General features: G+C 38.4%; 4 protein-coding genes, 1 non-coding gene and 1 pseudogene across 8 annotated transcripts; 4 read left to right on the top strand and 2 right to left on the bottom strand.

The window, feature by feature from the left end:
• Positions 1 to 20,867: 20,867 nt before the first annotated feature.
• On the top strand, positions 20,868 to 23,380 carry LOC141620586 (uncharacterized; annotated as a pseudogene).
• Positions 23,381 to 29,350: 5,970 nt separating this feature from the next.
• On the top strand, positions 29,351 to 30,722 carry LOC141617682 (NADH-ubiquinone oxidoreductase 20.9 kDa subunit-like). Its single transcript, XM_074434849.1, has 2 exons — positions 29,351 to 29,653; positions 30,288 to 30,722. The coding sequence occupies exons 1-2, from the start codon at positions 29,500 to 29,502 to the stop codon at positions 30,446 to 30,448; spliced, it is 315 nt and encodes a 104-aa protein (XP_074290950.1). The 5' UTR covers positions 29,351 to 29,499; the 3' UTR covers positions 30,449 to 30,722.
• Positions 30,723 to 32,784: 2,062 nt separating this feature from the next.
• On the top strand, positions 32,785 to 33,195 carry LOC141620584 (scarecrow-like transcription factor PAT1). Its single transcript, XM_074437418.1, has one exon. It carries the CDS (start codon positions 32,785 to 32,787, stop codon positions 33,193 to 33,195), a length of 411 nt encoding a protein of 136 aa, XP_074293519.1.
• A 17,328-nt stretch (positions 33,196 to 50,523) lies between these two features.
• On the bottom strand, positions 50,524 to 52,378 carry LOC141621974 (uncharacterized). Its single transcript, XM_074438070.1, has 2 exons — positions 52,101 to 52,378; positions 50,524 to 51,957 (listed from the first exon to the last, which is right to left on the bottom strand). Exons 1-2 carry the CDS (start codon positions 52,258 to 52,260, stop codon positions 51,353 to 51,355), a joined length of 765 nt encoding a protein of 254 aa, XP_074294171.1. The 5' UTR covers positions 52,261 to 52,378; the 3' UTR covers positions 50,524 to 51,352.
• A 737-nt stretch (positions 52,379 to 53,115) lies between these two features.
• Positions 53,116 to 53,188, bottom strand: TRNAR-CCG (transfer RNA arginine (anticodon CCG)). The gene has a single exon. It is a non-coding gene; the product is annotated as a tRNA-Arg (tRNA).
• A 2,868-nt stretch (positions 53,189 to 56,056) lies between these two features.
• LOC141617680 (uncharacterized) lies at positions 56,057 to 60,145 on the top strand. Of its 4 annotated transcripts, XR_012531178.1 has the most exons (6): positions 56,090 to 56,241; positions 56,354 to 56,432; positions 56,686 to 56,940; positions 57,468 to 58,659; positions 59,496 to 59,663; positions 59,747 to 60,145. XR_012531178.1 is itself a non-coding variant. In XM_074434847.1 (5 exons), the coding sequence occupies exons 3-5, from the start codon at positions 56,719 to 56,721 to the stop codon at positions 59,507 to 59,509; spliced, it is 1,428 nt and encodes a 475-aa protein (XP_074290948.1). In that variant the 5' UTR covers positions 56,068 to 56,241; positions 56,354 to 56,432; positions 56,686 to 56,718; the 3' UTR covers positions 59,510 to 60,145. The 4 variants fall into 4 exon arrangements, 2 of the variants coding, with proteins under 2 accessions (XP_074290949.1, XP_074290948.1); XM_074434847.1 differs by having other exon boundaries at positions 56,068 to 56,241; positions 59,496 to 60,145; XR_012531179.1 differs by lacking the exon at positions 56,354 to 56,432 and having other exon boundaries at positions 56,111 to 56,241; positions 59,747 to 60,140.
• Positions 60,146 to 72,089: the final 11,944 nt, after the last annotated feature.

Genomic DNA, 72,089 nt, shown 5'->3' with positions numbered 1-72,089 from the left:
CTCAGAGGAACATTTGGTTCTTGAATTCTTCTGTTAGTGCTCTATGGGTGTCGGATTCTTATCTGCGATGGAGGAAAGCTACTACTCCGGAGGAGCGCAAGAGATTAAGGAAGCGCGAGCCCGTTGACTACAAGGTTCGCGAGGTGGAGAAGGAGAAGGAGAAGCATCTGACTGAGGGAGAGGAAGAAGCCGGATTTCGAGTTGTTCATCCTTCGAAGAAACCGAAGACTTCTCCTGCCGTCGAGATGGTGGTTGACAAGAATAGCAAAGCAAGACCACGAGAGAGACCGTTGGTGATTAGGTCGGAAGTGGCGCAAGAGCGTCCGGCTCGAGGTCAGGACAAGAAATTTGACAAAAATGACAAAGGCAAGGGGAAAATGGAAGAGTAGCCTAAGTCTTTATTATTATTTATTATTATTATTTATTGTAAGAAATTGGGGTTTTTAGAATCCTAGCCTATTTATTATGTAACGTACTATTATTATTAAAGAAATGAAATAAAAAGGTTGAGTGGTTATGAAACCGTTATGATTTTCTATGATTATTCTTGTCGAATTTCAAATACAATTGCAAATGTCCTTCTATTTACATTTAAGACAATTCGATGGGTTGTATCCCGTGAGGGATTGCCTACGTATTCATTTAGAAAATGAAATCAAACCCTTGCGCGTAGTTCGAGTAAATGTAAAAGAATAATTGTTCTAAGCAAGAGCTTGTAATGAACTTAGAAAATAAGCATGAGCTTTACTTACTCCTAAAATGCAATTTAGTTTATTTGATGATGTGAGAATGATAAATTATCAAAATGTAAGAGCAAGATGACATTAGCTTAGTCCAGCTTGGCCAGGGGCCGTTTATTTCGTGCCATAGGAGCGACACGTGGGGTTACGCGAGGCGCGTTTTTTGCTCCTATTCTAGGCATAGTATTGTTTCAGTTGGTCAAGGTTTTTTGGGTTGGCAAATTCGTTCCCATCTAGGTCTTGATTCTAACCGCACCCCCTGAAAGTATGGGCTTGACTAGGAATGGCCCGGACCAATTGGGTTTGAATTTTCCTCGTGGATCGACAGGTAAAAGAGCCCTAATTGATTTGAGGACCAAATCTCCTTCTTTGATGTTCCTTGGCCTAACCCTTTTGTTGAAGGCTCGTTTGATACGTGCTTGGTACGTTTGCACATTGTGTAATGCATGTAACCTTCGTTCATCCAGGAGGATGAGTTCTTCATATCTATCCCTTTTCCACTCGGCTTCTGGGATTTGACTTTCGAGTAAAATACGCAAGGATGGTACTTCTAGCTCGAGTGGTTGTACAGCCTCCATGCCGTAGGTCAAATAGAAAGGGGTGGCCCCAGTGGGCGTCCTAACAGATGTACGGTATCCCCATAAAGCAAAGGGTATCTTGCTCGGCCAATGTCTATAGTTGTCAATCATTTTCTTGAGAATCGTGACAACGTTCTTGTTTGCTGCCTCTACCGCGCCATTGGTTTGTGGTCTATATGGCGAGGAGTGGTGATGCTTAATTTTGTACTTGGCTAGCAATTATTCAGTCTCAGCTTGGAAATGTGATCCATTGTTACTGATGATCTCATGTGGGCAACCATATCGACAGATAATGTTATTTTGTATAAACTTTGCCACGTTCTTGGCTGTAAGACTGGTGTAGGAAGCCGCTTCTACCCACTTGGTGAAATAATCGATTGCTACTAGGATTAAACAGTGACCTCCTGTTCCGGCTGGAGTGATCTTACCGATGATGTCAATTCCCCAAGCAGAAAATGGCCAGGGAGATGTCATGGTGTAAAGCAATGAAGAAGGGACATGTTGTACATTCCCGAAGATCTGGCAATTATGGCAATGTCTTACATATTTGATGCAATCAGATTCCATCGTGGTCCAATAATACCCTAAACGTGTGATTTTCTTTGCCATCATGGGTCCACTCATGTGAGGGCCACATTCTCCATCATGGACTTCTTCCATCACTTTCCGTGCCTGTGAATGATCAAGACAGCATAGGATTACACCAAGAGGTGTTCTTTTGTATAGTTCTCCTTGCATGAGAACGTATTGGGAAGCTAGCAAGCGGATAGCGCGTTGTCCCCTTTTGTCCATTTCTGGTGGGTAGGTGACATTGAGCTTGAAGTTTAGGATCGCTTGGAACCAAGGTTCCTCCGCAATTTCCTCTTCATCGGTGATTTGGTGCACATAGGCTGTCTCTGATCGTCGTTCGATGCATAAAGGCATTTCTACCATGCTATCCGCCATATTAATCAAAGATGCAAGTTTTGCAAGAACATCTGCAAATTGATTCTCTTCTCGAGGTAGATGTAGGTAGGTTACTTGATCGAAGAATTGGGCAACTTGGTCTATTCTGGCTTGGTAAGGTGTTAAGCTTTCGCTTCGGATTTTCCAAGATCCCGTAATTTGATTGATGATCAAAGATGAATCCCCATGTACTCGAATATTATTGATGCCTAGACTTACTGCCGCTTGCAATACGATGAGACAGGCTTCGTATTCTGCAGCGTTATTTGTCACCTCGAAGTCGAGTTTGACAGAGATTGGTGTATGCTCGCCTTTAGGAGAAATGAGCAACACTCCTATTCCAAATCCTCTTAAATTTGATGCCCCGTCAAAATAGAGGTCCCAGGAGTCTACATCCGTTTGGAGTATATCCTCATCCGGAAACGACCAGGTGTCTATCGTTTGTGTATCATTGATGGGATTTTCTGCGAAGAATTCGGCAATGGCGCGCCCCTTTATAACTTTCAAAGGTACATACTTGAGATCGAACTCTGAGAGCATCAAAGTCCATCTTGCTAAACGTCCATTGAGAACGGGTTTCTCGAAGAGGTATTTGACAGGATCTATTTTGGAGTATATTTTGACAGAGTAGCTAAGCATGTAATGGCGTAGCTTCTTCGTTGCCCACACAAGAGCAAAGCATGTCTTCTCGAGTGGTGTGTATTTGCACTCGTACTCCAAGAACTTCTTACTAAGGTAGTAGATGGCTCTTTCTTCTTTTCCTATAGTTTGAGCTAGCATGGCGCCCATGGCCATTTCAGTTACCGTGAGATATAAACCAAGAGGTTGATCTCGTTGAGGGGGCATGAGCACTGGTGGTTTGGCTAGTATTTCCTTGATTCGTTCGAAAGCCTTCTGACAGTCATCATCCCACATGGTGTGATCTGTTTTCTTTAACTTCTTCAAGATAGGCTCGCAGATCATGGTGAGTTTCGATATGAATCGACTTATGTATTGTACCTTGCCTAGGAACCCTCTAACTTCTTTCTCCGTTTGAGGTTGCGGCATTTCGATTAGAGCTTTGATCTTAGAAGGGTCTATTTCTATACCTCGTTGGTAACGATGTATCCCAGGAGTTTGACAGATGTCACTCCGAATGCGCATTTTTGAGGATTGAGCCTCATGTTGTACTTCCGTAGCCTTGAGAAGAATTTGCGAAGGTTCGCAATGTGTCCCTCTCTTTCCTTGGACTTGACAATCATGTCATCTACGTATACCTCAACTTCTTTATGCATCATGTCATGTAGGAGCGTAGTTGCGGTGCGTTGGTATGTAGCTCCGGCGTTGATTAACCCAAATGGCATAACTTCGGTAGCAATTGGTTCCCCATTGAGTGACAAAGGCAGTCTTATGCATGTCTTCTAAGGCCATCTTGATCTGGTTATATCCTGCGTATCCATCCATGAAGGATAGTAACGCGTGATCCGTCGTATTATCCACTAATATGTCGATATGTGGTAGAGGAAAGTCATCCTTAGGACTCGCTTTGTTTAAGTCTCTAAAGTCAACACAAACACGGATTCTTTTATCCTTTTTGGGTACGGGTACTATGTTAGCTACCCAGTCTGAGTACTCGGAAACTTTGATGAACCCGGCTTTGAATTGTTTATCGACTTCTTCTTTGATCTTGAGAGCCCATTCTGTCCTCATTCGACGAAGCTTCTGTTTCACAGGTTTGAAACCTGGTTTGATTGGGATTCTATGCTATGCGATGTCCATGTCGATCCCTTGCATATCTTTGTAGGACCAAGCAAAAACGTCTTTGAACTCATGCATAAGGTCTATGAAATTGGCCCTTTCGGTGGGGCTCAAGGTTGTCTCTATCCTAAGTTCTTGGGGTTCTAGTTCAGTTCCTACGTTGATGGGTTCAGTATTTTCTATCACCGGTCCCCCTTCCCCCTCTTGTAGTATTTCTTTGGCTATATAGGGAGGTATTTCGATTGAGTCTGAGTCTGGGTCTGGGTCATTCTCATCATCATCATAAACATAATTGCATTCAAGATAACACGAAGAGTAAGCAGAACCTGATTTATTCATATTAAGATTTGAGAAAAGTTGAAACAAAGAAGCCATATGATCTGTAGTCAGTGGCGGTAAAGGGACAGCGATTGGGACATTTCCCGAACTACTGTTGCTATTTGACACTAGGCTAGGAGAAACGAGGGGAGTGGGAATGACGACAGGAGGAGACCCTCTAGGAACTTCTCTAGACTCCGACTCTGACTTTGACTCGAATTCATCGTTTTCTGGTTCTCCTTTGAACATCTCTCCTTCTCCAGTGGTGAGCTTGAGAGGTCTTCCTTGATTGTTTGTCCACTTGATCAATTTTCTCCATCCTTTCTTCTGATTGGTGTTGGTTTCTGTGATTAACGCGGTAGGGTTGAAGTGATCGTCTTGAAGTATCATGGTAATGATCTCATCCTACGCGGCTCTAACAAATCGATCTTCTCCAAATAGTAGACTCAGGCTTGTTCGTCTAGGCAAAGTGCTTGACGAGTCTTGACGGTAGGAATCGTTTCTGGAGGAATGAAGTAGCAGTCGTGAAAGAACTCGATTCCGGCTAGCTTCCTTTCGAGATAGTGCCAAGGCTCAGGAAATCCGTGAAAGATATCTCGACTTCCTTCCCTAACGAAGTATCCATTTAGGGTATGAAGGTAGGGTCGCATTTGGATTCCCACGTTCTTACGGTTTTGAACTTGAGCGAGCATCTTGAGAACTTCCTCTTTAGTGGGTTTGTATCCTAGTCCAAGGGGTATTCTTTGTGAGTTACCCTCTTTGTAGGGTGCAAAGGTGTTTCTTCGGATAGGATTCAAAGGCATTCCCGGGAAGTATCCCTGGGTTTTGAGTATGTGGTTGACCACTAAGTTAGAGTAGGGATTGAAGTATAAGGGTGCCAACTCACTTTATATGACATTTATGATATGGAAGCCCCCAAGTTCATGTACTGGATCTACAAGGACTTGATTACTTGACTTCTTTTCGATTACTGCCTTGATGGGCGACGAAGTGATCGTCACCACTTTACCATTTAGTGGGATTTTGATTTTCTGGTGGAGTGTGGATGTTACCGCTTTGGAAGCGTGAATCCAGGGTCTTCCCAGAAGTATGTTAAATGATGCCTCAATGTCCACTATTTGGAAGTTGACCTTTCGCTCAATTGGTCTTGTGGCTATGGTTAGGTTAACAAGTCCTACTACCTTTCGCCGTGTACTATCATATGCGCGAACACCTTGGTTGGTAGGGGTCCAATCCGACTCTTTCATGCCCAATTTGTATGCCCTTTTCAGGAGTATGACATTGACTGCGGAGCCATCATCTACCAAAGTCATTGGCACATTCTTCTTTAAGCAAATGACAGTGATGTAAAGAGCCAAGTTATGACTAGCACCAAAGGGTGGCAAATCTTCATCTGAGAAAGTAATAGGATTACTTAGCTTTGGTGATTCTCGGAAGACCAAGTTGACCACGTCGTCGGGTGTGGAGTTATGTGCTACATTTAGTTTGGCCAAGGCTTGTAGTAAAGCTTGGCGATGTGGGAATGAGCTTGCCACTAGTTGCCAGACTGAAAGATCAGCCTTTGTCTTCTGTAGTTGCTTTAGCAAGTGGTCGGTAGAGCCTTCTTCATTATCATTTGGTATGACCACATTGGTTGGACCGTTCGCTATGGGACCATTTTAGGAAGTGTTTTGGTATGGGCGTCCTGAACGAGTAAGGTGGTTTACATCTTGATCTTCACAATTTTGGACTATTTCCTCACTAACTTTGACTAAGTAGTGTTCAGTGAGATACTCGTCTTCATCATCATCGGCCCATATTCCATTGACAGTAGCAAGTTCCCTCATTCTCATGATTTCAGCCTCTAATTGGATAATTTAGTCGATTAGTTCATCAACCATGGCTACTACTTCTTGCATTGTAGTGTTTTGAGAGAAGACTAGTGGTGCACGTTCTTTAGGTGTTGTGTTGGGATCACGTAGGGTTGCCACTGTACTCTCTAGTTCCATGACTTGCCTATCCATACTCTTTGCCCATGCAATGAAATCAATGATGGTTGGAGAAATAGTTGAGTAGTTCCCTTCATTTTCTATTGCATGAATTTCATCTTCGACTGGAGAAATGAGGTGTGAACAATCTACGGTAGATTCTTCACTTGTAATCACTAGAATTCCATAAGGATTCTGAGTGTTGTTAGGCTTACCTCCAGGTGGTATTGGTAGGCGACCGTCTTCAATCATATCTTGAAGTACATTTTTCAGTTTGTAGCATTTTTCTGTATCATGTCCCTTACCCCTATGTTATTCGCAGTACGAATTCTCATCCCAGAACTTGGATTTCTTTTCTGGTTCAGGTGTAGGGCCTATGGGTTGAAGTTTACCCAGCTTCATCAACCTTTTCAGAGCGTTAGAATATGTGTCCCCTAAATTTGTGAATTTCCTTGGAGGTGTACTTTTCTTAGATGGCTCGAGAAGGTTAACTTCATCAGTTTTGCTAGTAGAGCCGTAAGAACGACTTGTTGAGCCTTGATATCCACGACCTATCATTTTGGACAAGAGCCCTTTACGGATGTCATCTTCGATCCTCGTCCCTAGTACGGTTAAATCTTTGAAGGTCTTGATGTTTTGATGCCTCAAATGACTTGTATAGATGGGCTTTAGGTTGTCCACGAACTTCTCCACGAGGGTAGTTTCATCCGGACGTTCAACAAGTTGAGTACTAGTCTTCCTCCACCGACTTAGGAAGTCGGTGAAACCTTCTTTGTCATTTTGGCTAAGAACCTCTAAAGTGCGCATGTTGACTTGGATTTCAGCATTATCCTCATATTGTTTAGCAAACTCAATTGCGGCATAATCCCAAGTAGCGATTTTCTTGTGCTCTAGCGAATAGAACCAATGTTTTGGGATGGTGTCAAGAGATGAAGAAAAGATCCTTAAGAACATCTCAGGTTTAATGCCTTTGATAGACATGTAATCCTTGAAAGCACGGATATGGTTCAAAGGGTTTTCGTGCCCCTTGAATTTAGGGATATCCGTCATGTTGAATTTGGTTGGCAACTTGGAACTCACAGCCTCATATTTACGATTGTTTTCCCTATAAATGTCATCCCCTTTAAGATACATCAATTGCTCCTCCAAGTATTGGAGTCGTTTCTCAGCTGCAGTCATACCTATGGGAGGGTTTTCTCCCCGAAGTTGTTCACAAATTCATCAGACACTTCACTTTCTCGAGGAGGCATCCTCGTTTCCACGGCATATATTCGGCCCTCGATTGTGTCAAGGCGATCATACACTTGGTATTGAGTAACTTGGAGACGAGCTAGCACGGCTAGGATTTGATCATTACCATTCTGGAGTTGGTTGAAGTTTACGTCGCTTGTTTCAGGCATCTTGGAAACTGGGCGACGAATCAAAATACGATCGACCATTCTAGCACACTTACTCGAAAAGAAATGTTTTGACTCGTGAAGTGGGAGTGTGTCACTTGTGTCAAGTGAGTTTTGAGGAAATGACAAAGTTTGAAAAATGTTGGTCCTAGTCAACTTTAGTGTAGTTGTAGGAGTGGACTCGAAGTGAGATTTTGAAATGGGTTTTAAGGCCCGGATTTTGACTCGACAATTGGACAGAGTTTCGACTGGTTTTGCGCTAATATTAGGCCCAAGTTTCGAAATTTTACATTTTAAAAAAGGATTTTGATTTGACAAAAATCGTCATGGTTTGTTTTAGAAATGGTGATCACATATGGTACAAACATTATACAAGCATTATAACGGGATGTTGAGTGCATTTAGAAGGGTTTTGGTTTAAAGGGTGGGTTGTCATACCGAACAATCAAACCCGAAGTCTGTGGAGAGGTTCGTACCAAACAAGAGTAAGGCCGATTCCTAGTCCATTTCCTCAAGTAGTGAAAGTCCTCGATACAAACAAGAGTAAGTACCATGGTATGGTTGACGTCAATCGTTATCCATCCTTAGGCCCAAATAAGAATTAGGACCGTTTAGATGGGACGATTGGTCGAATGGGTTGGGTTGGGCCTAGGAAGGCCGAATAAAACGATCTAGGAAGACCGAGTTATGAAAACTGACAATTGTCTTGTAAAAACTACTCCCTAACCTTGTTCAAGTTTCACCCTATTGGCTACACGTAAGTGTATTATCCCCAGCGGAGTCGCCAAACTGTGGACGCGGGCCCACGGGGGCGCTTGGGAACAAGCGTTTGCATTTGTAGAGTCTCCACTAATTTATTGTGGAAAATTGAAAACCGTTCGAATACCTCGTGTCATGTCAAGACACAAAGTAATGACATGAACACTAAGTACTCGTTACCCTTAGCATTCTATGTCTAGAATGACTCTCGTGGATGCCAATGAACACGGATATTCACAGAGATCTGGAGTAAGGGGTGAGGGTATGTATTAGGAAGCTCTTTTGATCGAACACCTAATCTCGCCCGCCTCGATAGAGGCCTCTACTAATGATTAGGGAAAATCGTCTATACTCGATATGTTGTCGATTATATGCATGCAATGCAACATCCAATAAATTAATCCTAACATGTGAGAATTAATACTAAGTCGGTGAACATGTAATTTAGCATACAATTAGGTCGAAGTAGGAATTTAGGTTAATTGCATGTGAGAGCATACAGGCAATACGATAAAGGAAATACAATGAAAATACAATAAAGAAAATTACAATAATTACATTGGATTAATTGATTTATGTCGAAAATACTTCTAAAACGGATAATTTTAGAAAAGAATAAACAAATAAATTAACGAACTGAAATTAGGGTGATAGTACGAATAATAGTTAATTAATACATAATTAATAAACTAGGTCAAAGCAAAACGGGAGTTCAGGGACAGAAATCAACCAAGAACAGGCGCAACAGAGCTGCGTCCCTTGGAAGAGGCGCAACACTTGCTGCGTCCGTTCCTTGGCTCAGTTCTGGCTGTGAAGCCGGAATTGCAAATCGTTAGTATTCGTTGGTGATTTTAATGATCGATTATGAGTAATTGACTTGGATGAAAGTGGTTAACATATTATTTACATGTGATTAAGGGTCATAAAAACAACAAAACATGGATGAAACCGATTAGAACGAATTATATACAAGATACAAGATTAATTAATTACAAATTAACAAACTAAACAAATTAATTAGACTAAACAGGTTATTAATGACGAATTAATGATGGTGACGATGAATAATAGATGCAACTATGTCAAAGATCAAATTCCAGAGACTCAATATTAATGAATCGAACCTCTAAAACCCGGATTGACTTTAATGATGAAAACCCGCGAATATTGGTTACAAGGGATTTAAGTCGGGATTTAATGATGAATGAATCAACAATGAATTACTTACATGTTAGAATTATCATGTTCAAATTATTAAAGAATCAAAGAACGATTGAAAACAAACGAAAAATAAACGAATTGACAAAAGACGAAGGAAGAAGAAAGGAAGCAGGAACTGCGGCAGCCTCACGAAGAGGCGCAACAGGTACTGCGTCCCTTCGAAGAGGCGCGGCAGTTGCTGCGTCCTTTCTCGACGGTTGTCTTCTGGTAATCCGTGAAAAGAGTTTAAAACATGGTTTTATAAATCGGCTTTAAGAGTATTTTCGACATAAACCTTACATTACGATTACAAAAATAAAGAACAATAATAAAATAAGGATTATACACCCTTAGACTTACATGTTTGACGAAACGAGATGAACTAAGTTAACATTTAGTGATGCTCGACTCGAATGTAGACGAAAGTGCCCTCGTAAGAGGAAAACGAACAAGATTGATTAAAGTTGATTATTGTGGAGTTGGTCAAATTGGTCGGTCATGCAAAACGAGGCTGGTATTCAAAATATTCGAGCTTACGTGGTCGAAAGTTCAAGCACGTAGGCGCCAAAAAGTAAGAACGTGGTCTAGAATGCAAAGGGAGAAGAGAAGGGCGGACACTCGCGTGAGAAATATGTGAGATCGAAGGTCTCTATTTATACTAATCACACGGAGGAAGTAGGGTTTTAGGAGAAACTTTGGAAGTGAATCTCGAAAAGATATGAAAAGATACGAAAAATATGCAAAAGAAGGACTTAGGAAGAGGCGCAGCAGGCACTGCGTCTCTTGGAAGAGACGCAGCACTTGCTGCGTCCTTTCCCAAGTGGTTTCCTCCTGCGGAAGAAAGATTTCCGTGTTTTGATTATGGAATAACGGATTAATCTTATTTTCCTTAATATTTTGTGTGAATATTACGGGAAATTCTTTGCCAAAGATTAAAAGATTGCAAAAATATGGAATAGAAACATCCGGAACATTCCAGAACATCCTGACTCAGTTTTAGAAAATGAAGACGGTTTTTTTTACCCGGACTCCAAATGTACTCTAATTACTGCCAAAACGACCGTATCGGCACGTAGATGACAATTAAGAGGTAGACACAAGTATTTGAGCGATCACTTGATGATAAACTTACGAACTGTCACAAATCGTTCCGCGTACCAAACATGCGGCCCAATCATCACCGAGTGGTTTGCGGGAGGTGCATAAATGAGGTATCTACAACATGGCGGCGGAGAACGAGTGAAACCACTCTTTGTAGCAATTTCAGAGAAAAATTTAGAGAGAGAACCTCTTGGTTGAAATGCACTTACTTTTACCACTGTGACACGTGCATCTTGTTGTTATTTTTGTATCTCTTTTGATCTATATCTTTGTTAAGACCTGAGTTAAAATAATATGTACCTCTAATAACTATTAAATGTACTTCCAGTTTATATTTAATGTACATTCAGTATAAAATCAATGTACATGATGAGTTAATTAAGTGTACTTGATAAAAATTGAACAACATATTTTATGTACTTATGTTAATTATTCTTTGTATATATACTTTATATTTAATGTACTTCCAATATATATCATGTCTCTCCGATGAGTAAGTGAAATAAAGTTAATAAATAATTGTAGTAAATATGATATGTAACTATAATTATTAAAATGTACATTTATTATATATTCCATGTACCTTCTATATTATTAAAATGTACTTGAATAATTATTGAAACATGTCTTGTAACTAATTAAGATATACATGGTATGTAACTTTAATATTTATTATATGTACCTATAATATATATTTAATGTACTTCTTATATAAATAAAATGTACATAATAAAAAATCGATTCATAATTGATAACTAATTAAAATAAACAAGATATGTACCTTTAATAAGTATTATATGGACCTATATTATAAATTTAATGTACCTCTCATATATATAAAATGTAAATGATTTATTCATCCGTGCAAGATAATTAACTAAAATAAATATGTTATGTATCTATAATCGTTAAGAAATGTATCTATTGTAGATATATTTAATGTACCTATGGTAGATATATTTAATGTACCTCCTAAACAAATTAAAGGTACTTGGTGATTTGTTGAAACGTGATTGATAAATAATTCAAATAAACATAAATACTCTGATATGTACCTATAGTTATTATAAGATGTACCTATATCATATGGTCAATGTACGCCCTACATATATATATATATATATATATATATATATATATATATATATATATATATATATCTAAGATGCAAAAAACGAATTAATGACATGTATTTGAATTGTAATTGAAATATACATGACATGTCATACAGAAAAAATATTATGTACCTCCAATGGTAATAAAATGTACCTTTGACATAAATATATTGTACGTATATACATTTTTCGTTAACTTATAATAACTATGTAAATTATAAGTTCAAATAATAATTATCATAAGTATATAAAATATTTTGATCAGTTTTTATCATGTACATTTAACTAACTGAGCATTACATTGATTTTATACTATTAAATGTACTTCTAGCTTATATTAAATATACCTTCAGTATAAAATCAATGTAAATGCTGAGTTAGTTAGGTGTACATGACAAAAATTGAACAACATATTTTATGTACTTGTGGTAATTATTCTTTTTATCTATACTTTATATTTACGTAATTTATTTTCGCAGTCCGATTTTTACTCATTTCAGTACATTTTACCCAATACTTTCCATTTTACTACCCTTCACATAAAAAAACGCCATTAACTCTTCCTCTCTGAACTCCTAATAATTCAACCTTTTTAATTAATCAAACCTTTTTAATAATTAACCTAAATTGATTGTAAAATATGCATTTAGTTTGTTTAACGGAAAATATAAACAAATTAATGTTTTCTTCGTTTATTTTTAAGTGTTATTTTGTTCTATCATGAGTTTGAAGGTTATTAGGTTTTCGTTTGGCGGAGCGGAAGAAGGCTAGCGGTGGCACAGGTGGATGGTCGTCAGGCAACTGATGGGCGACGCCGCTGTGGTCAGGCGAATGTGATGGTTTGTCGGGGCAACTGGTGGGTGGTAGTTTGAATATTAGGGTTTCAATAGAAGGGGTTGTTGGTATGGTTGCGAGGGATGGTGGGGCTGTTTGTGAGAGGAGGGGACTGAGGGAGACACGGTAGTGGATGGGGGTCGTCTGGGCGGCGATAAGAAATAGATGGAGGTGAACGGAGGTGGCCAGACAAGGTAGTTGATGGTGGCTGGAAGAAGAGGGAAGTGGTTGGTGTATACAGTACAACATGATTCAATTTTATTTTTTTACGTAGTACAATAAGTAATTCTTCGAGACGATACGTTATTCAGTGAACGAGCACATCATTTTGAATTAGTATAAATTTTTATAAAAAGATTCACATTGAAAAACATCACTACGGTGGTTATTGAAGGTTGTCAACACGGTTGATGAAATGCTTGGGATGGGAGTGGAAATTTAGAGGTAAAAGAAAGGGGAATGAAAGAGAAAATGAGAGAAAAAAATGAGAAGGGTATAATTTTCAATAGTGTACTGTAATGAGTAAAATGCGTACTGCGAAAATCAGCACCCTATATTTAATGTATCTCCAATATAAATAATGTGTTCCCGATGAGTAAGTGAAATAAAGTTAATAAATAATTGTAGTAAACATGATATGTACCTATAATTATTACAAAATGTACCTTCTTTATTATAGATGTACCTATATCATATGGTCAATGTACACACACACACACACACACACACACACACACACATATGATGAACCTAACGAATTAATGATATGTATTTAATAAATAATTGAAATATACATGACATGTCACATAGAAATATATTATTTACCTCCAATGAAAATAAAATGTACCTTCGGCATAAATATATTGTACGTACATTTTTTATTAAAATAATATGATATATAACAAATGTAAATTTTATAATAATTATGTAAATAATACGTACAAATTATCATAAGTACATAAAATATTTTGTTCAATCTTTATCAAATATATTTAATTAACTAAGCATTACAGTGATTTTATACTGAATGTATATTGTTTATAAGTTAGAAGTATATTTAATAATTATTATAGGTACGTATTGTTTTAATTCAGGTCTTAACATACATACATATATCAAAAGAGATACAAAAATAACAACAAGATGCTTGTGACACAGTGGTAATAGCAAGTGCATCTCAACTAAGAGGTCATGGGTTTAAGCCTTACTAACAACCTTTTTGTGGGTTCAAGCCTCACCTAAATCTTATTATTATTATTATTATTATTATTATTATTATTATTATTATTATTATTATTATTATTATTATTATTATTATTATTATTATTATTATTATTACTACTACTACAGATTTTCTATCCTATGCCCACAAGGCATAGGATAATAGTTATCAAGGCATAGGATAACAACTACTTTTAACTATCTTAAGAATTCGTACCAAAAAAAAAAAAAAAAAAAAAAAAAAAAGAAAAAAACTATCTTAAGAATCTTTTCCTCGTAAAACTAATTATCATTAATTAACCACTTTTTTTTCTCTGTCCTCCCTAATTTCTCTCAACTTCACGTTTTTTTACTGCACTTTCTTCCAATTAACTATTCAAATATCTGTTATTTTTAAGGGGGGGAAGACTGTAATACTACGGTTTTCATAGGCTGGTACTCGACCGAGTATGGCCTACTTGATCGAGTAGAGTGTGTCGTGTAGCTTGTTTGGCTACTGCCCAGGAACACTCGGCCGAGTATACTCTATACTCGACCGAGTATCCGGTCTGTCGAGTGTTTTTCCGCGGCTTGATTTGGAGATGGTTAGAATTATATAATACGCGTAATCAGTTTCTAATTACATTTTTACAAAACCTAAACACTCAACGACGCTCTAATCCTCTCCAAATCTCTCCCTATTGTGTGGATTGTTCGTGAGTCTAGTTCATCTTTCCTTGTGTCGGTAAGCCTCTAATTTCGTAAGTTTCATTAATTTGTCTTTTAGGGTTTTGCCCTAATTTGTGATTTGGGGGAAAGGGATTTTGGCATGTGGTAATTGGAATTATGTGATTATTGTATGTAGGTGACGGTGTCATGAGGAATTGCTATTGATTGCTTATGTGTGCTTGGATTGCAAAAAGGTAGGGTTTCCCTACTCAGTTTCTGTTGATTGAATTAAGATGTGATTGTTTTGTGTTTACTGTATCTGCTGATCATCGGAGTGTTAGTGTTGTGGTGGTGATTGTGATGTTGTGGTGTTATGATGATTGTGGTGGAGTCACTTGCGAGAGTGGCTTCACGCCCTAGTTCACCCTCCGTGGAACCCGTCACGGGAGGGGATGTGCACATTAAGGGACAGAGTTATCGCTCGTTGATGAGCATGACTTAGGTGGGGATTAGCTACGGTCTCCCACTGGCAGCGAGGATTATTACCTGTTGCGATGGGTAATCTAGCAGGGCTACACACTTCGGTGTGTAGTCGGTTACTGTGTGAGATCGGGAGACTGGGGTTGGAGGATGATCAGCTGGTTACTTTGTGCACTTGTCTTATTTTGATTATGCAGAACTGACCCCGTTGTTGTTTCATAAAACCTGCGGTGATCCATTCGGGGATGGTGAGCAGATTGTGACAAGTAATGCAGATGTTTAGCTATGGGACAGTCATGGGGAGTCATCACTCGAGTCTAGCTTCCGCCGTCAAGAGACTTAGTTTGCATTCTTTATAATTATTAGACATTTCACAGTTATACTTTGGTTTGGTCTTGGAAACGTGTAATCGCTAACTCTTTATACTTTAATAAAGGTTGTTTGGAATTGGTAACTTTGATATACTAACCTCGGAAAACCGAGATGGTAACAGCCTTTCATGCTAGGGTAGTCCTTGGTAAGGTACCTTGGTATGAGGGGGTGTTACAATGTCACCCAATTTAATTCAGTTCATAATCATGAATTGTTGTCACCTGTGCAAGTGCGATTTCTTCCTTCTTACCGTATCATATCTATGGAAGATGAGCAACAACTTTTGTTATACAAAAATGCGGGTCTTTCAGTCAAGAAAATAATGCGAGTGATGGAACTTCAAAAAAATGTGAAACATGGGGATCTTCCTTTTCTTAAAAAAGATGCCCATAATTTTTTTTTTAGTAGGATTCAAAGAGAAAATTTGGACAACGATGCAATGGATCTTCTTGAGCATTGTAAGATAGCAAAGAGTCAAAATCCTAGTTTTCAATTCGATTTCACGTTTGATTCTCAAAATAGGCTTCAAAACATATTTTGGTCGCCTGCCCATTGTTTTGATATGTACCAAGAGTTTGGAGATTGTACCGGATTTGACACTACTTATAGAGTGAACGCATTTGACATGCCTTTTGGCATTTTTATTGGAATCGATAATCATGGGAGAACTATACTTTTCGGTTGTGCTCTTCTTCGAAATGAAAGTGTAGTTACCTTCTGCTGGTCGATGAAGATACGTAAAAAAATATATAATCTTTTTTCCTCCTCAAATTTATGTTGTTTGTCATTAGCATATTTTGTTTAATTGCTAGACTTTTGTTTCATTAATGAAGAGGCATCCAAAGACAATCATAACCGATCAAGATCAATGGATGACAGAAACTATCTTGATAGAAATGCCATATACAAAACATGCCTTTTGTATATGGCATATTACATCAAAATTTTCTGGTTAGTTTACTGCACTTCTTAGAAACCAATATTCAAGTTGGTGTGCCGAATTTTATAGACTTTTTAGGTTGGATTCTATTGATGATTTTGAACGATAATGGCCCCTTGTAGTGTCAAAATTTAATTTGCAGGAGAATAAGCATGTATGTGGCTTATACGAGATCAGACAAAGTTGGGTCCCCACATATCTTCGTGAGAATTTTTTTGGTGGTATGACAACCACCGAAAGATGTGAGAGCATTAATAGTTTTGTGAAGCGTTTTACATCATCACGCTCCTGTTTAACCCTACTTATCAAACAGGTTACTCTTAAAATTTTAATCTATTAATTTTACCGAATGTACTATTTTGTAACTCGATACGTATATCATTATTGGTTAGTGTATTCAATGCTCATTTTAATTTATGTACTCAGAGTGCACTAATAGTGTACGTATATCATTATTTGCTTAGTGTGTATGTTGCTTTCACTTATTTACATTGTGAATCCATTACAAATCCTCATACTTGTACTTTGCATTTTGTTAGAGCATACTCCCTCCGTCGTGGTCAATTGTTGTCCTTTGGTTTTGACATAAAGACCAAGGAAAGAGGAAGGGGGCAATTACCAAATGACAAGTGGAACAAATTAAGAGTGAATGTTCAAATTGTTCATCAAGTTCATTCTTAAAATAGAAAGGACAACAACTCACTGAGACACCTCAATATGAAAAAGGACAACAAATAACCGGGACAGAGGGAGTAATTTATATTGCATTTACGTGCACACATGTCCATGGATTTATTTATACTATTTATATTGTGAATTTGTAGGTTGATCTAGCGATCGAAGATATTTAGCAAAGTCATCTACATCATACTATGTTAGATACATATAGGGGATTTTCATTGTGTACATTATCTCCTCTAGAGGAACAGGTATACAAATTGTTGACGGCATTTGCTTTCAAAAAGTTCCAAGACGAGTTTGCAAGAGCTACACAATATAAGGTATGCGATGAAGATAATTTTGTTTTTACTGTGCAACACTACAAGGAATTAAGTTCGCAAAAACACAATGTGACATGGATCAAAGACAATATCACTTGCACTTGCAAACTCTTTGAATTTAGGGGTATTATATGTCGGCATGTCTTATCTGTCTTCCTACACAAAGATTGTTTTGAAATTCCAATGAGCTATTTACCTTTACGTTGGCATCGTGACGAATTTCATGTCTAAGTTGTTCTTTCAACGACTAATTAAAGTGAGGTAAATTGTGAAGATATGGCATGCGATATTGGCAATGATACTATTATTGCTAATCCTCCTGTTTCAAGAACAAAAGGTCGTCCTAAATTTAGACGACAAATTGGTGGGAAGGAAGCTGCATTGAAGCAAACAAGAAGCTGTTCTTATTGCAAAAAAATCCGGCCATAATATCACAACTTGTCCGGATAAGGAAAATGCTCCTGTTAACACTATGTCGACCACTAGTAATGTTCGGAAAAGGAGAAAGGATGCCCAAGATATTGAGGAGTTAAATCCCATTTTTAATGTAAAATATTAGAACATCTTTCTTTTGTGGTACTCTAGACGATTAACATTGCCATCTAAGTTGAATAATTTATTTGAGAATATTTTTGATATTTAAGTATCATTATTTTAGAATATTAATTTCCTATTTAAGAAAGTAGTATATTAAAAGGGGAAGGTGTATAATAAAATGTGGGAAAGTGAATGGTGCAGTAAAAAAAAATCTAAATGTGAAGTTGAGAGAAATTATGGAGGAGAGAGAAAAAAAGTGGTTAATTAATGATAATTAGTTTTACTAGGAAAAGATTCTTAAGATAGTTAAAAGTGGTTATTATCTTATGCCTTGATAACTATTATCCTATGTCTTGTGGGCATAGGATAGAAAATCCGTTATTATTATTATTATTATTATTATTATTATTATTATTATTATTATTATTATTATTATTATTATTATTATTATATATTATTATTATTGTTATTACTATTATTACTATTATTATTATTATTATTAATGTTGAGTTCCGATGAGAACGAAGCTTACGTGAGATTGGATCTCAGGCGTTCAATAATCTAATCTGACGGCTCTAATTATACACGCATAATTAATCTTTAATTCATCTGAGACACCGATCTAAAAAATAAATGGTGCGGATTAGAAGGTGACAATCGCATTACACTTTCATATTGACGACTCCACACACAAAAAAAAAAAAAAAAAAAAAGAGAGAGAAAGTAGGTAGTAGAGGAAATTGTAAATTTTCGAAGAGAAATCGATTCTTTTCATCATTAACTAGTTTTATGACCCGTGAAATTCACGGGTTACAATGTCTCGTAGTTTAATTTTATGCTCTACTGGAGGACGTGTACGTCAATTGGTCCCACTATAAAGGTCTTGTTAGCATACCTTAATCAAAGTAAATTTTGAATATACAATTCACCGTACACGTCCTAATTTTGAAAAGGTGGATAGTTTTGGATCGTAGAATCCTTTCATTTTACCTTAAACATCCCAGTTGTGGAGCAAGTTACAACTAATTGTAAATATTCACGTATATTAAGATATGTTGTAGGACTTACAATTTCACAACTTAAGAGAAATTGTGACTGGGAAACGAAAGGAGTAGCATACTAAACACTAAAGTAGTAAAAAATGATGAGATATATGAGTAAGAGTACATTTAAAATCTCCCCATCAGAACTTGAAATAAGCATGATATATACGGAGTATTTAAAAAACTAAGAGTCCTTGTTCAACGTAGGGGGCATGAACATGAAAGTCACCCGACTCACCATGCATCCACACATATAATAACACAAGGCTCCTAAAATGTACTGGCTTTTATGAGATGAAAATTAAGTTTCAATGTGAGTTTTGCCTTCGAAATCCAATAGTTGTTTCGTCTTGAACAAAAACGTAATTTGGCTAAACACGGACTCAAAATCTTGCTCCAAGATACCGAAATCTATAACACTGGGCACTATTGGCAACAGGCAAGTACTCCGTAATAACAACTGATTGATTCTACTGCCAATTGACTATCAAGCCCGAAAGGCCTAAACCTAAAAAATCGTATATTCTCAAGTCCAAATTGTGTAGAGTTAGACTCCAACTTAATGCTCAGAGCCTTAGCTTGGTCTTGATCTATAGCTACTAAAGGAACAATAACACTGTAACAAAGAAAGAATAACACAGAACAACGCCAAGATATTTCAACCTAGAGTACATGCTCATACCATCTGCATTGGCCATCACTTTCTACAAAATGATGGAGATAAGAGAAAAGTGATGGTGGGTATGACATGCAACGGTGCATGAGAGGAAAACAAAAAGTGATTGCCATCACTATATTGAAGAAAGAAGTGGTGGACAAGTGTGGGGCCTTTTTCAAAAGTAATATTATTTTAACAAAATTTTCACAAGTTCCAAGTTAATTGTTTGCATTTGTTTCCTGATGATGCACATACAACGGCTATAATTATTTTCCAACGGCTAATTGTTTGCCAACGGGTAATTAACAACGGCTATTTTTTTTGTTTCATTGTCCATTTTGCTATAAATAAGTGTTAAATTTTCTTATAATTTTCCATCTTATTCTTCTTACTTATCTTTTACTCCCTCTTATTCACCATTTTCTTCCATATTTCCTTAAACGGATTATTCAGGTTTTCTTCTCCTTTCCTTTTTTGGAAACTTTTACTCTTATTTTTATTCATTCCTCTCTCCTATCACCAAACTCCACCTGGCCACCCAACTCACAATTCCTTATTTAATTTTTATTTATTCATTCCTCTCTCTTATCACCAAACCCCACCCAACTCACAATTCCTTATTTAATTCCTAATTATTCATCACTCTCTCCTATCACCAAACCCCACACAACTCACAATTCCTATTTTATTCCCCTCCTAAAATCTTGTGCCCACAACAAAGAGGAACAAAATGGAGAATAGGAGGGAGTACTATATTTTTAATTTACATATTACTTATTATTCTCTCATATTTATCCATTTTATGGATCCAAATAATCCAAGACCACCTTATTATGAAAATCCCGATCCTAGAATATTAGAATTGTGGAATGAATTTCAACAAACTCATAGTAATATTATACAAAAAAATTCATTGCCCTCACAAAATCCGTATCTCCGACAAAATACGTCACCCACACAAATTCCATATCCCCCTCAAAATCAATATCCCTCTCGACAATATAATATTAATCCATTTCAACAAACTCATTCTAATCCTCCACCGCCACCGCCATTATATCGACCAAATATTAATATTTTACTTTTGAGTCATAATTTCTCATCACATGAAAATAATTACCTCCCATTTCCTTCTCAAACACCTCCGAATTACCGAAATACTCCTCAAAATAATGTTGAAATTGAAGAACTAGAAGACAATAACAACAATGAGGAGGCATCGAGTCATATTCTACATTTTACTCGGGAAGAGGATGAAGCTTTGATTTCGTCATTTATGAGTGTCTCTCAAGATAGTATTATTGGCACTAACCAAAAGAAAGATGCACTTTGGGCGAAAGTCTCATCTTTGTATGAAGAAGCTCGTCTTACCAATCCACTTAAACTTAGACAGAAGACTGGCAATTCTATTGGTGGCAGAATGCGGCGTATATGCAAAGCCGTCATGGCATGGGGTGATTGTTTTGCAGAAGCTAATCGAATCAAGAGAAGTGGGATGTCAGAAGATGACGTAATTCAAATGGCTCATAAGTTACATAAAGGAAAATTCAACTATGAACATGCGTGGCGCTTGTTAAGACATTATAGAAAATGGGAAGATCACATTGCTCCATATGCCGGAATTAATCTTGGGAAAAGAGCTCAACAAGAAGATCCAACCACTCCTACAAATGTTGGTACACCCGAAAGCGGTAGTAGTGGTAAGAGAACTAGGCTTAATGATGGAGGGTTCTCTCCAGATTGCTCTGTAGAAGAAAGAAGTGCATCTAATACTCGTCCAATTGGTAGAGATGCAACTAAAAAAGGTAAGGGAGCGTTGAAAACTGTTATCGAAGAGGTGAGTCATTTCAGTAACGCCATGAAGAATTTGAATTTTAATATGACTAGTGATAAAGATAATGAGGTGAGGAGGCTGGCCATAGATGAAGAGAAAGTAAGGGTCGAAGAAAAGAAGGTTAATTGGTCAATACTTAGCAAACTAATGGACTGTCCGTCTTTAACTCCGGAAATGAAAGAGATGAAGGCTAAACTCATAAGAGAACTATTATAGTAATTCGTACTATTTTAGAAAATATTATGCTCTTTTATTAGAAAGTAATGTATTTCGTGCTATTTTAATTTATATTATGCACTTTTATTAGAAAGTAATGTATTTCGTACTAGTTTAGTTTATATTATTCTCTTTTATTAGAAAGTAATGTATTTCTATTATGTAAAATATTGTCTTGTAATGTAATATATTAAATTTTATGTACTTGTATTATATTACAAAATCTTATCTTATCTCTTATCCACATAAAATCTAACATTATCCATATAAATCCGAAGAAAATCTTACACTATCAACATAAAACATTATCTTATCCTCATCAATTTCCTTTATATAAAGCACTCACCCTCACTATCTTTAAATCACTCAAATAACTCTAAAATATTCTCATATTTAACCAAAAAATGTATCCCTCAAGTTCTTATCATCTTTCTCCCCCAGGCTCACCACCATCGTCTTCTTCCTCATCATCTACCTCGTCAGAAGAGAATGCTAGGCAGGAGAGGCGGAGGCAGAAAAGAGTTGCAACATACGAAGCAGTCAGGTATATGGTAAATTATATGGCAAATAATGTTATACCACTTATATTGGTAAACTATATGTCAAATAATAAATAAATAACATATATTGAGAGAAATCGAGAAGAGGGCCATGTCCGTCTCTTTAACGATTATTTCTCGGAAAACCCAGTTTACCCTCCACGAATGTTTAGACGTAGGTTTCCAATGCGCAAATATTTATTCTTGCGTATTGTAGAGGGTGTAGGAGCTTATGATAGGCATTTTCAAGATAAACCTGATGCTACAGGTAGGTTAGGTCTGTCACCATTAATTAAATGCATAGCAGCACTTCGTCTCTTGGCATATGGAGAGGCTGCTGATAGAGTTGACGAGTACTTGAGGCTTGGAGAATCAACAACAAGGAAGGTTCTTGTTAGATTTCTTGAAGCTGTTATTCACCAATTTGGGGATGAGTATCTAAGACGTCCAACTGTTCAGGATCTTCAAAGGCTTTTACAGGTTGGAGCATATAGAGGATTCCCGGGAATGTTAGGAAGTATCAAATGCATGCATTGGAAGTGGAAAAATTGTCCTAAGGCTTGGAGAGGTTAGTTTCAAGGACGAAGTGGAGAAGCGACTGTGATATTGGAAGCAGTTGCATCACAAGATCTATGGATATGGCATTCATTTTTTGGTGTACCTGGATCGTGCAATGATATAAATGTGTTACACCGGTCACCTGTTTTTGATGACGTATTAAATGGGCGAGCTCCTCGGGTTAATTATATAGTTAATGGTCAACAGTTTTACACGGGTTATTATTTGACCGACGATATATATCCTCAATGGTCAACTTTTATACCATCAGTCTCTCTTCCACAAACACCCAAGGATAAGTTGTTTGCTGAAAGACAAGAGGCGGCAAGGAAGGATGTAGAGCGTGCTTTTGGAGTACTTCAGGCGCGATTCGCAGTTATTCAAAAACCAGCTTTAACATGGAAAGAGTCCATGTTAAATAAGGTAATAACGACATGTATTATACTACATAACATGATAGTGGAAGATGAACGTGATACATATGCAAATTGTGCTGATTATTCAGAGTATGAGAATCTTCATTCACAAGTTCAAGAAGCTGAGTACAGAGCGGAATATCATATTAAAATTGATAGATATATAGTAAATCGTGACAATTTGTGTTCTAGAAACACGCACAAGTCCTTCAAAAAATTTAATTGAGCATATTTGGCAACGGTTTGGCGCTGGAAATTGAAGTATTTAAATCAACAACTTGTACTCATAGTTTCTTATTATGTTATGTATTATTGTCTTAGAATTTGTAATGTTTCCAATTTTTTAATGAAAAATATTTTCTCTATTTTTAAAAGTACGATTATTAACTAAATACGATTATTAATTAACTTACACAATTATAAAAATAAAGTTAATGTTATGTTTTTGTTAAATAAAGAATGTGTGGGGTAGGATAAAGTAAGAAAGAGAAAAAATTGATGGTTAATTGATGTGGGGAAAAATGAGTAAAATTTGGTGATGTAGAAAATGTGAGGTGGATATGTGATTAGGATAGAGAAATGATGAAAAAGAGTAAAGTGATGGAAAATATGTGATGACGGATGCGGATGGTCTAACATGGAAGAATAAAAGGTGAGTAGTGGAAGTGGCCTCTGTGTCACCAGTCACCACCAATCCAAAGATATGAAGCAAACATGGACTAATGGCCTTCCTATGAGTATTATACACTTCAATCATTTGATTATATGTGAGAAATGAACATTTGAAGACAACACACATCACTACACATAAAGTTATAGACATGTCGGAACATAATTACGGATTACCTATGCACAAATGGTATGATTATCAATCAACACTACCAAATAATCAACAAAGTTAGAAAAACTCCCAAAAATCAAGACACTGTACAGTTTAAAATACTATAAGAAGTACTTTGTACACAATTAATACTCCCTGCGTCTCAATCATTTAACAATATAAAAGGTAAACAAATGAATGAGACGAAGCGGGTAATTGATCTAAGGGGTACATGAAAATTAGTTATAGAATAATGTAATACCTTTAGAAGCATGAAAATCATGAACGACAACTTGACCTTAATTTGTTCTTCGCTGCCAATAAAAGCCTTTTCTGTTCACAACCAATGGAGAGATTCGTTAATTAAAGTTCCGATGGACTTGCAATATATCTATAATATTTACGAAAAAAGGATATTACTCTATTAGTTATACTGAAAATTCCGGTTAATTTCTTTTGTCCCAGGAAAGTGATGTTGCAAACTTGAATATTGAAACCCAAAAATCAATTACAACCGCAATAAAACCAAAACTCAAAAATGAACTACATGCAAAAAATGAGTAGAATAATATATATGGAATACCTTATCAATTTCACAATATCAATGATTATTGAAACTTTGATTGAAAACAAATAAATGAATAGAATATTGCTCAAAGTTGAGAAAACCAAATACTGAAATCACAAGCAATCGATGGAAACATTAGGTTGAGGTGGATGTTATGAAGATGTGAAAGAGGAAATGAATACTTACATTAACAGTTGTTTATGTAATGATTTATGTATGCATTATATTTTTAATACGGAGTATTATGAAAATTAATTACCGAGTAGTGATTTTTGACGTTTCAGTTACTTTGCCTTTGAAACTCCATAGTTATCAATGTCATCATCGGTTATTTGAGATATGGTAATTGGTGAAGAGGTGAGATGAAGGGAGATTGACAGTCAACTTAAATGATGATGTGAGATTATGAGGGAGGTTTTATCATCATTAAATTAAACTAGTTCTATTACCCGTGAAATTCACGGGATTAACTATTTTATTCTCACTTTATTGGTGTTATATAAGTCCAGATTTGTAATCGCATGGGTCCTAAAGACAGAAGAGTCTCGTAAAAAAAATATTTTTACTAATCAATATGTATATTATGATAATATATTGTCAAAGTATATATTTTTGTAATCTATATGGATACAATTTACTAAACTTTTTCCAAAGATTATTAGTATTTGCCACGAGTATTGCTACGTTTATTAATATTTTGTCAGGATTATTGTTATTATTGTTGTTGTTGTCTTTGCTTTTTTTTTTTTTTTTTATTAATAGATATGAGTTTTGATGGGGAATTATGTTGATTAGCATGTTTAAATCATTTATGACATAGTTTGTTTAAATCGCTTGATTAATCAACTTTTGATGTTTGCTTCACATGTCGCGGTTTTCTAGGCTAGATTAGAGTCTAGAATTGGTTCTCAATTCTGCATAATATGTTTATGGCATGTTTGTTTGATTAATTATGATGTAGTTCTTCATGTTTGATTTGCTTTAGATTTGCATCGTCGAGTGAATTTATTATTAATCATTTTTTATTAATTATAATATATCTATTAATATGAGAGAAATCTAAAAAGTTTATTAATATTTACATTCTATTGTACAACTTAAATTTTATTTTATTTTCTTTAATTACATGCATATGACACATGAAAATTCAAGTTGACTTTTGATAGGAGACATGGCTTGGTGAAATGCTTAGTTTTATCTTTTTATAATATTATACGGATTTACCATGTTACGTTGGTTATTTAATTTTTTTCCCTGTTGAATCATTTATTTATTATTCCAAGTGATATCGTTTTTGCTCGACACTAAATATGATACTTTCTTAGTTTACAATTTTATTAAACTAATGATTATTATAGAAATAATAGGTAGTATTAACCATAGTTGTAAGTTTAGAGATAATTAATTATATTTAATACTTAAAATATTTTTCACTCATGTTCTTTTAACCGTTTAATCAAATGAAAATAAAATAAAATGAGATAAGTATGATAGATAAAATCACATAGATATTCATGAAACATTCTCACTTTAAAACATTAAATAAAAAACATGCTATCTTTTTAACCGATTTCGTTAAAAATATAAGAGAATACTGAGTACTATACTTACACTAAACTTGCCTTGCTTAGTTGGTATATCTATAATTTATTATTGTACATAATACAATCCCAACAAATTGACTACACATTATCAATTTTGAATACATTAAAATTTTCACGAAAGCATGATCCTATCAATAGAAACTACAAAACTAAGATTATAATGTGAAGTAGTTGTATTTGATAATCGACGGTCTCAAATGTCATCAACAACATTCGACAATGCTAAGAACGGACCGATACATTACAAATGCTTGTTATATTCTTCTATTCTTCCTCTAATCTCTTCAACACAAAGCTTTGAAAAAACAAACAAATGAAAATGGAGTAAAGCATAAAAAGGAAAAACTTCTCGATTATTATTTTTTATTTTTTTTTGCTAGGAGTATGTTAGAGTTCTTATTAACTGGTCTCCTTTTCTACATAGAATTTGTTGAATTTTCATAATTATAAAATATGAAAAATTTTGCATTAAAGAGGGATAAATATTATTATTATGGAGTGGAGGATGAAAAATTTGTTGAATTTTCATAATTATAGAATATGAAAATTTTTGCACTAAAGAGGGATAAATAATGTGATTATGGAGTGGAGTAACAATATGAAGATGAATGTTTATGTAGGATTGATGATCACTACTTTGCCTTTTCATGTTTTATTTTAATATTTTTTTAGAAAATTTTTAACCTACCATGTAATTATATTCCGCCACGTGTCGTTTATCTAGCCTTTTATGTTATTGTATAGATGACTCTTCGTTTGACCAAAACTTTAACTCCACCTATTATTATTATACTTCGACAATACGTTTAGTGTTTGGTAAAGGAAATAATTATTGGTAAATAGTTAGACACTTGAAGAGTTAGGGGCTTGAGACATAAATAGTAAAATTGATTATGATGTCTTAATTAATCCCTTTTAATCCCTTATTTACTAAAAGAATATGTGAAACTCTAAATTTTCCCGCCTAATATATTTCCTAAAATAAGGTTTAGATTTTTTTTAGCATATTCTATAAGTATGGTGGGCTATACTACACATAATCTTTTAAATTTATATATTTATGTCATTTAGCATTTCACATTTCACATTCTACACAAATTTATCTCCAATATTTTTATGATATAAAAAGGAATTTTTTTATTAAAGAATCATACGATAAAAATTCATTGATTTTTTTATGATAATTAGTTCGTCTAAAAATATATTATCAATAAATTTTATAAAATAACACTATTAATCTCTCGGTAAAAGAAAAACCTTCATTGAAATACTCATTTCATGATTAATATGATTTTGATTTTGATTTTTCAAATCAAAATATAACGATGATAAAGAATTTTTTTTTGCTAATTTGAAATTCATAAATAATACACTAAAAAGTAAAACTCTTTATATATATACCGTACATACATTGCACGAGATCTACACTAGTTATTAATTGTAGGATTAAACAAAGTGCTAAAAACAACTTATTTCAAGGATATTCTAAGAGCGCCATGTGTCACAATATGGTGCTCAAGCTAGGCTTTTTATGTTATTATATAGATTAAATATAATATAACAGGTGGCATGAATTTAGGATATGACACGTGGCGTTTCAAAAGAGGTACAAGAAGCCTTTTTATGTTATTATATAGATCTTCATTAAATATGCAATTGTGCTCTTCGAATATCAACGTTTTACTCAATATTAAGGTATGTTTGATCAAATTTATTTAATTCGGTTTTGAATGCTGTTAAAATTGATTTTATGATTATGTTGTTCATGATTGAATTTGATTTTAGTGAACTTCGATGTGTTAGTTGTTCGTAATTGAATTTGATTTTAGTGAAATTCCATTTGTGGACAACGATATTTAAACGAAAACCTAAGCCGCTCACTATTTACGATCTCGTGAATATCACAGACAACAAAACTAGTTGCTAATAATAAGTCTGTCTAATGGGGTTAGTTGACTTGATTTCTAAACTAATACAATTAAAATAAATAAACAAGAATGTAAAGATATAAGAAGAATGGACTAGGATTGCCGGTTCACCATAGATTACTACAGTCAAACGTAAGGTCATAGATTAGTCTCAATTACCGGTCTAAAGGGCAGCGATAAAGTTCGCTCTCGGATCGTTAATCGCCCTAAAATACTTCTAACGAGCAGTTGCTACTTATTAGGGTACTTTAATGTTAGCAACAGGTTTAATCCACCAGGCTTCAATCTTAGGTCGGGATTTACCAATTCAAATAATCAATCGTGGCCTTTAATTAATTACTCGTAAATTAAATATTGCAATTAACAATAATGACAAATAATATAAACCGATCTAATCACCTAATTAGTGACCCTTGATTAGTCCATGTATTCCTTAAATCCTAGCAAAGAAATTACCTACTCATAATTTGATTAATGACAATATATAACAATAATAACGATGTATGAACTCATGATTGAAAAGTAGTATATATAATTAAGCATGAAATCAATAATCAAGAAAGGAAGAAGGAATGAAAGCAATAGTAAAAAGATGAAGAGCAAAATTAAATAGATTAAATTACTGAATTAAAGAGAATGCAAAGAGATGATTACAAACTTGAGATGAAAAAGTTTATACATAGTACTCCAATTTAGCACTGAAAATATGATAACCTAAATATTTTTCACAAAGTTGCTTAAATACCTAGCTCAAAACTATTGATAACTAAAATGAGCATAATTGCTTAAACAAGTCCGTCTGAAAAGGCATTATGGTCGATCGACGTAGAAAACCCGTCGATCGACTAACTAATAACAAACCCAAATTTACCCATACCTCCCGTGTCGAAGTCACTGCTCGATCGACTGATTTGAATGTTCAATCGACGGAATTTTGATACTTCCAATGTCAAACCACCTATGCCGATGGCTTTGTCGATTGAATAACAAAGTGATCGATCGACTTAGATTCTTGGTCGATCGAATCAATCAATTAAGCTCCCGAGGAAACTTTCCTACTTTTGCTATAAACTCCAAATGAATAATTTATGAGCTTCATTTGTATCGAGACTACGAACGAAAGCTTATTTCACCTCTTGATAACCAAAAAGGAGAGACAAAGAATGAAAATAGAACATTTTTGTTAATTCGTCGTTTTAGAAAATCCGGAAAATAATAGATACGAGGCGTAGTACACTAGTACTAACCATTTTGCGAGAAACTAATTAACAAAACGCCCCGTTTTATCAACCATTCAACACAAAAGGGCAAGTCACCTACAACAAAATCAGTGTAACCACAAACCACCACCCCCTAAAACAAAGCCGACAAGTGAACAACTCCACCGCATCAACCACCGCTGCGACACTCATTTCCGGCGATAAGATGAACACCGACATTACTGCATCGGCAAAACCAGAGTACCCAGTTGTAGATCGCAACCCACCTTTCACTAAAGTCGTCGGTAACTTCAGTACTCTCGATTACCTCCGTTTCGCCACCATTACCGGCGTTTCCGTTACAGTCGGTTACTTATCCGGTAATTTCCCTTTTCTCTTGTAATTTATATTAGTAAATGCAGATTTTATTCTAGTTTTGATTTGATTTGGGGATTAGTTTTCAAACCCTAGGTCGATTGTATTAGTCTGGGATTCTAGGTTATTTACGGTGGAACGTGAAGACGCTTGATTCTGAAATGATTGGCTGGGGAAAATGGGGTTTTGAAATTCGATTGGTTATATAATTCTGAAATGGCAATCTGATAAAACCTAGATTGACGGTAGGGAAGAGCTGTGAGTTTTCCTACGGGACGGTTCGATGATGAGATGGGATTTACCATGAAGGTTTTGGGGATGTTTCTGAGCTTTCGGAAAAGCTTGTACGAGACTGCATCAGTTACCCATTTGGGTTAATTAGAGATACAAAATGTTAGCTCTAATGTTTGTACGGGTGTTGTCTTACAATGAGATGGTACTGTTAAGCTTTTCGATTAAAAGTGAGATGGGGAGTGGTCTAAAACACGGCCGCATAAATCATAGCTACCCATTTGTACAATGTGTGTTGATTTTTTTCATTTATTTATGATACACCAGCAGTGAAGGTTCAATCTCAGACTAATTTGGTGTTTCTTGAATCTTCTAATGGGGGTTTTGTTACGCTGTTTGTGATGATAGGAATTAAGCCAGGTATTAAGGGACCATCAATGGTTACAGGAGGATTGATTGGATTGATGGGTGGCTTCATGTATGCTTACCAGAATTCTGCCGGAAGACTTATGGGATTCTTTCCTAATGAGGATGAGGTAGCTCGTTACAAGAAGCGTCTTAATCTTTGAATGAGTGATGAACAACAAGAATGCTGGTCATCAATCAAGAAGCTTTGAGGGAGTTTTTCTGATTTCTTTTTGTTTTGCTTTGCATGGCAAGTATTCCCATGAACCATTTCGGGTTTAGGTGTATCAACATTCAATGAAATAAGGTGTGAATGTCAAAACCCTTGTTCGCTGAATCATTTTTTCTGGTTGGATATCTCTATGAATTCCATGTGATATGGTGTTTTTATCGCAATGCGTGCTTATGATGATGAAATAAAATATTTGTCGTTTCTTAGTGTGTGGCATATCTGGGTGACAAATCGGCACTTTTCTTTTCAGCACTCATTTTTTTTGACAGATGTATGTAACGAAATAAGACTTTATCTGCATGCTTTGAGAGCACATGTTTGCTTTTGTTTATGTTCACTGTGAAAATGTGGTCTACACTTGGCTACTCTTATTTCTTAAACTATTTGATTCTTGGTGCTCTCTGGGTCTCAACGTATAATCCTTTATGTACCAAGAGAATAAGGATTCTCAATTATTTTCTCTCCAAAATGCATCGACCTAAATAAGGAGACAAGTGAAGCTTTCTTTCATTAAACAACAATCCTTTCACTAAAATATAATTTTATAATTACTCGTAATTTTTTTCTTTAAACTCAAAATTACGATCTTTAGTTAAAATAATATAAAATTGGTATACCGAAGTGGCTTGGGTGTAGTGGTGCGCGGGAGTGCCTCAAAGCGTTGAAATTTTCAGCGAACTGCGAGGTCCCGGGTTCGATACCGTACACGGGAGCACTGAGGTATTTGCACGGTGGCCCTTTGGGGTCTGTTAAACGAGGTGTCGGCTTTCCGTGCTGTCGCGTATCCTCGCGGTTTGGGCTCTCCGGACTCCTCTTTATGATCTCTGGTGTTCTGTACACTCGCCATAGTCCCGACTAGGCGGATCCTCTAAAGATTGAAAGGAAAGCCATTTCCCCGTTTCAAAAATAAAATAAAAAAAAATAAAAAAAATATAAAATTGGTATAAAATTATAAACTATAAATTGCTAAATTTTATAGTAACGAGAATGATTTGGAATACTAGTAGCTTCGTGACAAAAAATAAAGGTCATTAAAATAATTGGAGAAGCTGAAATCCTTAGTTTTATAGTGAAAAAAAAAATATTTTCATTAAAATACACAATTAGTAACTTTACTCAATTCTCTTTGATTAGTTTTTCATTTCAATTATTTTGTTTCATATCAAAATATAATGGAAGTAAAATATTAAGAATTAATGAGGTGTCAATTTAAAATCTATGAGCAATACCCTAAAAATAAAAACTCTTATGTATACCGCGCATGCATTGCGCGGGATCCATAAGTTTAAGAGATAGTGTGGGATGGCAAGGTGATCAAACTCAAAACTAGGGAAAACAACAGGATATTGGTGATAAGGTGGAGTAACTAAATTATACAACCAGTGGTTGTATTACAACTGTTGTATAGTTTTTGAGCTTTATAATACATTATTTGAGCTTATATGTATATTTTACGAGCTTTATTGAAAAGAACTTGAGCGCTTTTATATAAATGTTAAACTCAAATATATTAATGAAACTAAAAAAAATACATATAAACTCAATCAGATTTTAATTTTGACACCTAAAAAAATTAAAATATAACTCAAATTTTAAAAGCTCGAAAAGAATGCACATAAGCTCAGTTAGTTGTACGATGCTCTGGTACAACTGGTTGTATAATCTTATTTACTGATAAGGTGGCAATAGAAAATGAATCGAAGGGTGATGGGGAACAATTACTCGTACATGAGGGCAATGCAAACTCTAGACTATAGAGGTTGTATATGTAGTTGATTGTTTACATTCCTCCAAAATTTCTTCGTTTCATTTTCACTAGTAATTACTCCCTCCGTTCATTTCATTTCCATACGTTTAGCTAAAATACTCCTCACATATATTGACTAAACGCATGGAAATGAAATGAACGGATGGAATACTAGTTTTTGTCTCTTTTCTCTTATTTTGTGTGTATTATGTTTGAAAGCCTACAGTCTAGATGAATATTTTCGTAGTTTGAAAGATTTCATCCTTTACGATAAGGGTGCTTAGCTTCAAACCATGTTCTTTTGGATGATACGGACATAATGGCGTATTTCACCATCAAGATGATTCCAGTTCAGCCTTTTAGTGTTTGCTATTAAGTATACAACATACTCCTATTTCCTGGTTTATTTGATTTGTATGCCTCATAGTGGTAGTGGTACTTTCTTAGGTGACAATTGTGATCTTGTTTACCACATTTGACACTTGTTGGGTAGTGAAGAACGAAGATGGGAACGACTCTCAATGCTTGTGAATACATGTACACTTTCATTTGAGCTTGTGGAACAACTTTCTAGTTTTGAGGTCGTACTTCAGCATCTAACTTTCTACCCTGAAGATGCCTTAGCTGTGAATTTTCCCTACATTTTACACTCACAAGAGCGTGATGCCCGAGAGTTCCCGAAACAGCTTGTTAAGGCCTGTGAAGAGTTGGTCTCCGGGGTAGTCACCCTTGTTGAGCAAGAGTCGAACAGAAACACAGCGCCTTTTCCCTACATTATGTCGGCCTTATTTGAGTTGATAAACATTGACATGCTCAGAGATAACAAGGATTGGACCAATGTTGAGCAGCATTGTCTAGGTAGGGATGTTGTGAACATTATAGCGTGTGAGGGTGTGGGAATGGAGGTTGCGGTTCTTAATGGCAGGGTGTAGGTCATCCCCATTACCGATTATCAAGACTATCTGAATGAAGTATAAATAAGGGTATAAACTTGAGAAATGCACTTTAACTTGTTTGGATGAACCGTGCCCTTGTTTCATCTTATTCTGCTGTTAAAGTGCATAAACTTGAGAAATTGCATATACTCAGTTGAGTTGGTACAGTTGAGTTGGCAATAAGAACCAACTCAACTGTTTTAGTTCTACAATGTCTCCTGCGGTGAATATATTGATCCGCTGATAGTAGTTTAGACTAATCTTATTCTGCTGTTTAGTAAGTTGAGCTTGTGAAGAAGTCATGCTTTTGAGGACCAGCAATGCTAATTTTACTGTTTTGCTCGGATTTACATGTATCCGGCACATAACAGCTTTTGAAGGAATCCCAGGGCATACTATTTCATCCAACTGACCTTGTTTAGTCTATAAGAAAAACTGAATTTAGAACACAAATAAACTTTTCCATTGAGCTGTCATGAAAATGCATTGAACTACAACTGCTTCACAATATAATCAGTAAAGATTGTTTAGTGACAGCTTTAGTGCATCATGAATCATTGGAAAATTAAAAAAAATATATAAATCCTGTCCCGATTAATAGTTATCTATTCCGTTTTTATGTGATGGATTTCAAACAAAGATAACTATTGATTGGAACAGAGGGAGTGATACAATATAGATACAATATATGTACTGAGAAACAATGTTCCTACTTTAGTTCAATATCATTACAAAGCAAGGAAGTACGGCATTAGGATTGCTGACGGTAAGACGCTGAGAATTGAGATAACACCCTTTTTTCACGATTGAATCATATTCATCATCACTTCTCCTGTCATTAACATTTCTAATCCTTCCTGCAATAATCCTGCAGATAATCACTGCCCTTTTCGACTTCTTTGGCTTAGACTCTCCCTTAATGCTCTCTCGTAATGCCTCACTGTTCATACTTAGTTGCATTCCTGGCTTTTCTGTATTCTTTCTGTCAAAACTAAACCCAATTATTCGGCACAAGTTGCAGTCAGAGTATTCACAAGGTGCTGAGATAGGTTTTAATTCTCTCCTAAAACAAGTGATGGTAGTCACATAGAAACTGAGGAGTTCATTCCCATATACTAGGCTTCTGGTGTGTTTATGCTCTCTTGCCTTGGCTTTCATCTTTACTGTCTTTCTATACGCCTCGAATGTGTCCACTACTTCAGGTGAGTTTTTCACTTTGAAGACGTTTCTGATCGTTGTAATTTTTCTTGTCGGACTGGTTAGAGCATCTCTTAAGATCTTTTCAATAACCTTCCTTGATAAATCGCCTTCTCCCACTTCTACTGTTCTACATATGCAATTTTGCTAACAATTATTCAAATGTTTGTTCTTATGGCAAAAAATGACCGCAGCGAGGCTTGTTTAAAATGGTTTCACTCGAAAACTTGTGTAATCGAAGAAGAGAACAAAGCATTTCTCAATTCACTCAAAAGTGTGCACGGAACAGAAATGTTCCTTTTACAACTACGCAAAATTTTAACATGTTTTCAATTCTTTTAGAGTTTTAGCACAATTATAGCCTTTACAGGGACCCAAAACTTGTAACAACGCCGACAGTACTCTAGTGCTCCAAAGAATCTCGCAAATTGTAGGGTATGCGGAGTTGGATGTACGTAGGCATACCCCTGTGTTAGTAACACAAAGAGACTGCATCCGACAACTTGCAATAAAAAAAGTCGGTTAAACAATATATAAGGAAGTACTATAAGCAGGCACCTGTAAAGATGTTGGGTGGTGCAAGGGGACTCTTACTGCTTGTTATACTTCCCGTGGAAACTTGACTCATAATGTTGAGTTGCTTCGGGTGGCAGACGATGCCGTTGACACTGTTCCTGCAGTCCATGTTCTCCTTCATTGATACCCAAATTCCCTCCATTTTTCTCTGTTCCCTTACTTCTATAAAATATAATTAAAAGGCTACCTTAAAATGACTAATAAATGCCATGTAGACAAAGCCACGTAGGATCCAAAAATGCCACGTAAATGTGAGCATCAAAACTCATGCCACGTAATTGTCTTATTTTATAGATTTAAATTCATTTTTCTATAAATTAATTTAATTTTTGTAACCCTTATAAATTTACATCAAAATTTCATAATTTATAATCAATATTGACATTTTAATTGAACTTTTGTAATAAAAACATGTTAATAAATGTCATAATTTATAATTAAAATTGGCATTTTAATTGAAATTTTGGTAATAAAACATGTTAATAAATTAAAACTTTTAATATTACTTAACATGCACCTACCATTTTTATTAACACTTTTTTCTATTTAATTCATTTTTTTAATTAAACATTATAATAAATTGATTAAAACTCTTCATAATACTTAACACCCACCAAATTAATTAAAATTTCTTCCTATCTAATTAATTTTTGTAATATAATATATGAACAAATTGATTAGATGTCTTTATACTACTTAATACCCAATTTTCATTAACATTTTTCCCTATTTAATTCACCTCTTGAGTTGCTCAACAATCAATTATCTAATTTAATAATATCACAAAATAAATTAAAATTAAAATTAAAATATGGAAGTCTATGGTTGTGTGATGGCTATAAAACCTATAATACCTATGATAGTTTCTATTCACAATATTTATTTAAAATCTATTGCTCATTTGCCCATGAGTTTCTAAGTTGTGGATTATATTTTATGGTTTAATTTATTGATTTGATTATAGAGAGTATATTGAGTATTGTTGTTGTTTTGTCCAATAAAGTATATTTTAATTTGTTATCTTATTGGTTTTATAAATCCTTTGATTTATATTTAAATTCATATTTTCCATTTGGTTTAATTTCAATGATTTACATGTGACAATGTTGATTCGTTTGTGAAGTTTTTGCCATGTTGATGTTTTACCTTATGGTCAATATATTTTTTATATGAATTTTAAAGCATCGTGAAATGTATGTGAATGCAGATAAGACAAAGCATCACGTGGGTAATCTAAAGAGGGAAAAAATACAAAAGGCAAAAAACTGACGTAAAATCTATCAATACAATAAAATTAAAAGGCTACTTAAAACATTTAATTTTAATTAACATGGCATTTTTATAGAGGTTAATACTAATTTATCTATATTAATTACTTAATTATTTATTTTTATACAATATTATAAAAATGCAAAACTATGTATTAAAAAGTTAATTATCTTCAAAATTGTCACATGCTTATAGGTACCAAAAAAATTAAAAAAAATAGTATTTGCAATCACTAAAAAACTAATATAAACTCTTTATTTTCCTCTCATAAATTTGGTTATTAATCTACCTATTTATTTAACTTTAATTCCATAAGATAATTAAAAAGCAAGCGATACTATCTACCACTATTATTTTGCATGTCATATTTTAATTTCGGAAGATAATTTCTATACCATTCTCATGCAAAGTAGATTGCGTAAAATAATAATAATAACAACAATAATAATAATAAAGCAAACCTTTCACATTCCATTTCTCCTTACACCATATTTATGTCTATATTAGACTTCATAATACTGAGAAAAATTTATAACTCTATAATCTAAATAAAAAATCTATAATCTATAAATCTAATTAAAAGGCAAGTCAAACTATCTACCATAATCTATATGTCATATTTAATATAATTACATACGATAATATCTTAAGCCACTCTTGTATAAAGTAGATTTTGTAAAAAAAAAAAAAAATTATAATTATTAGTAATCAAGCAAACCTTATACATTCCATTTCTCCCTTACTCCTTATTTATGTTTATATTAAATTTTATAATAATGAAAAAAATGGTGCTCAAAGCTCAAAAGTCATGAACCTTGATTCATATTTATACTTATATTAAATTTGATAATAATGAAAAAATGATGCTCAAAAGTCATAAACGCATCCTCAATTGTTTATATATTTTTGTTGGAAGGCAAAATTTATAAACCAAATTTTATCTCATCCCTATTGTTAGTAGAACTAAATGTGTCATTAATCTTCCTATGATTCTATTCCAATTAAGGTAAATGTATTAAGGTTTTAGATTATTAGCTAATTTATTTCTTTTTTAGTGCAAGTTCTATTGGTATGAAGGTTTGATCACATTTTTCAACTTCATCGTATGTATTATTCTCATTTAGGGTCTACCAAGATTTGTGGTGTTGACCTATTCAAAGGTTAACATACTTACATCTCTAAGAATTCAATCCTATTCTCTCTTTCTTTCTCTATTTAAGAGGAAGTTTAAGTTAATAACGATTGATGGGGCATATTCTGCACCCGTTGACCAAGTCAACATATTGAGCAAGGTCAAAGATATCCACAAGCAAGTCAACGACTTAGACAGCCTAACCGACGCACCCTGTCGGCCTGCCTCTTGGGTCCCGGCCGGGGCAACTAGCCAGCCGGGGCACACATCCGCGAACTCATATCTAAGACCCCTCGGCGGCGTGTCAACAGGGCCCGCCGGCCTGCCATGGGTCCCTCGGCCGAGGGTAGATAAGTCTTTCCACCTGCTAGCCACTTGGCCACTTGGCCACTACGTGACAAAAGGTGAAAGTCTATAAATACTCCTCAACTCTCATTGAGGAGGGGATCCACAATTTAACCTAAGAATCACTATTCATCTGGTATTATCTTCCTTATCTCTCTACAATATATACTTCGCCAAGTAACAACAACTTATCTCACTAAGTTTACTGACTTGAGCGTCGGAGTGAGTTCGCTCGGCCCAAAGCCGAGCCCTCATTTTGTTCACTGTTTCAGGAGACCGAGAGGAGGATTCAATCAAGGACGTCATTCTACAAGCACGGGTGGTAATAAATAACTGCTCTGGAATTACACCCGGAACAATTGGCGCCGTCTGTGGGAAAAGATACTAGAAGCTAGTCACATTCATTCCCAAACAAAAAAAAAACACAAAACAAAAACCCACCCAAAAAGCTAAGAAGATGTCAAAACAGCAAGAGGTATTCGTGACTGACGAAACCGAATTCTACCAAGATGATACTGTCCACAATTAGAGTTGCGCGACCCTCCACCGGCGGTAATTCAACCGGAGTATGGGATGCCAATAATACCGATACGCCACGCCACTTGACCAGGTCACCATCATGGGACATGTGGTTGATGCGACAAAGAAACTGAAGCTACTCCTGGACATAATTGGTAGTACGTCCGCTCACACTGTCACACCGACAAGAGCGGCGGAACCCGTCCAGAGACCGGGGCCCAGGAATGTGACTCCAAGAGACTTGAATGGAGCACTGAAGAAGCTGGCCTGTCAAAGACGGGGAGCCCAGTGCTAGTGGTAGACTGAGTCCTTCCCGCACTCGCGGGAGGGCGGCGCGTCGCCGCAAAGACCGACGAGGCATGCCCCGGAGGAGTGAAAGAAGTCCGACTCGCCGAGTCGGAGAAGGAGTCCGACTCAACGAGTCGGAGAAGAAGCCCGACTCACCGGAGTCGGAGAAGAAGCCCTTCCCGCCACGGGGAGAGGAGCCGGACTAGGAATGCGAGGAGCCGATCGCCGCGTGTCGTTCGACCGTGGTCGACAAATTCGGTGCCTACGTCCTTGAAACCGCCGTGCCAACCAAGCTAAAGTTGCCAGCGTTCACATACAAAGGGGATAGCGACCCCACCGACCATGCCGAGGCCTTTAAGTCGTACATGTCGGTGTGGGAACAACCCGATGAAGTCCGTGCCGAGTCTTCCCAACGACCTTGCATGGGATGGCTCGGGACTGGTACAAGGGGCCGCCCGACGGCTCGGTATCTTATTCCGACCCTAAGGGACGCCTTTTAGCCCAAGACTCTTGCAATAAAAGAAGGGCCGTGGAGACATCGGATCTCGACTATCGAGACGGAGGGGAGCGAATCTCTACGAAGTTATGTGAAGAGGTTCGACGCCAGGTTCAGCAGATTCGAGAGCCGAACCCCGAATCGGCGCCTTGCGGCGATGAAAGGCCTCCCGCGAGGGGACCTAAAAATGAGCTCATCAAGTGCGGCGGCTCGAACTGGAGTCCGCCAGGAAGATGGCCGACCAGGCCATCAAGGTGGAAGACTATCACAGACTGGGTAGGCCACGCGAGGCCGGGCACTCGAGAGAAGAAGAGCCACCGGAGGACAACCGGATGAAAGACGCCGTGACAATAATAGGTCACGTTCGACAAGTCTGCCAGAAACGAACTCGACGGCGCCGGGGAAGTTTGGGACCGCACAACCAAAAGCGGTACAATGATCACACCCCCGGTCGTATCGGCCGCCGAAGTCTTCGCCCGAGCAAAACGAGGGTCGAAAGTGGGAAAGGCCCCAGTGCCGAGAAGTGACGGTGACACGAGCCATCTCGTGAGTACCACGGCCACACCGCCACTTAACCGACAACTCGCCAGAGCATCGAAGAATGTCATCGAAGAGCTGATCCGAAAGGGGAGCCTCGGCAAATATGTTGCCAAAGGCCAAAAGATCGACGCCGGCGGTTCAAACAAGAAATCCGTCTTTGAACGGATAGGAGTGATCCATGTTGTCATCGGGGCAACGAGAACGGTGGGTCCGCTCATGGGCACAAACGACACAACGAGCAGATGTCGGCCATCAACTTTGTGCCCAACACGGCGGCTCCCGCTTCCAACATCCCGATATAACTATTGGGAAGAAGGACTACGAGGGAGTCATCGCCCCTCACAAATGACCCACTCGTAGTCCACTTGAACATAGCCAACCACCTGGTGAAGAGGTGCACGATTGACACAGCGCCTACACAAACATTATGTACGGAATGCTTTCTCAACCTCGGTCTAAAGGTTGAAGACTTGAGCCCCCGCACCAACCCGTTGTACGGCTTTTTTCGCCTGTTACCCCTTGGGTCAATCAGGATGCCGGTGAGGTTCGGCGAGGGAAGTGCGGCCAAGAATGTTATGTCCGAGTTCGTGGTCATTGACGGCTCGTCCGCCTACAACGTTCTCATAGGCCGAGTCACCCCGAGCGAGGCCGATGCGATGTGTCCATCCGGCTCGACATTGATGTATGTCTCGGACCGGGGGGAAGCGCATAAGCTCGTCTCAAGGAACGAAAAGGACGAAGTGGTCAATGTCCAAGTGTCCGCCGGGGTGCAACATGCAATCCTTCAAAGTGGCGAAGAAGTCGAGAAGGGGAAGAGCCCATCCTTGCAACGGGGGCGAACGCATGGATACCACCGTCGGCATGGTCGAAGGAGCGGAGACCGAGGAGGTGGAGATTGACCCGGGCCGCACCGTAACTATCGGTGTTAACACTGGGAGCCAAAATTCGAGCGCCCTCCTAGACTGCCGAGGAAGAACAAAGACGTCTTCGCCTACTCGGCGGCGAGAGATGCCAGGCGTGGCGGGAGGTAATTGTTCACAAGCTAAACGTACTCCCCACCGCCGCCCCGTCAAGCAAAGGATGAGGAACTCCTCGGTAGAAAGGATGAGGCCATCAAAGCCGAGGTAGATAAATTACTAGCGGCGGGCTTTATCATGCCTTGTACCTATCCTGAGTGATTAGCTAATGTTGTAATGGTGAGGAAATCATCGGGGGCATGAAGGATGTGTGTAGATTTTACCAATCTTAGTAAAGCATGCCCCAAAGATTGATATCCCTTGCCTCGAATAGATAGTTTAATCGACGCGACGGCATGCTACACTATCTTTGAGCTTCTTTGGACGCGCTTCTCGGGTATCATCGGTGTTCATGGCCGAGGAAGACATGCCTAAATGCGCATTCATCACTGCTAACGGCACATACATGTACAAAATGATGCCGTTTGGTTTGAAGAACACCGGTGCAACTTACACAAGACTGGTGGACAAAGTGTTCCAAAATAAAAAAGGGCGCAACATTGAGGCTTACGTCGACGATGCTATTGTGAAAAGCAAGTCTGACAGCGAGCACTTAGCCGATTTACACGAGACATTTTGTTCACTAAGGAAATACAAGATGAAGCTCAACCCAATGAAATGCAACTTCGGTGTCCGGGCAGGTAAGTTCCTCGGCGTACTTGTCAGCGCCAGGGGAATTGATGCCAACCCAGACAAAGTCCGAGCAATCCTAGATCTGCCGGAGCCAAGGAATCGAAAAGAGGTTATGATGCTGACCGGGAGGATGGCGGCTCTAGCCCGTTTCATCTCTCGGTCAGCCGACAAGAGCACCCCATTCTTCAAAGTGTTGAAAGGGAATAAGGACTTCAATGGGAGGAACAGAGCACAACTTTCAAGCAACCGAAAGCTCATCTTCGACTCTCCCAACCCCGTCCAGGCCGATCTTTGGGGAGACGCTATATCTCAGACATAGCGATTACCTCGCCACGGTCGGTCGTAATCGTCGAGAAGAGGACAAGCAAGAAGACACCCAATCTACTTTGTCACCATACATTGTTGCCCGCCGAGAGAAATTACCCGCCGATTGAAAAAGCGACCTTTCTTGTCGTCGTCGCCGCAAGGAAACTTAAACCCTACTTGACGACATCCCGTGATCGGTCTTAACCGATCAACCATTGGAGAAAGCATTGGAAAAATTTGAGCAATCCGGCAGGCTCATCAAATGGGCAGTAGAGCTATCCGGCTTCGGCATTCAATACAAGCCGAGGCCCTCGATAAAGGGACAAGCACTTGCAGATTTCCTAGCCGAGTGCACATATCAAGAAGAGCAAAATCCCGGGGTATGGGAAGTGTACACCGACGGGTCCTCCACGGCGAACAGCTCAGAGCCGCATCCTTATCATCACCAAACGGGACGAGTTTGAGTATGCCTTGAAATTTACCTTCTCGGCCTCAAACAACGAATCCGAATACGAGGCGGTGATAACCTGAGTCGAGCTAGCTAGAGCGCAGGGCAGAGCACATCATTTTAAAGACAGATTCACTTTTAGTGGCTAATCAAATAGAGGAGAGTACGAGACTCGAGACGACGGGATGGTAAGATACCCGGAAAGGGTAAAAGCTGACACTTCTAAGTTGAAATCTTTTCAGATACAATGCATTCCCAGGTCCGAGAACAACCGAGCCGACGCTCTCTCAAAGCTTGCCGCCGACCATCAAGAATGTCACCAACCGTCTGGAGGACATCGGGAATGCCAAGAGCATTACTGAGGCCGTCGGCATGGTGGGTAACATAGAGACCGAGACGACGTGGATGACTCCGATAATGAAATACAAATTGACAAATGAGTTACGGAGGACCGCAGTCTCTCGAGAAAATAAAAAGGATCGCAAAGAAGGTACTTGGTATTCGAAGGGAATTGTACAGGAGGTCCGTGATAAGGCCACTCCTGAAATGTGTCGGCCCGTAGACGCGGAGCTAATCTTGTGAAAATTCACGAAGGCATCTGCGGCCATCACATGGGGGCAAGAGCACTAGCCCACAAAGCTCTCCGAGCCGGCTACTTCTCGCCCACCATGCTTGCGGATTCCAGAGCCAAAACCAAAAATGCAACAATCACAAATGCATGCTCCGGTGATACATGCACCTTCCCGAGACCTCGCAGCCGTACTCAATCCCCTTCCTTTTGCACAGTGGGGATGAATCTACTAGGGCCATTTCAACGCTCCGGAGGAAGAAAGTACTTGATCGTCGCCGTTGACTACTTCACCAAATGGGTTGAAGCTGTAGCGGTACCTGCCAAGACCACGGCGGCCGTAAGAAAGGTAATCTGGGAAAATGTCATAACTCGTTTTGGGTTACCCCAAGTTATGGTATTTGACCACGGCCGAGAGTTTTGGAGTGACACAATAATGAACTGGTTGGAAGAACTTGGTATCAAATTTGCATACTCCTCCGTCTCGCCACCCACGAGCAACGGACGGACAGCGAGGCGACTAATAAAACAATCCTCAACGGTTTGAAGAAGACAGTTGAAGACCTAAAGGGAAGATCGGCCGATGAGCTACCGGCGTCCTGTGTCCCTCCGACCACGGAGAAAGAAGTAACGGGTACAGTCCATTCCACTTAGTCTACGGATCCGCGATCCCCGCAATTGAGGCAACGGTGCCGACATTCGGAAACGGCCACCTTTAATCCGGTTGAAAATGAGGAAGGTCTAAGAGCCTCCCTAGACCTGGTCGAGGAAAGCCGAGATACAGCACGCCTCAACTTTGCAGTATACCAAAACCGAATGAGAAGAGCATACAACCGAAGAGTCCACAAAAGGGACCTAAAAGTAGGAGATCTAGTCCTGAGAAAATCAGCCGCCACCAACAAAGGGAACATTCATGGTAAATCGACGCGGCTAGGGAAGGTCCCTACAAAGTCGTTGAAGAAATAAGGCCGGGTACATACCGGCTGACAGACATGGGGGGTGTGCCTTTGATGAGCCATTGGAACACTGACAACCTCAGGAAATACTTTGTATAGCGGCGGAGGTGCCTAAGACAACTGTGGGCACCCCGACGCATGTTTATGTCTAATGAAGAATCGTCCAAGTTTTCCATCAAAGTGTTCATTTTCCCCCCCATAGTCATTACCAAGAAGTAGACGCCATGGCAGTCACTACCAGTGCAGTTGCCAGATACAGACGCTATCGCGCCGTAACCCCTAGTCGCCTCGGCCCGCCGAAGGCCTGGCAGGGGACACAGTGGTCGATACGCTAACAGACGCTATCGCCTCGGCCCACCGAAGGCCTGGCAGGGGACACAACGGTCGATACGCTAACAGACGCTGTCGCGCCGTAACCTCTAGTCGCCTCGGCCCACCGAAGGCCTGGCAGGGGACACAACGGTCGATACGCTAACAGGCGCTGTCGCGCCGTAACCTCTAGTCGCCTCGGCCCACCGAAGGCCTGGCAGGGGACACAACGGTCGATACGCTAACAGACGCTGTCGCGCCGTAACCTCTAGTCGCCTCGGCCAAACCGAAGGCCTGGCAGAGGACACAACGGTCGATACGCCAACATGTTCACAACGGCGGTTGGGAAGCGCAATTCCGACGCCTCGGCTAGACCGAGAGTGAAAGAGGAAGCGACCAACATGCTAACATGTTCAAGAAAAAGACGTTAAACGCAAAAAGACAAGAGAAGACCTCGGCCAAGCCAGAGGCAAAATGAGCAAACTCTTATTACAAATGAGAAGAATACAGACGACGGCCGTCCCCATAGGGATGAGCCAAAATGCAACCAACCAAAGTTTTACAAAAACAAGGAAAAGAAAAGCAAAAGGTTACAAACATGACATTTGAAGCGCCAAAAGATGGCAGGGAGGAAAGGCTCAATAGTTGGCCCCCGAACAGCTAAAGCTATCCGAGATGCCGGGTGAGTCTGGTGACGACCGCCCGTCTCCCTACGCTTATTCTTTGCCCCCATCGGCAGCAGCAGCATCATCTTCGGTGGCCGGCCCAGAGGAAAGCTCGTCATTTTCACGTGCCTTTAGCCTCTCAGCCTCCTCTTCGGCCTCCTTCACCTTTGCATCGTAGGCCGCCTTGGCCTCAGCTATCTGAGCCGCCTTCGCCGCCTCCGCCTTTTCCGCAGCCGCTTTTTCCGCAAAGATCGGCCATCTCATCCAGTAAGCTGCTCAAATTGTTGCCACGGGAAGGAGCCTTCGGAATGAGCTTCTTGATAGCCTCCCCGGTCGCTTCCTCGGCCCGGTCCCTAAATTGGGCGCGCATGGTAGGGATGATCTCGATCCAAGCATCTCAATATCTTTCTCCTTTTGGGCAAGGATATCCCTTGTGCCCCTATGTGCCTCGGGATCGAGCCAAGTACATTTCCTTCCATTCTTCCCTCTTGGCAACTACGGGCGTCAGAACGCCCTAATACTGTCCCGCTCCTCCAAAGAACTTGGCGGTGGCATCGGCGGCCTCAACTTTGGCCCTCTCGGCCAATAGCCGCTTCTCGGCTTCCTCCACACGCTTTCGTGCGGCAAAGAAAGAGGTCAAGCTTAGCCTTCCCGGCTTCCCCCTTTGCAGCGGAGAGATCAAGCTTAAGCCGTTCGATCAATGGCCCGGCAGGCCATAGCCTTCTCTTACTCCATAATGTGGGAGCCGGCTTAGCTGAGTCCATTTCGCCGACCTCTTGTATATTCTCGTCCCCTCGGCCACAAGCTCGGTGGGGGAAACCTTCTGGAGTAAGGAGTCAACGGTGACATTTCTATCACCCGCCTTCTCTCGGTCGCTTCTCTAATTGCCGCTCGGTGAGAACGGCGGTACCAACGCGGGATCTACAAAAATTCACACAGCGCATCCATGTCAACATTCATTGACACATCGAGAGTCATCATCGGGAATGCATAATGAACCGGCTAAGTCCGAACCACGAGTTAGGTCCGTACTCATCCGGACCTTCTTAGATAAAGGACCGGGTGAACCATTCTTTCCCAACAACGTTGGAAGCCGATGGTTCTTTTCTCTTCTTTGGAGGAGGAGGGCCCTTCGCAATGATCACCACCTCCGCAGATAATATCGACGACCTCCACATGCTCCTTCGGACCGTTGGGGTTGAAGAGGAGTTGGGGTTGACGCCGTCGCCGACCTGGACGCGCCTTTGGTTTTCTCTTGACACCTTCGAGAACCCGTGCTTGAGCCACCGCCGGATCCAGGTGCCTTCACCGCTTGTCCATGAGTTTGTTGGGAGCCGCCTACGATCACGCGCGTCGGCTGAGGATGCTTCTTTGAACGACCTTCCCGTCCTTGTCAAGCCCTAACCTCTTCAAGGTCCTCTCGCAGATCTGGCAAACCGGTGCAAGAAACCGGACAAGAGTTACATGAAAGAAGTAAAACAAAGTTCTAAAAACAGGAGCGTAACAGTAAAAATGGGCCTCACACCGACCCTACTCACCCTGGTTGAGGGCCGGTATGAGGCCGACGCGGCAAAGCAGCTCATCCTGAAGAATAATCTGAGTCGGGGGCACCCATTGTAATACTCCGTATTTATAAGTCTTGGGGTACTCTATCGAGTAGGCCTTACTCTGTCGAGTAAGGGTAAGTTGCGAAATAAAATAGTTTCTGACTGTTGGGTACTCGATCGAGTAGTCAGGGGCACTCGATCGAGTAGGGAGGTACTCGATCGAGTACCTTGGGTACTCGATCGAGTGTCCGGTTTTACGGGGAGTTTTCTCGGGTTTTGTTAATTATGCGATTAAGGTATTTAAGCTTCGTCGGCATTATTCTAAATCACTTTTACAAAACCTAAATTTCTGTTTAAGAGAGAAAGCAAACAAGTTCATCTTCTTAATCGCATTCTTAGCAATTCTCGGAGTTCAGACGGTCAGTTCTTGTCGTTGATTATATCGTTGAGTTCCTTGCGTCGAGGGTAAGATCTATGTACCCTTTTTATTGTCTTTCCCTTAATTTGGTTAAACCCTAATATAGGGATTTGGGGGTTTTTGAGTAGTTTGTGATTTGGTAGCATTTGTATGTTGTATGATAGGAGGAGGTTTTGTAGAAGAGGCTTTTTGACACGGTGAGACCGTCGATAATTGTGCTTTCCGGGGTAGGATTTCTACTCGGTATTAGTCCCATAATGGGATGATTGTTGATGTGTTGAGATTGATTGTTTGATATAGTAATTGTATTGTGACGGCTGTGATTGTGATTGTACACTGTTGATAGATTCAGACGGTTGTTGATATTGTGATTGTGATTGGTTGCCTATGGTTCTCGAGATGCGTTCTTGGCTGAGTGGAGTCACTTGCGGGAGTGGCTTCACGCCCTAGTTTCGCCCTTCGTGGAACCCGCCACGGAAGGGGATGTGCACATTAATGGACAGGGTTATCGCTCACTATGTGGAGCGGGGATTTGGTGGGTACGATCATGCGTCCCCCATCGCGGTAGTCCAGTGGACGATCGGCGATTGAGATGATTGGAGGTGGTTGGTTGTGTATGTGTGACGCTTAAGTCATCTGTTTATCTTATTGTATATTTGTATATATATATATATATATATATATATATATATATATATATATATATATATATATATATATATATATATATATATATATATATATATATATAGTGAATTGTGTGATTAGTATCGACCCGTTTAAATGTTTTAAAAACTGTGGTGATCCATTCGGGGTGGTGAGCGATTGCTTTAGCGGTATATCTTGGATACGTGTGGGATCTAGTCGGGGATGGAGTCATCACATATCCGAGTCTTTAGTCTTCCGTTGTGTTTGTTAGGACAGTTCCTTTCAGTTGGTTTATAGTTGGAGAACAGTTGTATTTTGCTTACAGTTGGTTTTGTTATGTAATCGCTAAAACTCATTTAATAAAGTATGTTTCTTCATTGTCTTATGATTATCATGCCTCGGGTAACCGAGATGGTAGCATCCTTATACCTGAGTGGTCCTGGTAAGGCACTTGGAGTATGGGGGTGTTACACCCATCCCTTCTCAGCATCAAACAGCTGCATCGCCCGCTTCTCATCTGCATTAAGACAGGCCTTCGAAGCGTCCATCTTAAGCTTACTCCGGGTTACCCATTTGTCACGCTCGCCTCGCTCTCGCACCGCAAATTAACTTGGTCTTTGGAAGGACGGGGCAGCGGATAGTCATCCCAAGACTTCGACATACACCCACCGCCCCTTCCGGTCATTGCGGAGAAGAAAGCTTATCAACGGAGATGTAGCCCGGCTCCATCGCACGCTATACCACCCCACTTTACCGGGGTCGATGGCAAGATGATGAAGCGGCGGAATAAGTTAACTGTAGGGACCTCCCCCTTAAAGAGACAGAGCCACACGAAGCCAACTATCGTCCTAATGGCCAACGGATGCAGTTGAGCCACAGCGACGTTCATAGCTTTGATGATGGCCAGGACGTATTCATTCAAAGGAAACCGGAGCCCATACTCCAGGTGCCTGATATATACGCCGATGTGACCCGGGGGAGGGCAACAGACCGCCTGACCCTTCTCAGGGATAACAATTTTGTACCCCTCACCGAAGGAGAAATGACCCTCGAAAAGATTTCCGCCGGAACAACTGGCGAATTTATTGGTCCAGGCACGATCAAGACCAGTCATGCAGGCCTCGCCGTGATCCGTGACGTACTGCCTCCCCTCATTAGGATGAGCCCTCTCAGCATCATCACCGTCATCATCATCCTCCCAATCCTCCAAAACTTTTGGGTCGACTTCGGGAGAAGGAGACCTAGGGCCCCCAGACCTTATCGGGATGACGTCTAGTATCTCCTCCTCATCAAGACGCGACGGGGAACCCCCGCGCGAGTTTACTAGGTCCGGATCGCGAAAGACATGTTTACAACAAAACTTACAAGTTAAAAAGAGAAAAATTTGGTTGTTTACCTTGAAGAAAAGTGCTAGCCGAAGTAACGACTCTGAAGATTAGAAGAGAGAGAAGTCCTTGAAAGTTTAGAGAGAAGAAAATTTTAGAGAAAATGAAATTGGTGGCCAATTTCAGGGACTAACTGCCCTATTTATAGGGGAAAGCCCATGAAGAAGGACCAATCAGGGCACAACCCATGAAACGTCAGCCAATCATCGAACAGACACGTGTCAGACATGCAACCACGGAATGTCAATCGTTGCAACAGTTGAACGTCAATCAATGCAACAGTGACCAAGCGTCTTCAACACGCCCCTTCATATCTCTCTGCCTATTCATCTTCCACAACAAATTCCTAAGTATCTGTTCTCCGCCGGCCACATGATCAGTCAAGCTAGATAGCACCGGCCGGGGGCAATCAAAAACAACCGGCACTCTCAACCCTGGTCTCGGCCAACGTCACTTTCTTTTCCACATCGGATGCCCTTTACACATCCATGTGGAGGGGGATATGGTACGGCCTAAGCAGAACCAAGCCGAGGTAGAAGAGGCCGAGAAAGAAAATTTTTACTTGCGCAGAATATACACTCAACATACATCGGAGCCCATACCACGGCATAGACTACGCTGGGGGCAAATTGATGGGGCATATTCTGCACCCGCTGACCAAGTCAACATATTGAGCAAGGTCAAAGATATCCACAAGCAAGTCAACGACTTAGACTTAACCGACGCACCCCCGTCGGCTGTCTCTTGGGTCCCGGCCGGGCAATTAGCAGTGGGCCAGGGCACACATCCGCGAACTCATATCCAAGACCCCTCGGCGGCGTGTCAACAGGGCCCGCCGGCCTGCCGTGGGTCCCTCGGCCGAGGGTAGATAAGTCTTTCCACCTGCTAGCCACTTGGCCACTACGTGACAAAAGGTGAAAGTCTATAAATACTCCTCAACTCTCATTGAGGAGGGGATCCACAATTTAACCTAAGAATCACTATTCATCTGGTATTATCTTCCTTATCTCTCTACAATATATACTTCGCCAAGTAACAACAACTTATCTCACTAAGTTTACTGACTTGAGCGTCGGAGTGAGTTCGCTCGGCCCAAAGCCGAGCCCTCAGTTTGTTCACTGTTTCAGGAGACCGAGAGGAGGATTCAATCAAGGACGTCATTCTACAAGCACGGGTGGTAATAAATAACTGCTCTGGAATTACACCCGGAACAACGATAATATTGTATAAAACAAATTCCACTGTTTTGTTGGTTAATTCGCACTAATTACTAAGTTACCTTTTTATAGGGACGATTCATTGGAGAAAGAAGACTTTATGGAGAAGTAAAATATTAGGATTGCTTAAGGAACTATATATTAAAAACTAAGTGTAAGATTGACGACATCAACGTGAATGAGTAATAGTTTTTTAGTTTTTTTTTTCAACTGTATTTTTTATTTTGGTATTTGTTGATTTTTTTTTTTTTCATCATTTTACCTTTGAAAAAATAGCACTCTTTAATTTATCGACTTTGATCTTTATTTTAACATGTCAATGCCCGTATTTTTAGTACACGATCTATCATAAATTATTCATGAGGTAATCTTACTATGTGATTTGATATTTTATAAAGTCTCAATTACTAGAAACACAAAAAAACATCACACTAAAAACAAAATATCACGTGAAATTCACGGGCCACAAAACTAGTGTTATCTGAAAAGGGGAAATGTTTTAAATAAGGGGTTTTAGTGAGAAACTTGTCTCCTCATGGGTTCATGTAAATGAAGAAACTAGAAGCAAAAAGAATCTGAGGGAGTTTTTCCGATTTTTTTTGTTTTGTTTTGTTTTGCTTTGCAAGGCAAGCAGTCCTATGAACCATTTCGGATTTACCTGTATCAACCTTTAATGAAATAATGTGTGAATGTCAAAACCCTCGTTCACTAAATCATTTTTCAAGTTGGATATCTACATGGATTCCTGGTGGCATCGTATAAATTATGGTTTCTAGCTTTAATATATGCTGTTTCTTACTCTGTGGCAAATCGGCAGTTTTCTTTTCACCACATTTTTTTTTTTCAGTTAGGCGTGCTCTGAAATTCTGAATTGAGACTTTGTCTGCATGCTTTCATATTACATGCTTGCTTTTGTTTACGTTCTTTGTCAAAATGTTGTCTGCACTTGGAATTTCTATATTTAGCGAGTTGATTGTTGGTGTTCTCAAGGTCTGTAATTCTACACAAAATCTGCTTGTGAAAACATGTACACTTTCATTTGAGCTTTGTGGAGCAACTCGCTGTAGTTTCTAGGTCATGCTTCAACACTGACTTTCTACCCTGAATAAGTAGCTGTGAATTTTCCCTGCATTATCTCGGCTTATTTGAGTTGATAAACATGGGCATGGTGAGATATAACAAGGATTGTACCAATGTTGGGCAGCATTGTCTAGGTCGGATATTGTGAATATTAGCGTGTGAGGGTGTGGTAATGAAGTTACGGTTCTTAATGGCAGGGTGTAGGTCATTACCGATTATAAAGACTTTGTCAAGAAGAAGTCATGCTTAGATGCTCCTGAGGACCAGCAATGCTAATTTTACTGTCCTGCTCGGATTTACATGTATCCGGCACACAACAGCTTTTGAAGGAATCCCAGAGCATACTATTCCATTGATCCTGTTATGAAAATGCATTGACTGCAACTGCTTCACAATATAATCAGTAAAGATTGTATAGTGACAGCTTTATTGCATCATGAATCATTGGAAAATGTAAATATAAATATAAATCCTGTGTCCCGATTAATAGTTATCTTTTCCGTTTTTATTTGACGGATTTGAAACAACGATAACTATTGATTGGGACAGAGGGAGCACTCCGTACAATATATGTACTGAGAAACAATGTTCCAACTTCAGTTCAGTATCACTACAAAGCAAGGAAGTACGGCATTAGGATTGCTGACAATAAGATTCTGAGAATTGAGATAAAACCCTTTCTTCACAATTGAATCATATTCGTCATCACTTCTCCTGTCATTAACACTTCTAATCCTTCCTGCAATAATCCTGCAGATAATCACAGCCCTCTTCGACTTCTTTCCCCTAGACTGTCCCTTAATGCTCTCTCTTAACGCCTCACTGTTTATATTTAGTTGCATTCCTGGCTTTTCTGTGTTATTTATGTCAAAACTAAACCCAAATAACTGGCACAAGTTGCAGTCAGAGAATTCGCAAGGTGCCGAGATAGGTCTTGATTCTCTGCTAAAACAAGTGACGGTAGTCACATAGAAACCGAGGAGTTCATTCCCGTCCACCATGCTTCTTGTGTGTTTCTGATCTCTTTCCTTAGCTTTCGTCTTTATTGCCCCTCTATACGCCTCAAATGTATCCACTACTTGAGGTGAATTTTTCACTCTAAAGACCTTTCTGATCTTCATGATTTTCGCTGTCGGATTGGTTAGAGCATTTCCCAAGATCTTTTCAACAACCTTCCTTGATAGATCTGCTTCTCCCACTTCTGCATTTGCAAACAATTATTCAAGTGTTAATCTCTTTGGGAAACAATGACAACATCGAGTCTTGTGTAAGCAACAATAAAAGAAAAGACGCGAACAGTTCTAACAAGTCATACATACATAAGGAAGTACTGTAACCATGCACCTGTAAAGATGCTTGGTGGAATAAGCATTCTTTTACTGCTTGTTATACTTCCCATGGAAGCTTGATGCATAATGTTGTGTTGCTTCGGGTGGCAGACGCCGCCGTTTACGCTGTTCCTGCAGTCCATGTTCTCCTTCATTGACACCCACATTCCCTGCATTTTTCTCTGTTGCTGCTGCTGAAGTCACTTGCAGTCTGAAGAGGGGGAAATACCTAAATAAGGGGTTTTAGTGAGAAACTTGTCTCCACGTGGGTTCATGTAAATGAAGAAACTAGAAGCAAAAGAAATTGACAGGGTAATTTAAAGATTTTGTAGTTTTCTTATAAATGTGCATTAAATTTGTCAATTTGAAGACAAACTTCATTTTGGTTCTTTCTTTTCTGAAATGGGGTACAAAATTTGCAATGTATCTCATTTGTCTTCCATGTAAACATTTTCTTTTTATCTTCTTCTGCCCATGAATTTCCTCCACCATTGAAAACTTTGAGTATTTGTTCGTTTTGAGTAATAATTTCTGTTTTCACTACGACATTATTATATAACGTGTTTCGGTTGGTCTTTATTTGTTAGTTGACATAATTCATTTAAAACGTAAAACTTGATTATTATTGTTTTTTCGAACAATATGTTAAAATAAGCTTGTGTAATTATGTCGAAACATACCCCTGAAATATGTAAAGGTAAGGGTAACCTATTATAAAATGCACAAATTCCTGAACAAATGTAATCTGAGGAACCCTTAAGGCCTTAATGCTAATTCACGCATCAACCTTTCTCCCAGCAAGTCTTCCGGCGCCTTCATTTTACCATCAATCTCACCCCCAGAAAATAACAACTTCAAAACGGAATTAATTTCCAGTTGATGATCAGCAGGAAATGGTGCTGCCGCTTCCAAGGCATTTGCTCGCTGATACATTTATATTTATTGTTTGATCAATCAATTAAAACTTGTTGCATAAAAGCTTAAGTTTTGATTCGGTGTGGACTTCTTGGTTGATCTAAATGAAAAATTATCGCGTCAGGTAGGGGTCGAACCTACGACCTTCTGCTTCGGAAACAGACGCTCAATCCACTGAGCTACAGACGCTTTCAAGATAACCTTATCCAGATAAACTTATAACAGCATTTTGAAAATCATTGCTACATAAATCCATGGGATGATTTTAACTAAACTTCTACAAACACTGAATGAGCCAAACTTGAAATAAGTATGATTCTAAGTAAACGATTTGACCTTCTATTTGATTGATACCACGATTGGTTTATCTATATATTGAGTTTAAATGTTTAATTGTTTGACGAAGAATATTAATTGCGCTTAACGATGATAAGAATGAAATTGACATGTTAACAAATATTCTGAATAGTACCCGATCTGTATTAAATATTTTTCTACTCAAAGTTATATACGCGGTATTGTTTTTTCGTTGTATACTAAAAAATTAATTAATTAAGACTCAAAATTTCGTGAATGAAATGATAAGGTTGTCTTCAGTCGTTGGTCTATCAAAATAAATCTTAAATTACTAATAACTGGTAGCCAGTGGCAAGAAAAAGTCGAATCCACAGGGAGGCGGTAATTATTCTATTTGCTAATATTTAAGTCCGTCTTAAAGTAAGAATTTCTTGAAGGTTGTTTGTTTGATTTCTATCAACTAATTGTAATAAAAGTAATTAAGATGAATTCAATAATATTAAAACGTCTAGGGATTAGGTTCACTAAGTAGTTATCCGGGTGTGATTTAATTCATTGATAGAGCAATTTATGTTGTTTAAGGTCATATGATCGGTCGATTCTAATATGTCCTTTAGATCTAAACTTAACATGCGATCGCTATCATTAAGTCAGTCTATTCAGTTATCGTAGCCTATACTAGTCTTAACCCAGTCGTTGAAAATCCTAGTTTGCAATACTAATTAATCAATCATGCGGAAACTAATTAACTAGATTCAAGACAATAACTGAACAACAACAAAGAAGCTATTTTAACTATCAATTCATTAACATAATCCCCTTCTAATAACCTAAATCCCCATTCACCCTAGATTAAAAGATTAGCTACTCATGATAGACGGAATAGCAACAACAATAATAATATAAGGCATAATTAAAAGCATGTAATAAGAATAATTAATTAAGCAATAGAATAAACTTGATTGAATAACAATTGAAGAATGATTAAGTACCGTAGCAAATTAAGGTAGAACGAGTTGTAGATCCGAAAGTAATAGCAATAAAACTAAACTAAGGGTTTTAGGAGAGTTCTAGGGTAAATAAGACGTAAACATAACATAGGGTACAAATGAATTGGGTATTTATAATAAAGTGTACCCGACTTAAGGAAATTGCGCCGAAAATTGCCAGCTCGATATGTACTCGGTCGAGCCTAGTGCACTCAATCGAGTACACACCCACTCGATCGAGTTCTTGCCTACTTGATCGAGTATTTTCCTATTTCAGCTCTTTTCTTCGTGTTGTCTTCTTCACTTCTCTTCCTTTATTCCTCCATATTCCCGTGTCATGCTCCATGTATTCCTTCATGCCCACTCCGCGGTGCTACATTTCATTCTTTTGATCCACAAATGCATCATTCTTGCATTAAACACCAAAAAGCGGAAGTAACAACATTCTAGCATAAAAGGCATATAATTAATATAATTTAGCACGAAAACCATATCGAAAGTAACTAAAGGGGGCATATAAATGTATATAAATGTGACTCATCATGAAACTTGGAATTTTTATGAATGTTTAAAATAGATAAATACGAATTAGTTTTTCTAACATCCACCCATGTCAATTAGGAAGTATAAATTAAGAATGCTTCAAGGTTTGATTAAGGTTGAGGATTTACTTTAACTATTTTTTTTTGTGAGGTTAAACTCGAGACAAAGACTTTTTTAAGGAGTACATCGTCGAGCATTGTGGACGTTAAACTTATCTTTGAGTTGTAGCATGCACGAATCAATTTAAAAGAGTCGTATAACATGCTTTCATCATCATACATCTTTTAGATGCAATAATATATATTGATCGTTTAAGTATAATACATATACTTCTTCCGTCACCATTATCTATCTATTTTTAATTAAATTATTTCTCTCACACAATAAAAAATGGCAAACAATAATTGGAACAAAGAGAGTATTTGATCTTGTTATTTTCTATAGATTTATTTATTCTCTTTATATATATATTGGGACTCAAAATGTTCTAATAATAATAAAAACATAAATGTGTAATCCTGAGACCAAGTTTTGAAACATATTACGGAACATCGACCGTTTCACTATGAACCATGCCAACACGAGCTATCGCCATTTGCCGTCCTAGATTGTGTTCGTAATACCACTAACGCACCCGATCTAAGTTTCACCTTTAATTATGTGTCGAGTTGAAATTTGTAGTCCTTAGACCAGGTTCGACCAAGTTTTGAAACCTGTCACGGAATACCAAGTGTTTCACTATAAACCATGCCAACACGAGCCATCACCATTCACCGTCCTAGATTGTGACCGTAATGTCATGGACGAATGCGACTTAAGTTTCACCCTTAATTATGTGTCGAGTTGAAATTGATTCCTTCGACCAAGTTCAATCAAGTTTTGGAACAGATCACGGAAGACCAACTGTTTCACACTATAAACCATGCCAACACGACCTATCACTGTTCACCTCCCTAGATTGTGCCTGTTATATCACAAACGAACGAACGCGACCTAAGTTTCACCCTCAATTATGTGTCGAGTTGAAAATTGTAGTCCTTAGACTAGGTTAAGCCATGTTTTGAAACATGTCCCGAAACACCAACTTATTTCACTACAAACCATGTAAACATGAGTTATCATCATTCACCGTCCTATATTATTTCCGTAGTATCATAAACGCATGCGACCTAACCATCACCCTTAATTGTGTGTCGAGTTGAAAATTGATTTCTTCTAATTTTAAACTAAATAAATAATGTGAAGAATATAATAAGTTGGAGAAAGAAGAGGTGGAATAACCAAAGAAATAGTAGAAAAAGAAAGGAGAGAAAGACAGAGGGGGAAACAGCCTTGTAGAGGATGACCTCATCCTCTCTCCTTATCAATCTTCTTCTTAGATCTTAGTTTTCGCATCTGGGTTTCTTCATATCGGTTTGTTTTCCCTTTCTACTCTTCTCTTTTTCATCTTCTTCTTCCTTTTCATCAATCAATTCTATGTTTTTTTGATTGATTTTTGTTTTGTTTTGTTTTTGATTGAATCCAGGAATCCTAGATTGGTTTATGCTTTATCCGATGTCCCTGGATTGAATTGCCTATAACCCACGTAGTGATTGATCGGAATTGTATGTTAATTCTGTTCATTTTGTATAAAACTTGAGATTTTGCTGTTGAATTGTGTTGTTTATTAGGTGGGCAGTTGTTATTTGATGATTTTGATCTAGAAAATTTGTTAAAATCTCATCTTTTTGATGTTTGTTTTACTGGAATTTGATGTTTGATGTTAATGAAAACTTGTGATTACTGAATTTTGTAGCTTGTTAGTGTTGTAGATGGGATTGGGTGAAACTTATGAAGTGATTTTAATTTGAAATGCAGAATTAAAATAGCAAAAAAAAAAAGAAAAAAAAAATGGAATCAGATCTTGGTAAGCTTTTTATTGGTGGGATCTCATGGGACACGGATGAAGATAGGCTCAAGGAGTATTTTGGTCAGTATGGTGAAATTGTGGAGGCTGTGATCATGAGGGATCGTATCACGGGTCGTGCTCGTGGCTTTGGTTTCATTGTGTTTGCTGATCCTGTTGTTGCTGAGCGAGTTGTTATGGAGAAGCATATGATCGATGGCCGAAGTGTGAGTACTTTGTGTTTTGATTTTTGAAATTTACTTACATTTTTTAGTGTAATTAAGGTCTGACATTAGTAGTGGCCTCTTACTTGCCTTAGCTCCTTTGAGAATTGCCAATGTTACATTTTGTATCTTTTGCTCATTGATCATCCGAATTCTATTTCTAATGGAGCTAAAGACTCGCTATCGTTGGTCATGGATTATGATCAAATAGAGTAAATTGTTTACTAAATTGGATTTGATGTCATTCTCGATGCAATTTTCAGCATTTGTCTTTTAACAAAGTGGTAAGGTTGCGTACATGAGACCTCTCCTTACCCCGTTATTTCCAGGAGCCCTTGAGGCATTGGGATGAAGTTGTTGTTTGGTGCTCCTTGTTCTTCTTCGATTCTGTTGTGGACTGAAACTCATTTGCCACATTTTTTCCTGTCTTCTGATCATGCATTGATCGCTTAAACCCTTTATTTAGGTTCAATTCTGCTATCCAAAAACATAATGTTTTTGACTTGTCTTTTTGGCTGTGTTGTGCTTAGGTTGAAGCAAAGAAAGCTGTCCCAAGGGATGATCAGCAAATATTAAGTCGCAACAGCAATAGCGTCCAAGGATCTCCTGGGCTTGGACGAACCAAAAAAATATTTGTGGGAGGATTGGCGTCAACAGTCACAGAGAATGACTTCAAAAACTACTTTGATAACTTTGGCAACATTACCGATGTTGTGGTGATGTATGATCACAACACCCAAAGGCCCAGAGGATTTGGCTTTATTACTTATGATTCGGAGGATGCTGTCGATAGGGTATTGCACAAAACTTTCCATGAACTCAATGGAAAAATGGTTGAAGTCAAGAGGGCTGTCCCAAAAGAGTTATCACCAGGTCCTAGTCGCAGCCCCCTCCTAGGATATAATTATGGCATGAGTAGGGCTAGTAACTTTATCAACAGTTATGCTCAAGGCTACAATCTTAGCACTATAGGAGGATATGGTAGACTGAATCCTCTTGTTACCGGTCGAAGTGGGCCTCCCCCATTTGGAAATCCTGGGTTTGGAATGGGTATGGGCATGGGTATGGAGCCAATGATTAATGCTGGTTATAGCGCAAATTCAAATCTTAGTAACAGTCAGAACTATGCCCGGGTTTTGGGACCTTATTATGACGGCAACTCGAACAGGTATATCAGCCCGATTGGTTATAATGGGGGTAGTGGAAGAGGCGATTCTTTGGGAAGCTCGACAACCCGTAATCTTTGGGGAAATGGGTCATTTAGTAATTCCACAAACCCCACCAGCCCTTCTGGTTTGTTTGGTTCTAGTGCTGGAAACATTGGAGTTCCATTTGGAAATAGTGAATCAAACTGGGCTTCAACACCTATTCCTCAACAAACTGGAAGTAGAGGGTCTGGGTTTAATAGTAGGAATCTTGGGCACGGCTTTGGCGATGTCACTTATGGCTTGAGAAGTGGGAATTATGGAAGATCTCATGTGACAGAGCCAACTCTACCACCTTCTTTTTCTATATCAACAGGTGGTTTTGATACGTCTTATGCAGACCTGTATCATAGTGGGCCATCATATGAAGACAGTACGTGGCGTTCTGGTTCTCCTGAATTAGATGTCTCTGCATCATTTGGTTTTGGTATGGGTAATACTACTGCAAATGTTGCATCTAATTCCACTGAAGGTTTTATTGGAAGCTATAATGTGAGGAATACACAATCTAATAGAGGTATTTTCTTTGATGTCCTTATTCATCTTAACATTTTCATTATATATTTGATTTGTATTTCATTCATCCAGCTCTCTCCGTCAATATTCAAGACACTTACTGTTTCTCGTTGCCAATCTAAAAATTTCTATTCGCCAATTGATAGTTATGTGCCTAATTTACGAAAGAGTTGAATGTAACTAAAATTCCCATGTAAAGCTTTGCTGCATATTTATTGTCTGTTGTAATTACAAAGTTTGACTCCATTTAACACTATAATTAGAATATACTCCCTCCATTTATCCATATAGCCCTATTGCCATTTCGTGGTGATTGGTTTGAGTTGGTTATGCACTACGTCAGCATCCAAAGATTCTAGGATTAAAGCTGACTGCTTTTTTTTCTTAAGTGAAGCCTTCTTGCTTGGATAATGTTATGTTAATTTTTTGTTTGTTTAAAATCAACACATACCATTTGGAAACCAATTAAGATAACTGTACATTATTTGTTTTGTTCTACGAAGTTCTCATATTAGTCCATTTTGCTTCTACAAATTGTATCCAACCTTTATGAAACCTATACCGCCTAGTTTCAATGGCTTCATGACGGTTCTTTCTGATTTTTTTTTTTGAGGTTTTACATGAATTCTACGATGATTGCTTTAAAGACAACTTATTGTGTATTGTGATCCTGTTTTTCCTCTGTCCTGGATTAAAAAGATGAAAAATGATAGTTGGTCCGAATTTTTCCCTAGTGTTCGCATGACAACAGGACATACCAGCTGACACTTTACATTTGTTCAAGCTGCCTGTGTTACATATTGTCAGCTAATATGTTTCCGTGACTGTAATTTACAGGAATTGCCGCATAGGACCCGTGATTTGAACAACAAATGCTAATTGTTAGAATCTAAAAGTTCAGCAAAATTTGTGATACCACGAATTCCTACCACTTGCAAGTATCTCTCTGTTCATAAGGAAGACTCAGTGAGGGCTGTTCAAGATGATCTTGTGACAAGGATCGAGGTTCGAATTTCTTTTTTCCTTTTGTTTTTAAAATTCCGGTTTCCAAGTTAGTTGTTTGGCTTTAGGTTGAGCTTTAATATCAGATCACGGGATGTACTCAAGAAGTTCGTTCAAGATAGTTTATCGATGCACCTTTAGTGAAGAGGCGAGCAATAGTATATCACATATGGACCGTTGTTTTTTTCTTCCCTTTTTATCCCCTTTAACATGTTGTAAGGACTAGCTAGCCGGATTGTGCCATTACGTGTATTTTCTTATATATTTGAGGATTTCTTTCGTCCTCAGATTGTATGCAGTGAGGTTTTTGTTTTGAATTATCGGTTTGAAACAATAGAGGGATACCCATCTTGGATTCCCGTTGAATAAGCTTAGATAATATTACTGAATTATAATATATCTTTTGTGTCCGAATATGTATGTGAAGGAAACACTTTCAATATTTGTACGTCATTAATATGGAATAAATGTTTGGATCGATTTCTTATTGTGTAGCCACTAGGTAGTATGTGCCTTCCTTTGCATTTGATATTCTGGACACCTTTATATACAACTTGGTTGCTTTCTTTAGAGCACCAGTTGCACCACATGCAACTCTAGGAGGATACGTAGTGAAACTCCCCCGGCTCCCACCCCCAGACCTGATGTTTTAATTCTTTCGTCATAGAGGAACTTGCTTACCTAGCTCCTGCTTTCAACTAAAAAACTTTGCCAGTTTAAGTGAAATACGGAGTACAAAATCATGTGAGATGCTACCATATAGGTATTGCAAATTTCTACATTGAAATAAACGACCATTATAGGGCTTACCCTTTTTTCCCCATCTCTTGTCTCGATGTACCACGAATATGTATGTGAGGAATCACAAGTTGTTTTGGTCTAAATATTCCTAGAAGCATTTTTAGTGACTACCATAAGTAACTTATGGTACAAGTTAATAGTTTAGAGAAAAATCGTTTTATAAGAGAGTTTGATGTTTTAGGAGGCTTTGAGATCTTCATATCTACCATTTTGATACGTCTCTTTAAAACCCGTTCCAGTTCCTAGATCTCTCTGATCGTATTAGAATTTTCAATATTTGGTTTCGAAGAGGACTCCAACATCCACATTCTCAAGCACGAGAAATTGAACCTTGTCGGTCGTTTTATGACACGGGTCAAAGTTCCAAAAGTTATTTTTCTATAGGAAAATTTGAGAGGATTTTCCTAAAACTTAGTATGCATCATGTGCTTAAAAAGGATAGGAAGGTGATCCTAAAAATGCAGGGATGTGCTCCACCAACCTAAATTAAGGGGAGAAAGGGGTAGTAAAGTGACAGAAAGAGGAGTAAAAGAGACCATAGGATTCCTGAAAATGAAGGGTATGGGGGCCATGAAATCATCATGGTTGTTTGTGCTTTAAAAGGGTCAGCCTTGAAACCTAAATATTTCGTCTGTGTGGTCAGTCTGTATGTGTGTCTCACCCCTTATCTCCCACCACCATATCCACATACAGGATTTCCTCATTACTGGATCATGTTTCTGTGGTCCTTTCTTGTGGAAAAAACCGTTGCATCTTTTCCCCCCCTTTTTTTTGTAATCTTATTATTATATGCGTGATCTTAGGGTAACACGGTTTTATCCTATAAAACTATATGAATAGTGTCACGTTAGCAATAAAATCACTCTCAGTCGTCAGCATTCACTCACTAGTCATTGTTCATTCGTTCTTTGTTGGTATTTGCTCGCTCAGCTGTTGTTGACGTTTGCTCTGGTAGAGCTCACATGCTAATCATCACACTCAACTTGCTAGCACCCAATGCGATAATTTTCCCACGGCCACTCTTCTCAAATGTGCACTTCTCATCTTGTTTTCTCTCTTCTTAGGCCTGAAACGTCTCTAGCGCATTGTGATGGCAGTGATTGCCTGAAAGATTTTTATGGTACAATAAAAAGAAAAAGCAATTGCTCGTCTCACGATTTTTTGCTTGAATTGTATAGATCCCCTACACTTAAAAAGAAGAAAATAATGTCATTAGACTATATTAGCTTCGCTGCCAGACACCCTAGAATTTTAAGTCATTTTAAAAGGGACGAATGAACCTTATTCGGGAAAAACTTTAACAGAAAAGTAAAAGCTTTAATTAGGAACGAGTTTGGAGTAGGGGAAATTAATGCTCTTAAACATGGTGTTTAAGATCATAGATTTAATTTAAGTAAAGAATTGATAGTTAACATTAAGGTAGGGTAGGGTCCTTTCAAAACGTAGTTGAGAGAGGGGGGCGTATGAAACATATATGACCGTTAATCTGTTAGTGTTTTGGCGCCTTAATTGAAATTCAAAGGAGGTACTGTATATCACTATATATTATCCAACTGAATGTCCACTGGTGGGCCCAATATAATACTCCATGCAACAAGCAATTCAATTGCTGGCCCACTTTTTTTAGCGCCTCTTTTTCGCTACTTGTGTCTAGTTGCTTTCCTATAGAAAGGAAAAGAAATTAACCACCTTTTATATCCCTTTATTATTTTTTTTAGTAAGTTTTGCGTATGACAGTTTTACTCTGATATAATTATAAATGGAGCCAAACATAATTGTATTAGTGGGTAAAAGTGGTTATAGAAAAAACTGTTTTTATGATAAATTTATGTAAAATCCCTGTATATAAGTATTTTTGAATTTTTTTGGTCTGAGACATAATTGATTGCTAATGAGTGGCTAATACCAGGTAAAGGGAGAAATTAATGTTCAAAATTCACAGAGGTTGACAGCTAATATCAGCTAAAGGGAGTAATACTATCGCTAATACGAAGTAAAATTTACCATTTAAGCTAGTTAATATTTTTGTATATCGGAAAGTGGCCCATTGCTAATGAGTGGTTAAGTAGAACTAGTATGAGTATAGACTAGTGCAATCGTGGATGCATGCCCATTGCTAATAAGTTGCTAAGTAGAACTAGTATAGGCCCATGTATGCACGGTTTATATAGAGTTATTTACAAATTCTAATTCGAAATTACTTTTTTCACATACGAATTTTACTTTTTTCACATACATTTTTTTTATTTACTTTTCGTCTAATACCCTTCTTATAAACTCGAAAATTAACTCCTATCTCAACATTTTTCTAAAACCTAATTTAATTGCTCCAAGAACTTGAACAATGGATCCTAATTATCCAATTACTTATTGCTTGTTTATCAATTTCCTTATTAATACTCGTATTATTCGTTGTTTATTGTGTGCACGAAGTTGAATTATATTGATACTTGATTGTGGATTGATGACTACAATCTCTATCTATTCATACTGAAGTATCGTACAATTAACTCATCATCTCCTTCAATTTTGTGATTATTACACCCTAAAGATTCATCATTGTACAATGAATACAAATTACGAGTCCTCATGCATTAGTATTCATGACAATTAGATGATATAATCAGAGGAATTTTTAGATTAATTGAAAATAATAAGAAAGGAGACTGTTAGGTGTAACTTGATTAACTTGATCTAGGAAGATTTTGTCGTAGTTCATGGGGGTGAGTACGTGGTGACCGGGGTAGGGGAGGTTGGGATAGGGGATGCCGGAGCAAGGCGGGTACGTCGAAAGGTGCGGTAGGCCGGCGGGAGGGGAGGGAGAAGTATGTGATTGGCTTTGAGTGAGGGTTTGGGGAAAAAATGACAAGGATAAAATCGTAAAAAACGTATGTGAAAGAGTAAAATGCGTATAACCCATGATTTGACTTGCACAATCATTTGATTTTATATAACCATTTTTCCTTAAAAAATTGTCAATTTGGCAAAATCATTACTACTCACACTAAAACACTATTTTCATGACTAATCCAAAATACAAAGGCCCTGTTTGGTAATCAGCAGATTAATAATAGCAGAAATAGATTGGTCAAGCAGATTATGAATGACAGATTAGATTGACAAGTTTGACTAATATGTTTCAATTAGCAGATTTAATAATAGTGTTTGGTAATTAGCGTATTTAGGTTAATAGATTGTTGTATCTATATGTAAATGGTTGACAGATTTAGTTTTCCCAATCTACTAATGTGAATATGCTGGGTGGAGCAGCATATTGGAAAACAGTAGATTGAAGCTCAATCTTCTGTTTCAATATGTCATTTACCAAACACGTAAATTAATAAATTCGTGAGCCAAACATGTTGAGAGGCTTGAATATCTTTGAAAATTCACCAATCTACATTTTACGAAACACCCCAAAGTGAATAAAAGTTTTTAAAAACAATATATAAAGTAGAAGTTTTGTAACTGAGCCACAAATTGGATAAGTAAATATTTCACGACACCTTGCAATGCATAATCTGAATAAAAAGAAGGTAAGGAGATATATTCAGTTGTCTATTATTTCGATATCAAGATCTCTATTCATATGTGTGTGTGTGTGTATATATATATATATATATATATATATATATATATATATATATATATATATATATATATATATGAATGGGATCATGTGAGGATACACTATCTTTTTGAGGATTGAGGATTTCGTTACAATATCATAGGTTGTTCAATACTATCGCTAATACGAAGTAAAATTTACCATTTAAGCTAGTTAATATTTTTGTATATCGGAAAGTGGCCCATTGCTAATGAGTGGTTAAGTAGAACTAGTATAGAGTATAGACTAGTGCAATCGTGGATGCATGCCCATTGCTAATAAGTTGCTAAGTAGAACAAGTATAGGCCCATGTATGCACGGTTTATATAGAGTTATTTACAAAATTTAATTCAAAATTACTTTTTCACATACGAATTTTACTTTTTTCACATACATTTTTTTTTATTTACTTTTCGTCTAATACCCTTCTTATAAACTCGCAAATTAACTCCTATCTCAACATTTTTCTAAAACCTAATTTAATTGCTCCAAGAACTTGAACAATGGATCCTAATTATCCAATTACTTATTGCTTGTATTATAATTTGGAAATCAGTCATAGGAAGATAATAATTGTATTCATTGGTTGTGTCAATTATTTACACCTATTGTTCTATATATACAGAGAATAGAGTTAGCTAATTACAGAAAGAAATTAGGCAAAATATATCAATGAATTATACTGTATAAATCATAGCCAATTTGCTTATTTGTTGCCTTACTTGTTGGCTGTCACCAACGGATCTTTGGCTGACTTGGAGTCCTTGGCAACGGCTCCTTGGGAGCCTTCTAATACCCCCCCGCAAGTTGGAGTGTGGAGAGACGAGACACCCAACTTGGAGAGTAGGTCGTCAAAGGAAGCGCGTCCAAGAGCCTTGGTGAGAATGTCCGCGAGTTGAGCTTTTGTGTTGACGTAGCTAGGAGCGATAACGCCTTTTTGAATCTCGTCGCGGATAAAATGACAATCAACCTCAATGTGTTTCGTACGTTCGTGAAATACCGGGTTTCGGGCGATATGAAGGGCGGACTCGTTATCACATTGAAGTTGTATGGGCTGCGTATGATGTATACCAAGTGATAAGAGCAATCCCTTTAGCCATTTTAATTCACATATCGTAACGACCATAGCACGGTATTCGGCTTCGGAAGAGGAGCGAGATACCGTTGCCTGTTTCTTGGTTTTCCATGATATGGGGTAAGAGCCCAAAAAAACGAGATAAGCAGATAGGGAACGACGGCTTGTAGGACATGTTGCATAGTCGGAATCGCAATACGCATTTAAACGCAAGTCACTGTCCGATCGTAAGAGTATACCTTGTCCAGGAGAATTCTTAAGGTAACGAACCACGGTGAGGGCGGCATTCCAATGCTCTGTTGTAGGAGAATACATGAATTGGGCAAGGGTGTGGACCGAGTATGTCAGCTCGGGACGGGTAATTGTAAGGTATACAAGCCGGCCCACAATACGATGATGTGGTTGGGGATCGGTCATCAAGGTTGCTTTAGAGAGAGCAAGTCGGTGGTTCTGCTCCATAGGAATAGAGGCAGGCTTTGTACCCAGAAGACCGGTCTCGGTTAAAATGTCAAGGGCATACTTACGTTGTGAGATAAAAATCCCAGAAGCATGACGAGCAATTTCTAGGCCGAGGAAATATTTGAGCACCCCGAGATCTTTCATGTAAAAACATTTGCTTAAGTAAGCCTTGAAGGTCGTAATAAAATCGAGATTGTTGCCGCAAATGACTAAGTCATCGACATATACTAGAACATGTACCTCGATATCGTTGCGCAAAATAGAGAACAATGAGTGGTCAAGAGGGCATTGCTTGAAACCATATTGAATAAGGGCGGAAGCGAGTTTAGCATACCAGCAACGAGGAGCTTGACGGAGCCCGTATAAGGACTTCCTTAGACGACAGACCTTCCCATTGGCCGATGAGAGAAACCCGGGGGGAGGTTTCATATAAACCTCTTCATGGAGATCGCCATGTAGAAAGGCGTTATGAACGTCCATTTGATGTAGCACCCATTTCTTAGCTGCGGCAATGGCAAGAAGAGTGCGAACCGTGACTAATTTTATTGTGGGAGCGAAAGTTTCATTGTAGTCGACACCCTCAATTTGTCGGTTACCCATGACAACTAGTCGAGCCTTGTAACGTTCAATGGACCCGTCAGCATTGTATTTAATTTTGTAGACCCATTTGCTACCGATTGCCTTTTTGTTTGGAGGTAGAGTCTCGAGTGTCCAAGTCTTATTCTTGTCGAGATCTTCGATTTCACGTTGCATAGCGGCACGCCATTCGGGAACCTGCACGACATCTTTGAAACAACTAGGCTCGTAATTTTTAGTCACGGCCGACAAAAAAGCTTTATGGTTAGGAGAGAATTTAGCATAATTTAAATAATGAGAAATGGGGTAGGGAGTACCTTTAGACGATGATTGGGCAGACAACGAATTTAACGAGGGGCGAGGCTTGGTCAAGATAAAATCTTTGAGGTTTGTATTCGGTATTTTGGTGCGGTGTCCTCGGCCCATGGTAGATGAATCAGGGGGGAATGATGATGAATTGTCAGTTCAAGATGTCGTGGGAGGCTGGTCCGAAGTTGGCGAGGGCTGTGGCTGGTCAGGTGTTGTTTCAGGTGGTGGCTGGTGAGTTGAGAGGGGCTCGGTAGTGGTCGATGAGGTGGACGAGGCAGGAGTCTCGATTGTATGACTGGGCTGATGTGTATGCACAAGAGCAAGGTCATAGACAGGGGATAGTTCGTCCATGGAAAAGGAGGGTGGGTCATTTTCAAGATTGTTTAATTGTAAATGTTTATAAGGAAATTCATTTTCAAGAAAAACTACGTCTCGAGATTCGAAATAAGAACCCGTGTCAAGGTAAAAAAGACACCACCCTTTCTTTCCAAAAGGATATCCAATAAAAACGCATTTTCGACTTCGGGACGCGAATTTATCGCGGGAGCGATTTAAACTTTTGGCATAAGCGAGACATCCAAAAACCCGAATATTTTCAAATGGTGGTGGTTTATTGAAAAAAGTTTCATAAGGAGTTTTACCATTTAGAAGAGAGGTCGGAGTGCGGTTTATTAAGAAAACGGCATTTAAGACACATTCTCCCCAAAAATAAAGAGGTAAAGAAGCTTGAAACATAAGAGCACGAGCAACGTTTAAGATGTGGCGATGTTTTCGTTCGACGCGCCCGTTTTGTTGAGGGGTACCAACATTAGATGATTGAAATAAAATGCCATTTTCTCGAAAAAAAAAGAAAGAAGGGGGCGAAATTCGGTGCCATTATCCGTTTGAAAAATTTTTATTTTCTTTTCAAATTGTCTTTCGATCATTGCAAAGAAATTCAACAATGTCTGTTTCGTATCACTTTTATTACGTAAAAGATATACCCATGTGGATCGGGAAAAATCGTCAACTATTGTTAAAAAATGTGTTGATCCGCAGGAGGCATTTTCGGAGTATGGCCCCCCATAGTCACAGTGAATAAGATCAAACGGTGAAAGAGCATGACTAGTACTTAAATTAAAATGTTCGCGAATTTGTTTCGCGCGTAAACAAATATCACATGTCTTGCTATGAAAAGGATCACAAGTTCGAGACGATTTATTTAAAAAAGGTAAAAAACGTGAAATGTTGGAAGAAGGTTGCCTCAACCTTCGGTGCCAAAGTTCGGGTGAGCTATCAGTCCCAACCATGTGGGCGTGTGCTTTATCGTTCCGGACACCGTTTAAGTGTTAGAGCCCCTCGTTTTGTTCACCCGCACCAATCACTGTCTTCGAGGTACAGTCCTGTATAAGACATAAATTGTGAGAAAATTGAATGGTTAAAGTGGTATCCATTAAAAGACTAGAGACCGAAAGTAGATTACAGTTGAGATTGACAGCATATAAAACATTTCGAAGCACAAGACGGGGTGACAAAATTACGTCACCTCTTTGAGTAGCGATAGTAAGATCGCCATTTGGTAAACCAACGGATAAAGGAACAATTAATTGAAGATTGGTAAAATGTGAGAGGCATCCCGACATGTGGTGGGAAGCTCCCGTGTCTATAATCCAAGGTAAATAATAGATATTACCATTGAGACGAGCAGAAGTCGAATTAGCTTTGCGAGCTTGTACCAGAGTATCCAAGGCGTCTAATTGATCCGGGGTTAGAGAATTAAGATCCAACTGGTCAAACGTAGCAAGAGGAGGGCGAGAGGATGATGATGCAGCGTGAGATGCAGGTGCCTTACCAGACGCCATATTAGCGTGAACAGAGGCCTTACCCGACGCCATGTGAGCTGTCAGATGCGAACCAGAAGCGTGTTTGGGACTAGTAACAGAGTGTCCCCCGCGGTCAGACTGTTTCTTAGCATTAGGGTCAGGTACAAAAACAGCGTTGGTAAGGTCCGTAGAATTAGGGTCAAGATAGATACGGGGGCGGGGACGATCACCCCACCACTCGGGATATTTCCCGGTAACCTGATAACAAAATTTCAGGCTATGGCCTGACTTTTCACACGCAGGGCAGTAATATTTTGAAGGTTCAGTACGACGTTCCCCCGACTGCCACCCCCTGATTGACGCGACCCATGAGAGACTCGAGCAGCGAATGCCATAGCATCAGGAGCGGTGCCAGAAGGAGTAGTTGACAGATTACGAACTCCCTCATCTTGTAATAGACGATTATAAATTAAATCAAGAGAAGGGAGAGGAGTAATACCAATGATATGGGTGCGAGTATTCGAAAATCGGTCATCAAGACCCATGAGAAAATCACGTACCCTGTTCTTTTCGTGACGAGCAGTCATGAGAGCCAACCAATTGCATTGGGAGGGGTTGCACGAGCAGGTCGGCAACGACTCTTGTTCGAGAAGTTCGTCCCAGATTGCAGTCATCCTGCCGTAGTAAGCAACCAAAGACTCAGTTGGACCCTGACGGCAGGCGAGAAGTTCTGTTTGCAATTGATAAATTCGGGCTTCGTTTGCCTGTGAAAATCTATTCTTCATATCAATCCAAATTTGTTTGGCTTCCGGACGCATACCAATTTGTCTACGTATAGAAGGTGCAAGAGTATTGAATATCCACATGGTAACCAACGCATTTGTTGGCTGCCATGATTCGAATTTGTCAGATGTGACAGCCGGTTTCGTGACGATACCGTCAATATAACCGAGTTTGCCTTTTGCCATAAGGGCTAGATGAAAAGATCTCGACCATTCGTCGTAATTGATCCCGTTGAACACAAAATTAAAACTTACTTTTTCATACAAAACTGGCCGAAATACAGAGATATTATAATTAATATACAAAGTCTCTATTACAAAATCTCTTTTATACAAATGAAAATAAAATGGAACAAATCTTTTACAAAGTCTTTAATTAAAAACTTGACTTGAAAATCCATATGAACCGCAGCGGAAAGACCTGAAAATAAAATCAGAAGACAAAAAGGAACTACCCCCATGACGAGTAGCCCCGAAGGAAGAAAACACGTCAGCCGGAAAGCTGAGTAACAGATAATACCTCAATATAAGCAGAATAGTTTTTGGTCATGGCGTGGAAACACAGACACGTAAAAATAAAATAAACATAGAGAATAATAAAAACACTCCCCATGACTAATCTGAAACTCAACTTAACACTCTCATCCCAATAATTAACTCAATCTCAAACTCAACTTATTACTCTGTCTCACTCATTACTCCGTCTCATAATATAATACTCCAAAGTAACCAGATATCGTATTCTCATCGTCGACCCTAAGACAAGGGCAAGGGGTGAGTGAACCGGCGGTATGACCGCAAAACAATATTTCCATCTCAATATCAATTTCAATCTCATAATAATATAACTCAATACCATGGTCACTCCGGACCGTAAACACAATTTGGCTCAAAGGCCCCATAACTCAATATCAGTAACCAATCTCAATCTCAATTTCAATATCGCCAAAGGTTCAAAGAACCGTGCTCAACACTTAGAGAGTATACCTCTAAGGTACTCACCCACGAGTCAAGGTCAAAGAAATCGACAAGTCAAACACAATACGAATCCAACTAACCACCAATTTGTTATACTGGAGGACCAACATTGAAATCATACAAATTATAATACTTCAATGTCACCGAAAGGAAGACCCTCACCATCACTGGTTCTCAAGATAAGTAAATCCCATAATTTTATAACTAAAGCTAATAATTTGTCTGTACCCACTAAACCTGCAATCCGCCAACATTATCCTTTTCAAACAGCTAATAATTCCTTAACGATTGTCACAACGCTATACTAACATCACGAATAAGGGCTACGTCTAACACCACCCTTCCCAGAGACTATTAAGTCATTAACATAAATTATAGAAATCTTAAGATAAGTAATAATGGCCAACACAATTTATCATGAATTAAATTAAAATGCAGGTAGAATAACATAGCACGTAATCAAACAACCTCGAACAATAATAGTAATATTAGGGTCGGTAGAATCGTGTTACCTTACACTAGAAAGCTTGACCAACAATACTCGAAAACGGTCCAATCACTAACCATCGAACTAATCAAATTACGGAACAGTGCAACATGTCCACCTTGAATTCAAGGTACATAATAATGAATCAACTAAAGATAATAGGAAATTGAAATAAGAGTAAGTGGTGGGCAAGAAAAGAAGCTTGCAGGAGGAGGAGGATTGCAAATTTGCAGATATGAAAACGGAAACAAGGTTTAGAGGTTTGACGGCTAAGTTAAATAAAAGACCGCATAGTGTATAAATATTTTTAACCCTATTCAGATCCTTAATAGATCGAATTACCTCTTTCGAAAACAAAGTAGAATTTGGACACTAAGTTAAAACTTAAACTAAATTCTTTTTTTTTTGAATTAAAATATTTTTAATAAATATTTGAAATATTTTGGCTATTACAATATAAAAGGTTGATAAAATTAATAGAAATAGTAAATTTAACGTAAAAGTAGCGGGAGTAGTCAAAGATACAATAGCAACTGTAAGAGTAGTAAACGTACCATGGATGTCATGAAAATAATAATAATATTTACAGCGGGAGTAGTAAATGTGTCTTATTATTTATTGATAAATTTTATATTTCATCATAATTTCAAGAAATGTCATAACAAAATATATTATTAATGATAAATGTATGATATCTAACGCATTTTTATTTCAAAGAAAATAAAATTTAAATGATAAATAGATACCGCCCGGGAAGAACCAGACACCAAAACTAACAAAATTATCACTAAAAATCTTATTTAAGATGGACGTATCCGTTTAAACCATAAGACACAGGTCAAATACATATCAAATCACATGAAAGTTGCCAAGAAAACAACAATGTTTTTGTTTTTGTTACTGTAATACCCGTCTTTTTAGGGACCCGTTGACCAACGTTGACCGAACTTGGGGGAATGTGATAACCTTTGGGAAGTTGTGCAAGAGAGGCCTCGTGTCGTGATAGACCTTGGGATGAGTGGTACTCGATCTAGTCGAGGCTACTCGATCGAGTAGCTTGGGTACTCGATCGAGTAGGGGCCACTCGATTGAGTAGGTTGGTTACTCGATCGAGTAGTGTCTTTACAGTGAGGGTTTATAATCGTGTTTTGATAGATCGCAAATCATTTCCGCCTCCTTCCTTCAGACCTAGATGTCGCCTTACCTTATTTCCTTCACCTTAATTCCTTCCATGGGAACCTTTGAGGATGCTTGTGCCTTGGGGATAGGTTGCTTGAGTCGGGTAGCGGTCTTGACGCCGATATACAATGCGGAGGTATGTTATCATCATCATCTTTGTCATTGTTGTTCCTTGTAGGGTTGTGGTGGTAGTAATAGGCTTCTATGCTGTTTGTATAGGGGTTTTACTTGCTTGGTTGATGTCATGTGATTGAACAAGGAATCGTTGCGGTTGGCTAAAGGTAGGTTTGCCTACTTAGTTTCTGTTGGTTGTTTAGTGTGTCGGTTGTTGTATTGATTGTAGTGTCAGTGTGGTTGATTGATTTTGGTAATCG

The sequence above is a fragment of the Silene latifolia genome, chromosome X, assembly GCF_048544455.1.
Source record: "Silene latifolia isolate original U9 population chromosome X, ASM4854445v1, whole genome shotgun sequence".
NCBI classification, from domain to species: Eukaryota; Viridiplantae; Streptophyta; class Magnoliopsida; order Caryophyllales; family Caryophyllaceae; genus Silene; species Silene latifolia.
The sequence above is the reverse complement of the archived record's forward strand: the minus strand, read 5'-3'. Positions and strand labels throughout refer to the sequence as shown.

Bases quoted from the DNA above. Each gene is read 5' to 3' on its own strand.
- LOC141617680 (XM_074434848.1), top strand. From the start codon at position 56,719: ATGGAATCAGATCTTGGTAAGCTTTTTATTGGTGGGATCTCATGGGAC. The intron at 56,941-57,467 runs GTGAGTACTTTG...TGTTGTGCTTAG, and splicing joins ATATGATCGATGGCCGAAGT to GTTGAAGCAAAGAAAGCTGT.
- LOC141617682 (XM_074434849.1), top strand. From the start codon at position 29,500: ATGAACACCGACATTACTGCATCGGCAAAACCAGAGTACCCAGTTGTA. The intron at 29,654-30,287 runs GTAATTTCCCTT...TTGTGATGATAG, and splicing joins TACAGTCGGTTACTTATCCG to GAATTAAGCCAGGTATTAAG.
- LOC141621974 (XM_074438070.1), bottom strand. From the start codon at position 52,260: ATGCAGGGAATGTGGGTGTCAATGAAGGAGAACATGGACTGCAGGAAC. The intron at 51,958-52,100 runs GTGCATGGTTAC...TTGCAAATGCAG, and splicing joins TCCACCAAGCATCTTTACAG to AAGTGGGAGAAGCAGATCTA.
- LOC141620584 (XM_074437418.1), top strand. From the start codon at position 32,785: ATGCTTGTGAATACATGTACACTTTCATTTGAGCTTGTGGAACAACTT.